The sequence below is a fragment of the Periplaneta americana genome, chromosome 1 (assembly GCF_040183065.1).
Source record: "Periplaneta americana isolate PAMFEO1 chromosome 1, P.americana_PAMFEO1_priV1, whole genome shotgun sequence".
Lineage (NCBI taxonomy): Eukaryota > Metazoa > Arthropoda > Insecta > Blattodea > Blattidae > Periplaneta > Periplaneta americana.
In genome coordinates this window covers 21,912,948-21,985,036 of record NC_091117.1, presented here as the reverse complement: position 1 = coordinate 21,985,036, position 72,089 = coordinate 21,912,948, and the positions used below count along the sequence as shown (strand labels likewise).

The window sequence follows — 72,089 nt, the reverse complement described above, 5'->3', positions numbered from 1 at the left end:
ACACGTATATGCTACACAGGTATTACTATAATATATATTATTTTAATGTACCGAAGTACATACGATATTTCCGTGCAGATATTCTGCGTCATCATACGATGAAAGAGTAATGGAACGGAGAAAAATTCTCTCCAGCGCCGGGATTTGAACCCGGGTTTTCAGCTCTATGTGCTGATGCTTTAGCCACTAAGCCACACCGGATACCCACCCCGGCGTCGGACAGAATCGTCTCAGATTAAGTTCCAACTCTTGGGTTTCCTCTAGTGGCCGCCCTCTGCACTACGTCATAGATGTCTATGAACGTAGGACTAAAGTCCACACATGTGCTGAGGTGCACTCGTTATGAGTGACTAGTTGGGCGGGATCCGACTGAATAAGCGCCGTCTTAAATCACGAAGTTCCATTACTCTTTCATCGTATGATGACGCAGAATATCTGCATGGAAATATCATATGTACTTTATGTAATTCGGTACATTAAAATTATATATATATATATATATATATATATGATATGCGTAAATCACTTCGTGATTTAAGACGGCGCTTATTCCGTCGGATCCCGGCCAACTAGTCACTCATAATGAGTGCACCTCAGCACATGTGTGGACTTTAGTCCTACGTTCATAGACATCTATGACGTAGTGCAGAGGGCGGCCACTAGAGGGAACCCAAGAGTTGGAACTTAATCTGAGACAATTCTGTCCGACGCCGGGGTGGGTATCCGGTGTGGCTTAGTGGATAAAGCATCAGCACGTAGAGCTGAAAATCCGGGTTCAAATCCCTGCGCCGGAGAGAATTTTTCTCCGTTCCATTACTCTTTCATCGTATTACTATAATGTTTTACACAACTAGCCTATTATGAAAAACCGCTTCACAGAGATAACCTTCGAAACTAGTTACAGTATTATATTTTAATCGCTTATAATTTATAACAGATGTCAAATTACTACCCAACTTACCGTCGTTAGACTTTATAGGTTATGTAACACGAAACTGAGAAACACGGAGCAATACACAAACTCGTCCGCTCACAACTGCAACCACAGACAGACCATCAGTTAGTACCCATTATGAAATGAAAATATAATTTAGTGCGTACATGCTGTTATGAATCAAAGTTACACGAGTATAACTATGCTGAAAGTTTCTGGTCGAAAATGGCGAAATCCACTCCGGCCATGCAAGAGTGTTTGATTCGCGTGCCTGCATAGGAGTATATAAAAAATTGCACACAAACCAGAACTATTGTTCGCATATCAAGTACAGGATTGGCTACTTATTTGACACAATACTCTCTGCTTAGTGGTCAACCTTCACCGGGGTGTCGTCTGCGATGTATTTGGTGACAGAAAAGGGAATGGTCTGGATAAGAGTATAAAAAATTGCATAAAAACCAGGACTACTGTTCGCTTATCAAGTTCAGGATTGGCTACTTTTCTGACACAGTACTTTCTTCTGACTGGCCATCCTTCATCGGGGTGTTGTCTGCGATGTATTTGGTGACAGAAAAGGGAATGGTCTGCGTAAGAGTATAAAAAATTGCATTCAAACCAGGACTACTGTTCGCTTATCAAGTACAGGATTGGCTACTTGTCTGACACAGTACTCTCTTCTGACTGGTCATCCTTCACCGGGGTGTTGTCTGCGATGTATTTGGTGACAGAAAAGGGAATGGTCTGCGTAAGAGTATATAAAAAATTGGATTCAAACCAGGACTACTGTTCGCGAATCAAGTTCAGGATTGGCTACTTGTCTGACACAGTACTCTCTTCCGACTGGTCATCCTTCACCGGGGTGTCGTCTGCGATGTATTTGGTGACAGAAAAGGGAATGGTCTGCGTAAGAGTATATAAAAAATTGGATTCAAACCAGGACTACTGTTCTCGAATCAAGTTCAGGATTTGCTACTTTTCTGACACAGTACTTTCTTCTGACTGGCCATCCTTCATCGGGGTGTTGTCTGCGATGTATTTGGTGACAGAAAAGGGAATGGTCTGGATAAGAGTATAAAAAATTGAATAAAAACCAGGACTACTGTTCGCTTATCAAGTTCAGGATTGGCTACTTTTCTGACACAGTACTTTCTTCTGACTGGCCATCCTTCATCGGGGTGTTGTCTGCGATGTATTTGGTGACAGAAAAGGGAATGGTCTGGATAAGAGTATAAAAAATTGAATAAAAACCAGGACTACTGTTCGCTTATCAAGTTCAGGATTGGCTACTTTTCTGACACAGTACTCTCTTCTGACTGGCCATCCTTCATCGGGGTGTTGTCTGCGATGTATTTGGTGACAGAAAAGGGAATGGTCTGGATAAGAGTATAAAAAATTGAATAAAAACCAGGACTACTGTTCGCTTATCAAGTTCAGGATTGGCTACTTTTCTGACACAGTACTTTCTTCTGACTGGCCATCCTTCATCGGGGTGTTGTCTGCGATGTATTTGGTGACAGAAAAGGGAATGGTCTGCGTAAGAGTATAAAAAATTGGATTCAAACCAGGACTACTGTTCGCATAACAAGTTCAGGATTGGCTACTTGTCTGACACAGTACTCTCTTCTGACTGGTCATCCTTCACCGGGGTGTTGTCTGCGATGTATTTGGTGACAGAAAAGGGAATGGTCTGGATAAGAGTATAAAAAATTGAATAAAAACCAGGACTACTGTTCGCTTATCAAGTTCAGGATTGGCTTCTTGTCTGACACAGTACCCTCTGTCTCACAGCAAATCGGATTGCAAAAGTTGCAATTGAACGTTTCTCACTCCATAATAATCTAACTCAGTTTTTTAATTAATGTATCGTATTTTATGTAATGAAATGAGAATTTTATTGTTTTTCAACTTCACAAAAAATTATTCTCTGTAGTAATATTATATTAGTACAAAGTTTTGCACAACTATTATGAAAAACCGCTTTACAAAGATAACTTTCGAAATTAGTTACAGTATTACACTTTTATCGCTTATAATTTATAACAGATGTCAAACTACTGCCCAACTTATCGCCCTTAGACATTATAGGTTATGTTACACGAAACACAGAAACACGGAGCAACACACAAACTCGTCCGCTCACAACTGCGACAACAGACTCATTACTCATTATGAAATAAAATAGTAATATACGTTACAAGAGCGATATGATGACGTTTTCGTGTTCGAGGAAGAGATTGAAAAAGCGAAACGTAGTTGAGCTTTTTCAATTTCCGAGAACATGAAAACAAACATACCGCTCGTGTATCGTACATTATTTTATGCGGAGATCGTTTATTACATACCTGAAAGACGAATTTCTAATTAGTTGCAATGAAATCTCCATCGTGGTTTCTGTTTAATGACGGCAACTTTGGAAAACCAAAATGTCTTTCTTCAACATTGTTGCCATAAAATGTTTTCTGCATTTACTATACTCCAGCAGGCCGTGATATACTGTACGTCTGTCTTTTTTTTTCCCCTCAGTCTATAAATGCGAACTTAAAACAAACGGTAAGGTTATGTAATGATTTATTTTTCATTTTAATATTTTAACAATATTATTTATATAACATATTGCAGTAATAACATCGGCATCTGGAATCTTGTTGATTTTTTCACGGCTTCCTTAATGTTACTTGTATCAGGAATGCAATAAGTTTCGTGGAGTAGTAGACTTTACTTAATTTTTGCAAATATTTAAAAACAACAATTAACAATGCAATTTAGGTGAAATTGCAGTGGTAAGTTTCCAATTTATAATTATTACTATGTTAAACGTCTCTAAAAATAATATGTTAAAAGCCTAAAGCAGTAAAATGAATGTCGCGCTTAAGCGGTAAGAAGAGGGAAATTGTTATGTGTGTTACGTTGGGAATACTAAATGTGGTATTTCACACTTACCGGATATTGGTTCTGTGCGGAAAACAAGCAAATACGCACAAATATAATTTGTACTGTACATGCCATTATGAATCAAAGTTACATGAATGTAACTACACTGAAAGTTTCGAGTTGAAAATGGCGAAATCTACGCCGGCCATGCAAGCATGTTTGATTCGCGTGTTCCCATCTGCAGCCGAATTGAACTCTGTTATGTGTGATGGGAGAATGCCAGAGTCATTCCGTAAACATAATCGTCTCCACTTTCTAAGAATATCAACTATATTTTATTTAATGAACTTGTACAAAGTCATTCTCAGCACCAGGCTTCAGGCCCAACAATGAGGCAGTGAGAGACAATGTACAGTATGTTAATGGGAACAAAAAGATCCAGGCCACTCCCCGCTGACTGTAGCTTCATATATGACAGAGGAAGCCATTGTAACAGTCGAGTGGGGAAAAAGATTCTTTAACTGGTTTTTATACAAGTCTAAATGACACATTATCTATTCAGAGAACACATTTTTACTTTCCCTACATCGTGGTTATTAGAAGCTGTGAACATTCACAACGGCTCGACTTCTCACAATGAGAGAATTCTTATGCGGGAAAAACTGAATTCTTAAGAGAAACAAAGCATTTAGGTTGGTAGTGAGGTCACTAAAGATTTGCTCCTTCAATATGTATTAAGCTTATGTCTCATACATCTTTGTTTTCAATAATAGCCTATGTTTTTTAATTAATGTAATGGGTACGTAAACACGTCGAACTGTTTGTTCATTTTCACCACATTTGGTGGCGACATTGTGGCAAATGGACCGAGGCCATTAAAATGACCACCAATGTCATCGCGGTTAGATCTCTCCCCGGTAGAAGCCTTAGAAATACCCATCGCAGGAGATGCAATGAGAATGAAACGTTACCCCACGTGCTAGGTTTCTGCCCCCAGGGCGAATTACTGCGAATTGACAGACATAACACAGTCCGCTCAATAATTGCTAACAGATTAAGGGAACATGGTGAATACGAAGTATATGAGGAAGTTCAATGGCTTTTTTTTTTACGGAAGGACCTACACGGCGTGCTGACATCATAATAATTGACCGAAATAAAAAAAACTGGTTTCATTCTTGACCCCACTGTAAGGTTCGAAATTAATGAAGATCAATCAAAGCAGGTACATGAAGAGAAACGCGCTATTTACCTTCCATGCTGTGATGATCTCGGTCATAAATATAATATTCAAGATTGGAATGCCATTGGACTTATGTTTGGTGCGCGAGGAACAATTCCCAAATTTACATTGGAGATCCTAAGAAAATTAAAGGTTCCTGATAAGACTCTTCAGACAATTGTATCAACCATTTTAAATCTTCATTGAACATCATCAATCACCATCTCTATTCATCTTTATAATATTCCATGTATATTATTCATTTTCAATAAATTTTTATCGTTTTGGTAGCTACCACATCTTGTCGCAAAATATTATTTTTTTTTTTAAATTTCATTATGTATTTTTTTAACATTAATTTACATTTTCTTTCATGTTCATTTGAATTGATTAGGATGCCGATATTTAAAATCCAAGATTTGGACGGCTATCATTTCAGTATTAATAAAAATGGAAATTGTGAAAATATTGCTGAAGTTTACCACACCCAGTTAAAAATTGTGTCAGGACAAAGTATGGCACTAATGTTCTGCATCTTGTATAGTGGAGAAATATTTATAGTTAATGATCCTTTTGCGCTGTTATGCCATTGATTCTGCCAATCCTCAAGTAATATTGAATAATGTCGAGCCTCTTCGTCAAACATTTAACAGTGACCATGGTTACAAACACTTTTTGTTGTTTATAAATAGTGTAGTTTCAAAACTGTGATATTTTTTCTATCTTTTCTAGATGTTCTTTCTTCGTATGTTTTATATTGTATAATATTAATTGTAGGCTCTATGTATGTCGTATAACATTCATTTACAAAACAGCATTCATTTTGTTCTAAAATAATTATACTGACTGTGACATAATAAATTATTCACAATGATATGTCCGTAAATTTGATGCATCGGGTGAATCACTGTAAGATGGGTCAGTAAGTTTGGTTGCCAAATGTGCTGGGCGTTTGAACATCGAACTTCTACCAATAACGGTTTGCAGCAGGATAAATTATATATCTAATCTAAGATTGTGCACATCAGTTATATTCCACAAGAGGACTAGTTTGTGTGATTGCAACCTGTGTATATTTTTGTGTGGCTTTACTTTGTTACAGAGTGTTTTTTGTCTCTCTCTTAATTTCTTATGTAGCTTTACTTTGTACATAGTGTATTTTTTTCTGTTTATTTATATTATTGTATTTGTATTCCTGGTGTTGTGGAAGAGAAGGCCTGATGGCCTTAACTACACCAGAATAAATAAATAGACAGACAGACAGACAGATAGACAGATAGATAGATAGATAGATAGATAGATAGATAGATAGATAGATAGATAGATAGATAGATAGATAGATAGATAGATAGATAGATAGATAGATAGATAGATAGATAGATAGATAGATAGATAGATAGATAGATAGATAGATAGATAGATAGATAGATAGATAGATAGATAGATAGATAGATAGATAGATAGATAGATAGATAGATAGATAGATAGATAGATAGATAGATAGATAGATAGATAGATAGATAGATAGATAGACAGATAGATAGAGACAGACAGACATACAGACAGACAGACAGATAGATAGATAGACATTACTCTTTTCTAATTATGAATACGCAGAAAGGTATGAATTTCAAGGAGATCGGAAAGTAAAATGGAACTTAATGATTAATGAGATGAATTTGACTTCATTTAGCTACGTAAGTTATATTTTCTATGCACGGTACCTTTTCTCGCGTTGTTTCTTTATATAAAATATTCAAAATATGCACCTTGTTCCTCAGCACAGAAGGCTCATGAAGGATTCACAAGTCGAAAAAGGATTCTTGGATTTATTGACTGAGTCAAATGCAACTCTGAGTCTATACATCAGATAATTCCTGTCCACTGAACGGTCCTGATAAACACAATCCCGAGGGTTTTTTTCCTGGCATTCGCATCAGTCCATGATATAAAAACTAATACTGGAAATGCGTCGGCTAAGTGTCTTTAGCGCCTGACCTCTACGATTTTTAATTGATTATTTTACGACGCTTTAACAACTACCGTTGTTATCTAGCGTCTGAATGAGATGAAGGTGATAATGGCAGCGAGATGAGTTCGGAGTCCAGCGCCGAAAGTTACCCAGCATTCCTCTTAACTTGTTGAGGGGGGAAAAACCTCAACCGGGTAACTTGTCTCAACCAGGGTTTGAACCCGGGCCCTCTCGTTCCACGGTCAGACGTGCTAACCGCTATTCCACAGCGGTAGACTCCACGGTATTAATTTGATGTGTAGATTTTATGAAAACAGATTAATAACATAATTGTGACGATTTTAGCAAGAGCTACGGAAAAACTAACGTATCGGTCAGTTTGTGTGCCACTGATCCTGCCCGGCATCGAATCTCGGTCCGTTATGCTGAGAGCTCCTTTGCTGTCACGCTTGTGTGTACTATAACTTGGTGCATGATCACAACGTAAAGTAATTACAATTTAGCGTACATTGTAGAACGATCTCTTGTAGATAAGCGATGTTTGTTGCACTTTCCATTCAGAAGTATCATGTAATAAAATTATTAATTAACGGTTGGAGATGAAGAAAACCAATCCATGTCAGCAATGCACAAACGATTAATTCACATGCAGGGATAAGAAAGGCTGACTATTTTTACGTTGTGAACCAACGACTTCAATAATACGTGAATAATAAACGAACAAGAGATAAAAAGGAAGATAAATAGTAAGAAGGAATTCAGGGAATCGCGACATTGCGTCAATACGTTTACGTCATACGAAGAAAAGAGATCCATTTTCGGAATCAGCGCACACTAAACTATAAGGGTGCTATTCATAGACATTTCGCAGCACGCGCTACGAGCGTACTAAGCTAGCCCCGACTATCCACTGGTTACTTGTACAGAATTTAAATCATATCCTGTCGCTAACACTGGTTTATGAATACGAAAAAGGCTGATCATCCACCGGAAACCCGCGCTAAAAATGTCTATGAATACGGCCCTAAGGGACCAGAGGTCTGCATAGGACGTTTTCGCTCGAGCGCCAAGTAGTTCATAGCATAATCCGATACGTAGCGCACATGCATGATGGGTAAAATTGTCGCGAGAGATAAATCCTCGAACGGTATAAGTCGAGCGTTAGACATTCGTTCTTGTTATAGTGATGAACTGTGTAGTAACATCATAGATGTTTATCATTTTAAAACTTTGCAGTGTTTAACTAACCTCTCCATAGTACAACTACAAAACTTGCTTTAAAATGTAATATAAATGTTGTAGGTAAATTTCCCCCCCCCCTCACACACACAGGAGTGATTTTGTTTTTGCCATATCTGATAGGTGTTATTGGATGTAAATGTAATTATTATAAACGGAGAACACAATCACGATAATGCAAGAAATGTATCAAGTTTTCTAGTAATAACAATAATAATTATTAGTGTATAAATCTTTGCGTCTGTAACAGTTGTGCAGCATGATTATTCGTTTTATTATATTTTCTGTGACGTTATCTCTGTACTAATATTGTTATTAATCTACTGCTATATCAATAATATTTTGTAAAACGTTTCTACATTGTCGCAGTATATAGGCGGAATACTATGTATCGACTTATCATATTATATATGTGTTAAATAAAATATTAAATAATTATTAATTAGTAATGATAACTGTATATCGAAGTTTTTCATACTATTTTATTTATAACTTCATGTTCCTGTTTTGGTACGTTCCATTGACTGTTCCATTAAACGTTTGTCATAAACGCAGAAAATAAAGCCTTATTTTTACCGTGTGAGCAAAACATATGTGTATCTTATCTGTCGCCTTCCATACAAGATAAGACATGTCGGTGAGATGACCTTGTACTGTGCTTCTATTTATTACGAGCGTATCACGACCGATCATATCTCACTCGAGGGTGCGACACTCGACCGAGTTCAAGCGAGCGATTTAACTCCAATGCAGCATTCTGATTGATATACACTGGGTTTCAAAAAAGATGATAACAATTTAATATTACTATTATTAAGTAAGTATTAATGACATATTAACGTAATACACGTCATTTCACAGACAAACACTCAAAGTTTCAAGTTATAAGTTTCGGAATTCCCTTCCCTTCCCTACTTTGAACTGTTGTGAAATTTACTGAATAGAAAGAACCAATATCTATTTATTAGAAGTACAAAAGAACATGCCAACAACCATAAGAAACCAGAAATGGATTATAAACTCATAAAAAGCATTAGCTTTTGTTTTGGTTTACAATCCCCAACCCGCGGCAGAGTTTCCTGGGGGAGCGTTTATCGAAAAATGAAATCATAGTAATCTTAAAACCCTTAGTCACACGAAGAAAAGAGATCCATTTTCGGAATCAGCGCACACTAATTGAAATCATAGTAATCTTAAAACCCTTACGTCATACGAAGAAAAGAGATCCATTTTCGGAATCAGCGCACACTAATTGAAATCATAGTAATCTTAAAACCCTTACGTCATACGAAGAAAAGAGATCCATTTTCGGAATCAGCGCACACTAATTGAAATCATAGTAATCTTAAAACCCTTACGTCATACGAAGAAAAGAGATCCATTTTCGGAATCAGCGCACACTAATTGAAATCATAGTAATCTTAAAACCCTTACGTCATACGAAGAAAAGAGATCCATTTTCGGAATCAGCGCACACTAATTGAAATCATAGTAATCTTAAAACCCTTACGTCATACGAAGAAAAGAGATCCATTTTCGGAATCAGCGCACACTAATTGAAATCATAGTAATCTTAAAACCCTTACGTCATACGAAGAAAAGAGATCCATTTTCGGAATCAGCGCACACTAATTGAAATCATAGTAATCTTAAAACCCTTACGTCATACGAAGAAAAGAGATCCATTTTCGGAATCAGCGCACACTAAACTATAAGGGACACATTGTTTTCAGTCGGAGCACAATTCTTGTTGTTCAGTGTAATCTATCTCCTGTGAAGGCTTGATCGAGAAGTGCAGCGTGCCTACACGAGGATTGCGTGTGCAGGCTGTGGAGCATGGCATTGAAGTTAGTCTCATTAGCGCGATGCATTCGGCAGCCGACAATGAGTTATAACCTACCTGTTGATTTCACTGGCATTTCACACTCACGCTTTTACATGCCAGTATCGCAAAGGGGAAGACAAAGAACGGTGAAACAATTTAACTGAATCAATTTTATGCACTTCTCACAACACATACAGCTTGTGTCAATTGTTTGTACATATTCAGAGTTCTACCTGTTCATTATAATGTAATGTACCATAGGATTGCCGGCCCCTGGGATCGAACCCCAATCTCTCGAATGCAAGGCCAGCCCTCTACCACGCCGCTAGCTCGCTCGGTATGGTATGGTATAATATAATAACCTATAATATAATATAATATAATATAATATAATGTAATATAATATAATATAATATAATATAATGCAATACAATACAATAAAATATAATATGATACAATATGATATAATATAAAATAATATGATACAATATAATATAATATAATATAATGCAATACAATAAAATAAAATATAATATGATATAATATGATATAATATAAAATAATATGATACAATATAATATAATATAATATAATATAATATAATATAATATAATATAATATAATATAATATAATATAATATAATGCAATACAATACAATAAAATATAATATGATATAATATGATATAATATAAAATAATACAATACAATATAATATAATATAATATAATATAATATAATATAATATAATATAATATAATGCAATACAATACAATAAAATATAATATGATATAATATGATATAATATAAAATAATATGATACAATATAATATAATATAATATAATATAATATAATATAATATAATATAATATAATATAATGCAATACAATACAATAAAATATAATATGATATAATATGATATAATATAAAATAATATAATACAATATAATATAATATAATATAATATAATATAATATAATATAATATAATATAATATAATATAATATAATATAATATAATATAATGCAATACAATACAATAAAATATAATATGATATAATATGATATAATATAAAATAATATGATACAATATAATATAATATAATATAATATAATGCAATACAATACAATAAAATATAATATGATATAATATAAAATAATATAATATAATATAATATAATATAATATAATATAATATAATATAATATAATATAATATAATATAATATAATATAATATAATATAATTCAATACAATACAATAAAATATAATATGATATAATATGATATAATATAAAATAATATGATACAATATAATATAATATAATATAATATAATATAGTATGATATAATATAATATGATATAATATAATAACCTATAATATAATATAATATAATAGAATACAATACAATACAATATAATATAATATAATATAATACAATATATAATATAATATAATATAATATAATACAATATAATATAATATAATACAATATAATATAATATAATATAATGCAATACAATACAATAAAATATAATATGATATAATATAAAATAATATGATACAATATAATATAATATAATATAATATAATGCAATACAATACAATAAAATATAATATGATATAATATGATATAATATAATATAATATAGTATGATATAATATAATATGATATAATATAATAACCTATAATATGATATAATATGATATAATATAATATAATATAATATAATATAGTATGATATAATATAATATGATATAATATAATAACCTATAATATGATATAATATAATAGAATACAATACAATACAATACAATACAATACAATATAATATAATATAATATAATATAATATAATATAATATAATATAATATAATATAATATAATATATTACAATACAATATAATATAATATAATATAATATAATATAATATAATATAATATAATATAATATAATATAATATAATATGATATAATATAATATGATATAATATAATATAATATAATATAATATAATATAATATAATATAATATAATATAATATAATATATTACAATACAATATAATATAATATAATATAATACAATACAATATAATATAATATAATATAATGTATAATATAATATATAATATAATATAATATATTACAATACAATAGAATGCAATATAATATAATATAATGTAATATAATATAATATAATATAATGTATACACACGCCATATGACCACAGATGTTTAAGCGTTTATAAATTCACTTAACAAAAAAAATCTAATACTATATTAGTCCCAAATGAAATATATCTTTCTCCGAAAAAAGTTATTCTTATTCTCATCATTCTAGAAATTGATAAGGAATGATTTATCCCTTTGGAGTTTTCAATAAAATGGATTTTCAATAAAATGGACAGTTTCCTTGCTTATTCAATACCGCGTTAACATGTACCCTTCTTTCCTGCCGTTGGGAAGTTTGGCAACCTTGCTAAAGCGACTAAGGGCCGAAATGCTGATGTTTAGACAGAGTTCGTGTATGTATTCGGAGATGAGTCGGTGATGCGCTGTTGCCAAACTATGCAGATTTTCCGCCTAAATTTCTAATTAGCCATGAACTTAATTACAAAACACATAATAGCTTTTTCATTTATGTTACTGTATTCTACTACCACTTCAATTTTTTTAGTTGCTTATTTAACGACACTGTATCAATTACGATGTTCTTTAGCGTCGATGAGATTGGTGATAGCGATATGGTATTTGGCGAGATGAGGCCAAGGATTCGCCATGGATTACCTGGCATCCACCTTACGGTTGGGGAAAACCTCGGAAAAAACCCAACCAGGTAATCAGCCCAAACGGGGATCGAACCCGCGCCCGTGCCCCTTCAATATGCACAGTTATACCACTTCCACCCTATATAAAAATCAGTGTTGCAATAGTCCGTGATATTTAAGAGGCCAACCAGCCGACTGCTGACATGCCTCAGCAGAGGTGAACGATCATTCAACCAGGTGTGGTCAAAATGATGATCCCCCAGCCGTTATAACTGACATTCAAAATAATATGATTTCGCTAACTGCTGTAATTCTCCAAATTGTTTACGATATGGATGGGCACCGATCCCATATACTTCATGGAAGAATTTCTTTCCAACTAGCGCTCATTCCATATCGAAAGACCAAGGCATGATGCCTCAGACCACGAGACTGCGATGCATGACGGAGAATCATGACACTGTCTTACATTGCACATCGATACCTTAAAAGCACAACGGTCTACTGAACAAGATAAATTGTCTCAAACCTTATGTCCTTCTGAATAGGCACCTCATCTAAGGAGGAAATGGGTTACAGCCTATTTTATTTAAAAATAATTGATACATTTAGTAACATTTATCTACGTCTCACATAAGGATAATCAATTTTTTTTAAGTTTAAAATGAAGCTAATACTCGCTATAATGAAATGGTGTATTGGATATTGCCTGGTAAATATATTTAATTATTAAAAAATAACTTTGAACATTTTATTTTATTTTTTTTGTGTTTCTTCAACTTCACTGCCCGACACAAAAATCAGTTTTTAAAATAATCGTACGTGTATATGAATGCAACATTTCATACACATATTTGCGTGCACAGATTCATTACTTTAGGTGTAGCAATTTAGAAGATATCTTTATTAGAATAAGTTAAAAAACCTCTGATTTGCGGTAAAATCACTTTAAAGTTTATAATACGCATTCTGAATAACACAGTAACAGCTCATACAGACGTGGACAAATTATTAACAAAATTGACGATTTTTATGATAATTCTGTTTACAAAATTTGATTTTTCAATTTAGACTACAGTTGACAATTTTGCATATTTCTATCATTACAATAGACAGAAATATGCAAAAAAAATTCAACTGTAGTTTAAATTGAAAAGTTAAATTTTCTAAAAATATATAATAAAAATCTTCAATTTTGTTAATAATTTGTAAATTAGCAAAAATGTCGACTACAGCCTAAATTGAAGAGTCAAATTTTGTAAAACTATAAAATAAAAATCTTCAGTTTTGCTAATAATTTGGAAATATCCAAAATTTCAACTGTATTCCAAATTGGAGAATCGAATTTTGTAAAAAATATATAATAATAACCTTCCGTTTTGGTAATAATTCGGAAATATCCAAAATATCAACTGTATTCCAAATTGAAGAATCGAATTTTGTAAAAATATATAATAAAAACCTTCAGTTTTGCTAACAATTCTGAAATATCCAAAATGTCAACTGTATTCCAAATTGAAGAATCGAATTTTGTAAAAATATATAATAAAAACCTTCAGTTTTGCTAACAATTCTGAAATATCCAAAATGTCAACTGTATTCCAAATTGAAGAATCTAATTTTGTAAAAATATATATAATAAAAACCTTCAGTTTTGCTAACAATTCTGAAATATCCAAAATGTCAACTGTATTCCAAATTGAAGAATCGAATTTTGTAAAAATATATAATAAAAACCTTCAGTTTTGCTAACAATTCTGAAATATCCAAAATGTCAACTGTATTCCAAATTGAAGAATCGAATTTTGTAAAAATATATAATAAAAACCTTCAGTTTTGCTAACAATTCTGAAATATCCAAAATGTCAACTGTATTCCAAATTGAAGAATCGAATTTTGTAAAAATATATAATAAAAATCTTCAGTTTTGCTAATAATTTGGAAATATCCGAAATCTCAACTCTATTCCAAATTGAAGAATCGAATTTTGTAAAAATATATAATAAAAACTTTCAGTTTTACTAATAATTTGGAAATATCCAAAATGCCAATTGTATTCGAAATTGAAGAATCGAATTTTGTAGAAATATATAATAAAAACCTTCAATTTTGCTAATAATTTGTAAATATGCAAAAATATCAAATGTAGTCCAAATTGAAGAGTTAAATTTTCTAAAAATATACAATACAAATCTTCAATTTTGCTAATAATTTGGAAATACGCAAAAATGTCAACTGTAGTCTAAATTGAAGAATCATATTTTGTAAAAATATATAATAAAAATCTTCAATTTTGCTAATAATTTGTCCACGTCTGTATTTACGGTATGAAATGAATTTCTAACTTAGAATAACTGCAATATTCCTCGAGAAACCTTAGTTTTTTGGCTCCATATTTAAAAAATGAAGAAAATTACCAAAACTGGCCAAAATTCAGCAGTAGCGCGTAGTCCCCAAATCTCGTTTTCCATTGCTATCCTCCTTTTGACTTCCTAGCAACAGCTACGTTACTAATTACAGGCCTAGTTCACCCCAAATATTTGAGGTTATCCACTTTTTCTACAGCCTCATCTCGAATTCGCACGTTTATCTTCGGAGTAATTATCAAAACTAGAAACATGAATTTAATCTCATTGAAATTATAAAAAAAAAAAAAAACTATCTGCACTTGTGGTATGGTGAGGCATGGGAAAACTTTGCACTCGTGCCAAAAAGATGACTTTACAAATGTGTGTCATACAATCTTTTTTCTACGATAGCAAACATTTATATTAAATGCATATTTCAAGTTGGAGAAGTTATAAGATCATAACGTCATGGCCATCTAAACTCAGAACCACTAAGAAGTAAGTATCCATGAAATGAATCTGTTTTTCATTTTATTTAGCTAGTAAGCAAAGTGAGTACAAATTCAAAAGTACACAACAAACACGTTTTATTCATGTTAAAGATTTCATGGCTGTCTAAACTAGCTATATAATCAACAAAGCTGTTAGAGACAGTTGAATGATAATCTTGTTACAAGCAGTATTACATGTAAATTCAAAATAATACGGACTAAAATGTATAGATATTAATGCTAAACTTGTTAACTATTTATTTGTGTTACGTGTAATATTTAAGTAACGAAAGATCGAGGTATGTCTAAAGCATTTAATTTCTTGCTGAATGAACTTTGTAAATTAAATTTATCAATCTTCCTCAACTTGGTGAGGTTACCAAAGACAAAGAATGTTAAACAGTAACATTTAAAATGGCATTAAAATGTCTTACAAGAAATTAGTTTAGCTTAAAAGAAACTAAAATTTGCAGTAGATAATATTTCACATAATGAACATTTATTTATAAACAATACAGATAAAAAATAGACTGAGAAAATTCAACTGTAATTTGAATTGAAATACAAATGTAGTCGTAAAATCTGCAGAGAACCCTTCAAAGCTATAATAGAAATTTCCTTAATTGTTGTTGTTGGGACTCCAAATTTATGACAGAATGACACAAATTGTTTTGTTATGGTCCCTCAAGCGCTCACTATTAATCCGATGACTTCTATATCCCTGAGTTTACATGATGTTTTGCAATAAGGGATAATGGGTTCATAAATTCTCCTTTTCTCTAGATTAACCTCCTCAGGTTGATCCTGATGCGTCTCAAATTTGATGGTCGGATCCAGAATATAACCTTTGTCTCTCCAGGTTTAAATGTTATAATATCAATACGCCGATGACTTCCAGTATCCGCATTTCCATGGACTTCTTCATGGGTAATGTAGTGAATATTACATTTTCTTTGGCAGCTCGTAAATTGAATAGCAGTGCATAAAGTGATTAAGCTATTTACTTTTTTACGCACTAGTGTTTTAAAGACTCACTTTAGGCACTGTTAACAGTGGGTAAAATGCAGTTTTACGTACTATCGCAGAAATAGTAATATGCGTTACAAGAGCGATATGTTGAAGTTTTCATGTTCGAGAAAAAGTTTGAAAAAGCGAAACGTAGTTGAGCTTTTTTAATTTCCGAGAATTGAAAGAAAACATACCGCTCGTGTATCGTACATTATTTTGTGCGAAGATCGTTTATTACATACCTGAAAGAGGAATTTCTAATTAGTTGCAATGAAATCTCCATCTTGGTTTCTGTTAGATGACGGCAAATTTGCAAAACAAAAATATCTATCTTCAACATTGTTGCTTTAAAATGTTTTCTGTGTTTACTATACTCCAGGAGGCCGTGATATACGTCTGTCTTTTTTTTTCCCCTAGTCTATGATGAGTCTTGCTGATTTTTTCACGGCTTCCTTAATGTTACTTGCATCACGAATGCAGTAACTTTAGTGGAGTTGTAGAGATTACTTAATTTTTGCAAATATTTAAAAACAATAATTAACAGTGCAATTTAGGTGAAATTGCAGTGGTCAGTTTCCAATTTATAATTATTACTATATTGAACGTCTCTAAAAATAATATGTTAAAAGCCTAAAGCAGTAAAATCAATATGTCACTTAAGCGGTAAGAAGAGGGAAATTGTTATGTGTGTTAGGTTGGGAATACTGAATGTGGAATTTTAGACTTTCCGCGGATTGGTTTTGTGCGGAAACCAAGCAAATACGTACGATCTCGCACAAAAAAGTTTTTCGTTATTCTGTCTTTCGCTGAAGACTGATAAGCTTTCCGTTCTATTAACTACTTTGTAAAACAACATTAAAAATCAAAAACTGATTTTATTATAAACTCGTAGGAACAATAAGATAACACAAAAGAGGATACGAAAAAGAGAGAAACGTTAGAACAAGAGAATTTAACACGATGAACGTGCGAAGGACCCGACCGTGGGCTAAGTACGTTGTCGAGTCTTGTTTAACATACGGTTGTAGCCGTTCTAAATCGACGGTTCCATACGGAGCCACTTGGGCTGAACGAATCATGTTAATTGAGACGCTTATCTGCGACGTCATCAGAGTGTGAGAACAAACACGTCCATTACGCACAAGCAATTAGAAACCCGCCTCTCACGACACACGAAGCTGCAGACTTTGTTTTCCCACCCTACCCCCACCCGGCCAAGCGTTGTTTCGCTCCGAATGCCGTTAATTCGGTTAAATGCAGTATATAAAGCAGACTACACGGACTGGTGCGTGATATACGGCCTGGAGACAGCACGAGGACTCGAGATGAGGACCATCACGACTTACATAGCGGTGCGTATCTCTCACTGTGTGGTCTGGAATGTGCGCGCACCGGTAGTAGAAGAAATCAATCTGGACTGTAAGGAGACACTTTATTTCTGCAGGAGTCCAGTACAATAATGAGTTCTTTCAAAAGTACATAAAATATTTAATTATTAATTGAACTATTAATTCATTTAACTTATTCACTTATTTATTCATTTACTTACTTATTCAGTTACTCATATGACCACTTAATAATTTATTTATTTATTTATTTATTCATTTTATTTACTAGCCGTACCCGTGCGCTCCGCTGCACCCGTTAGAAATAAATATAAAGTAATTACATAATTAAAATAGGACATTTGATCCAGGGAACATTCGTGTTTGATATAAGGATAAACCGTTTATTATGTTACTTAATATAAATTATATTAAAAAATTAAAATGCGCTCATTTTGATCCAGAGATCACTCATTTGGTCATAAAAATTATTTTAGGAAATACAGAAAACGAATGTACAGAATAGCCTATCAAGTTTTCTATGCATAAGAAATTATTTTAATCTTACCTGTCCTCGATTCACTCAGAAGTTACTGTAATAACATTATAGCATTATGTACATCTAGAGAAACTACACTTTCCAATGTGAATTAATAATTAATTACACAAATCAGTTAATTTAGCTTCCGATATTACTTCATACAAACACAGAAACATTATCTGTAGGCTATCTTTCATAGCTTTCGATTGCTGCTGTCCAAGGCCCCTTATAGACGAAGTCATTTGTTTTTTAATTCATTACACGGCCTTAGATGGCAGTTATTTTAATTTTAAAACTCATTTATCTCATTAAATATCAGTCCTATCAAAATTTTTCAAGGAATAAAACTAATCGCAAATTATTTTTAAAGAAACTTTTGTTATGTAACATTTATCACAAAAATCAATAATAAGCGAGATATTTCAATTTATTTAATTCAGGCCCCCTTATAACCCCCCTTTTAAATAATGTATTTTGAATGTAATATAGCCTAAAATCTAAGTTACAACGAACTTAATTTATATTCCAATTTTCATCGAAATCTGTTCGGCCATTATCGCGTGAAAAGGTAACAAACATACAGACAGACAGACATACAAAAAAAAAAAAAATCAAAAAAGCGATTTGCGGTTTCAAGGTGGTTAATTATATATGTTAGGACCAATTATTTTTGGAAAATCGTAAATTATCAGAAAAATTTCGGCTACAGATTTATTATTAGTGTAGATATAGATTTATTTATTTATTTATTTGGGGTGAGTTGAGGTATTTTATGAATAAGAAACAGCCTTGTTTAATTTCAGAGACCCATAGCCTGTTATATGACTATTATACTTTTACTACGTCATACTACTTTTGCCCAATAATGGCTGCATATCCCACAATTTTTATCATCTCTCTAACACATTAGAAACTGAAAACAACAAATCCATAAATTTTCTAGACATCACTATAACAAAAGTAGACAACAAACACACATTCAAAGTATACAGAAAACCCACAACAACAACAACACGCAGTCCTTATTTGCTTTATTTTTGCCGACATTTATGTTTTTTTATTTGTTAATTCCACACTTTAATTATATCTGAAGTATCTAGGTGCGTTTACTTATTGTAAAATCAGGGGTAGACAAATTTCGGGCACCATGTAGCATGACGGCTGAAGTTTTTATGTGGTGCCTGAATTGTTTATTGAGTTATTTATTTTTTAAGACTAGTAATAATAATAATAATAATAATAATAATAATAATAATAGTAATAACAATCATCCGTGGCGCTACAGCCCGTGGAGGGCCTGGACCAGGCCTGCAGAACTCGCAAAGTAGGGGAACTATGACGTCAGCCTCACTCCACTTCTATTGGGGATGATCGATTTCCGCCCCGAGAATGAATGTTGATGCAGCCGAGCGTAACTATAATCTTTTCGCTGTAAGAAAAATCCTAATGTAAACAATAGCACGTGACTGAAGTGAAGCTTCACTGGCCGCTGTTTGGCGCCATAGATTCTCAGTACATGTTCCCGCCTACTGTTGTACATTCTGTTTCATGTTAAATATTTCCAGTTACTCGTGAAGTAGGCCTAACCTCACTACTATGCATTCGTTTGCTTAGGAAACATTTACTTTATAATTACTGTAATTAAATTATTTTTAAGTCTTATGTCTTCACAATGGACAGTTGAGGATGCAGAAGCCATACTTCAGTACCACGTTCTTATGTCAACAACTACGAGCTTAAGTGACGCCAGCTTGTTACAAGAACAGACTACCTCGGTATTACTGTTGGTATTCATCCGCGTTCATAGTACATAACAAAATATATAAAAATAGCTTTTCTTTTACATAGCGTTTTACATATGAGTAAAGTTAAATGTTTCATCGTATTTAAGAACTAGAATTCAAATTTTTATTTTCAAATAATACAAGATTATAGTTTCCAAATACGAACTATATTTTCCTGCGTCATGTGAGTGTTTAGACTGGAAGCCAATCACGGGTCTGACAGCAACGTGCTTATGTTTACATTAGGATTTTTCTTACAGCGAAAACAGTATAGAACGCCGTGACCGCACACGTAGATTTTCTATTTTTTTATTTTATTGGGTTATATTACGACGCTGTATCAACATCTAGGTTATTTAGCGTCTGAATGAAATGAAGGTGATAATGCCGGTGAAATGAATCCGGGGTCCGGCACCGAAAGTTACCCAGCATTTGCTCGTATTGGGTTGAGGGAAAACCCCGGAAAATACCTCAACCAGGTAACTTGCCCCGACCGGGATTCGAACCCGGGCCACCTGCTTTCGCAGCCAGACGCGCTGACCGTTACTCCACAGGTGTGGACGCACAGGTAGAAAAGGTGGGAGGGGTAAAAGAGAGGAGGAAAGCAGTCGCTCTCAAGAGCTACAGTTCTGCAGGCCTGGCCTAGACCGAACAGCCTGCTGCTGGCCTCACGCCCACATGCCGAAGCAGAGATGGACGATCATCCAACCAGAATGGAGGTATCGTGTGGTTAGCACGATGATCCTCCCAGCCGTTATAGCTGGCATTCGCAACCGGATTTCGCTACCTATCGTAGCTCTCCAAGTGCATCACGATGCTGGTTAGGCACCGGTCCCATACACTGGACGGAATTTCATGAGAAAATTTCTTCCCCCACGAGGACTCGAACCAACGACTAATACATACTGTTAACAAAAGTGGTTGTAGGAGGAAATTCGAATGTGCTTCTTAGATTTATATCGTTATCTTTATTGCGCATCGCTACATAGCTTCAGTGGAGAGCTAGGGACGAAGAAATAAAGACACCAGTCATGTAAAAAGACATGAAAGTGCTTGACAGACATCAGTAATAAAATCTGGTAAGAGTGACACTGGAAATGCGTCGCAACTACCAAAGCAACGAAGAGTCAATACAAATCGAGCTCAGATTTAAATGTTTGTCTTTTCAGATAGCCTTCTTGTGGGCTGCAATGTTGATCGTCATAGGGGACGCTCAGGGAGCAGAACATGAGTAAGTATCCGTGTGTTATATTTTTATATAAGTAATACCTTGAAAATTTTCATACACAATAATAATAATAATAATAATAATAATAATAATAATAATAATAATAATAATAATAATAATAATTTTGTGCGAGATCGTGCGTATTTGCTTGGTTTCCGCACAGAACCAATACGCGGTAAGTGTGAAATACCACATTCAGTATTCCCAACGTAACATACATAACAATTTCCCTCTTCTTACCGCTTAAGCGCGACATTCATTTTACTCCTTTAGGCTTTTAACATATTATTTTTTAGAGACGTTTAACATAGTAATAATTATAAATTGGAAACTTACCACTGAAATTTAACCTAAATTGCAATGTTAATAGTTGTTTTTAAATATTTGCAAACATTAAGTAAAGTCTACTACTCCACGAAACTTATTGCATTCCTGATACAAGCAACATTAAGGAAGCCGTGAAAAAATCAACAAGATTCCAGATGCCGATGTTATTACTGCAATATGTTATATAAATAATATTGTTGAAATATTAAAATGAAAAATAAATCATTACATAACCTCACCGTTTGTTTTAAGTTGGCATTTATAAACTGGGGGGGAGGGGGAAGACAGACGTATATCACGGCCTGCTGGAGTATAGAAAACACAGAAAACATTTTATAGCAACAATGTTGAAGAAAGATATTTTGGTTTTCCGAAGTTGCCGTCATTAAACAGAAACCAACATGGAGATTTCATTGCAACTAATTAGAAATTCGTCTTTCAGGTATGTGATAAACGATCTTCGCACAAAATAATGTACGATATACGAGCGGTATGTTTGTTTTCATGTTCTCGGAAATTCCTCGAACATGAAAACGTTAACATACCGCTTTTGTAACGTATATTACTATTGCAAGGATACTCAGCATACATCAATACACAAACCTGTGCATAGAATCAGCTCGTCACTGTAAACTTTTCATGATATGAATTTTTAACTTCAAAAAATGAAATAAAATTATCAAGCGAAAATGAGGATTTCTATAAAAAAAATTCTCTCATTAACCAATATTCGAATTATTTAAAAATTCATGTGTAGTTTTCGTAACCATGAAATTTAAGTCCTTCACAGAATGTTTTAATATGCAATAACAATTCTGAAGCTGTCAGGGGTGTTTTGAATTTAGGTATTATTTAATGTCATTAAAATAAGTGAAAATTAATATCTAAGGAATTAATGCATGAAACTTGATTAAATTTGGTACTATTACTTAAATGTATAGGTACAACAAATTTGAGCGGGCTAGCGGCGTGGTAGAGGGCTGGCCTTGCATTCGGGAGATCCGGGGTTCGACCCCAGGGGCCGGCAATCCTAACTGAGGTTTTTCATGGTTTCCTCAGATATTCCCAGGCAAATTCCGAGATTGTACCTCTTGAAAGTCCGGCCATGGACGGCGATCCTTCCCTTAATCCTTTCATATGTGTGAGTGAATGCTGTGTAATGTCTTAAATGTTTGTGTTGTATCGGAGGTGGCCCTGGCGTTGAGTTGATCCCTCATCCGGGGAGGCCCTCCATGTCCTTGTGTAGTCAAAAAAGTATGTATGTGATCCATAGATTAATTCCTCTCCCGACAGGTCGTGGCCCTGTAAGGCCCAGGTGGCGTGGGTCGTGTAATTAGAACCTAAAAGGGAGAGGTTAAACTTAGGGAAAGAAGAAGAAGGTACAACAAATTTACGAAATTTGAAAGCAATTTAGAAGTTTCAAAACTCAGTTTCAGTGTCCCTTAAAAGCAAAGAAATCAATAGACTCTGTGAATGTTAAATAAGTTTCATGGTGTTAAATTTAGAGTTAAAGAGGTTATAGCGTAATAAATAGAATACGCCATTAGGAAAGTTCAGGATAACAGGCAGGCTTTGGAATTGAACGGGTTACATCAGCTTCTTGTCTATGCGGATGACGTGAATATGTTAGGAGAAAATACACAAACGATTAGGGAAAACATAGAAATTTTACTTGAAGCAAATAAAGCGATCGGTTTGGAAGTAAATCCCGAAAAGACAAAGTATATGATTATGTCTCGTGACGAGAATATTGTACGAAATGGAAATATAAAAATTGGAGATTTATCCTTCGAAGAGGTGGAAAAATTCAAATATCTTGGAGCAACAGTAACAAATATAAATGACACTCGGGAGGAAATTAAACGCAGAATAAATATGGAAAATGCGTGTTATTATTCGGTTGAGAAGCTCTTATCATCCAGTCTGCTGTCCAAAAATCTGAAAGTTAGAATTTATAAAACAGTTATATTACCGGTTGTTCTTTAGGGTTGTGAAACTTGGACTCTTACTCTGAGAGAGGAACATAGGTTAAGGGTGTTTGAGAATAAGGTGCTTAGGAAAATATTTGGGGCTAAGCGGGATGAAGTTACAGGAGAATGGAGAAAGTTACACAACGCAGAACTGCACGCATTGTATTCTTCACCTGACATAATTAGGAACATTAAATCCACACGTTTGAGATGGGCAGGGCATGTAGCACGTATGGGCGAATCCAGAAATGCATATAGAGTGTTAGTTGGGAGACCGGAGGGAAAAAGACCTTTAGGGAGGCCGAGACGTAGATGGGAGGATAATATTAAAATGGATTTGAGGGATGTGGGATATGATGATAGAGACTGGATTAATCTTGCACAGGATAGGGACCGATGGCGGGCTTATGTGAGGGCGGGTTCCTTAAAAGCCATTTGTAAGTAAGTAAGTATAGCGTAATAAATAATATTGAAAGTAAAACAATTAAGAATATTAAAAGTCACACAATTTGCATAATTAATTCACTGAATACTTTACATTTTCATCTACGTTTACTCTGACAACATTCCGCCATTTCTTCACCATTAAACACAGTCATCATGATCTAGATACACTGTAGGTCCACTTTTCATTAGCAACAAGGTCGGTGGAATGATCTGCAAGATCTGACACGTTGCTTGTAGAGAAGAACACTTGAAATCACTTAATGAAAGCCGATGTACCCGCAGTTCTTACACGAAGTTCCCATATGTACTCTGTCCAATTTCTTCTATATGATCACTCATGCGATCACTTGTAATCGCCTGCTTTCCATTCTCGAGTACTTCCTTGCGACTTCAAACTCATTTCATTTCCTTGATCTTGTGCTTATTCTTTTTAATGTTTTCTTACTACTTGTTTTCACTGTGTTTGTTCAAACCTTCCATTATTTTAATACATCATAATGTATAAAATAAAAAATTTTGAAAAATGAAATAGAACCGAAATGCAAAAGCAACAAATATATGTAATTTGACCAGACATTGCTGTAAAGAGTCGATGCCAGTATACCTCCACACAGCACATTGCGACTCAACCAACTGATCAATATAATGCAAGTACGTTTTTTCTAAAAAAAATAGGCTTACCTTTAAAGTTAGTACAGGGATATCATTTTATTTTTAATTCAATTTTTATTGTATCTGAGTTTTTTAATGTACTTCGCTCCCACCCCTTCTACTAGTAAACTTCCCACCTTTCTTCACACAGAACCAAGGCCGTCGAAGTCGTCTTACAGTCATAGTAAACAGTACTGAGTAAGTGAGTATAGTACGTTCCAGAAATATGTTCGCGTTTTTCAGTGACGAAAGAGCTTTCAATATTGAATCATATTTTCGCATAGGTACTGCCGTCCGTTTGCCTACGTCGCATTCCGGTTTCCCCCGCCCTCTTCTGCTCGCCCCTCTGTAAAGTGTAGTGGCTGGGCTGTCTTAGTTCTTTTCTGAAAACAATTTCTGTTATGAATTGGACGTCTACGTAATATTATACAATTGTTTAAAATAACTTAAATAAAAGGGCCTCGTTAAGTAATTAAATATCACGTGATTTCCCCCCTTTCTACGAACCTGCGACAAACTCACTTGGACGGATAGTAGATAGCATGCCTGAGTAATTTTATATTTTCGGATCGGGCAGAAGTGAAGATTGAATTTACAGTACGTAAGATACTCTTTTATAGAGTTATTAGTACGAAGAACGTAACTGGTAATTGGAATTAGGTACAATAGTTTATAATGCGATAATATGCATAAAAGAACTGAAGCCTGTATCGAAATAAACGGCTACCATTTTAAAAAATGTGTTTAAATATCCATATTATGATTATTTTTCAATTTAATTTCATTCTTTATATTGTACGCTAATGTGCTGTTTGTAGACACTACAATATACATTGCATAATGAATACGTCCGAATGGATAGCTCAATTCGTGAGTAAAACACTTATTGTTAATGGCTACTGTACTGTAATTTGATTAAACAAAAACCTAATGAAAATTATCAAATTGAAAATCGTGATTATTTCCTAGTTTACGTAAATGGATGAACAACTTTTCTTCCCTTCTATACCTAGTAAAGTGATTTGTTTGTATTTTACGCCAGTATCATCGAACTCCAGTCGCGGAAGATGATAGCAAACTGTGTTTCCGCTTCTCAACCGTTAATCCAAAGGTATAGAAAGGTTAATATTAGAAATGTTAGTTAAAATAAAAACATATCCCTGTACATGCTAGAGCAATAATATTTATTATCGGTTTACAATAAAAGTTAATAATAGAAATTTAATATTTTCACGTACGTAGAAAAGAAATAAACACAAAACTGTAAAATGAAAATGAAAATTATAACTAACAGGATAACAAAATACGTACCGGTAAATATTAAAATGGTATATTGTACCGGGTGGGCAAAAAGTCCCGTTACCTCCTATAAATACCGGTACCTCAAATATACACACTATTTACGTAATTCCGGTGGTAATACAGACAAACATCCACTTCACACTAACTGTGTGTCCTAAGTGTTCAAAGGGTCAGTATGTCCCCCATCATTCTCCTCACAAAATAATGCGTCGCCAGGTTCAGTGTGACATTCGCCGCAGCATTGCTGGTGTAATCTGCGCGACGCACGGCGTCTTTCAATTCATCTGTGGTGTCATACCGTTCCTGTGCAACAGTGCTCTTGATGAACGTCATAGCGCACTTTCACAGATTGTGAGGTCAAGGTTGCAAGGTGGCCAGTCGAGAGGAGATGGTAAGAAAGGTGATCCATTATGCCAGTTCCGTTCGTGAGTACCTCAATGAGACGTTTCCACAACGGTGCATTGACAGTGGGAATCTTTTTTATACAAGTGTATCTTTTTAATAGCATCCAAAAGGGTATTGTATGTAATTTCCCTTATACTGGCTGTACAACCTGTAAAACACGGATGACTCTATGAACAACGTACCCACTCATTTCAACAGCACAGCTAGTTCTGTTTTGCTTACAAACGCGAGCTGAAGTTAAAACCGAACGATAATACCCGTCAAGTTTGTCACGGCCTTAGTAACAATGCTAGCGGGGATGGGTCCAGGGTCAAAAACCGAATGTTACCCAGCATTTCCTCTTAATGAATTGAGGGAAAACCCCGGAAAAAACCTCAACCAGATAACGTGCACAAACCAGGGTTTGAACCAGAGCCCGCTACTTTCACGGTCAGACGTGCTAACAGTTACTTCACAGCCGTGGACTTGCATATTGTTATGCTGTTATTTATCTACACTTGTATTATGCGCCTGTTTCTCATTCATGTCAAAGCACAACTGAATAACATTTTTGAAAGATAGGCTTTGTAACCCGCCCAATGATTATAATTAGACTTCGTTGAATTGCCACACGCAACATGCTATCAGGTTGCCGATGTACGGTAGTATAGAAGAGGCGAGCGACCGCCCGGTCTCGTAGTATAAGCAGTTCATGTTAAGAGTTGTGACCGGTCCAAATAGATAGAGCAGCTACAGCTAAAGTATACTATGTAAGCACTTGTTTTTGCATTACTGTGGTTGGAATAGTCAAAGCTTAACATTTGTTCAGTGCAAACAAGAATTCAATCAAACATACTAAAATGAGAGTGTTGCTGTTCCAAACAATTGCCCCTGGAATACCCTTACCCCCGTAGCCAGTCTTGACCCGTTGGGGAACGTGATTGGATGCTGTTAACTATTATGCAGAATATTAAGGCAAAATAATGGAGGTAATTGATGCATTGGATAGCACAGACAGTTCCGGTGTTGCAGCTGTAAAATCATTGCCTTCTGAACAGCTATTGGAAGATATTCTGTTCATTGATTCTAATTTTAAAATCGTGTTCAAAAGCATCACCCTGTTAGAATCGTCTAAACTACAACTCTCAGAAGTCCTTAATATAGTGTATAAAGTATCACAAACCGTTATCCAAAATAACAATACACCAATTTCAGAAAAAGTGAAATGTAAGTTGAGAAACATTATTGCTAAAAATTCTCCTATTCACAACTTCGTATTATAAATGGTGTACTATCAGGTCACGACAAGACGTCTGAAGTTGGTGTACTAAAAAGTAGTGACTTTCGGTTCTTCAAATATGCACCTGCTACATCGTGTGATGTTGAACGTACATTTTTCCAATATAAAAACTGTTTCAGTGACAATCGGAGGTTCACTTTGCAGTCGCTCAAAATGTACGTAACTCTTCACTGCAATGCACATATTCAAGGATGATGTGAGTATATTACATTAAATTTTAAGAGTTAATATATCTCACTACAAAATAATTGTGTATTTACATGTTTAGACATTTCCTACTTCAATGATCATTCATTATATTTCTTGAATGCAGGATACAGGTTTTATTGTAACCGCAGTATACTGCTCAGTGTTTACATCAGAGGCATACTCCATCCGTTGTACGCCCCCTTCTCATACAGTCTATATCGCGTGCATAGTAAACCTTACGATTCTCGTGGCAATTCCACGAAGTCTAATTATAATAAACTCTTCAAAGTAGGTCGACTTGTCTTGTTTATAGGAATGGATTCGTTCATATTGTGAAGTTAATCGGATGGGATGTAAGCATTTCCATGGCAACGGAAGTTAAATGACATCAGTATAATTTCAGTTCCACCTAATTTTCTATTAATGCAGGTCGAATATAATAATAATAATAATAATAATAATAATAATAATAATAATAATAATAATAATGGCTTTATTTAACCTGGCAGAGTTAAGGCCGTAAGGCCTTCTCTTACACTCAACCAGGATTAACACTTGCTTACATAGTTGAACATACAACTGGATCGGAATTAATTAATTACACACTGATACAATTTACGTACCGTTACATAATGAGATCAAAAGAGGTAGTTACATAAAATTTACCTCATGAAATAAAAATAAATATAGTACAATACATATTAATATTTTTAGAATCAAATACGAATCTCATAAAAACAGAAGCTGATAATTCAATATAAAATGTACACAGTAAAAATAAAAATAAACACAATAGTATAAATATTAGTATTAGATTACAAGACATTACTGTTCGAAAGTTTTGTTTATTCAATCCACAAAACCTTGCATAACCCTCGTAACTTAGCTGCCCTAGAATTTCATGCTACTCATCTGGGGTCTTTTTGACTCCAAGAATATTTGTTCTTAATAATTAGGATATTTTAGAGCTTAATGCATTTTTATATACAGTACAAGCAAATTAAAAGTTTTATTGCACCTAGATTTATTCACCGTGTTTAAACACCTAATTAATTTAATTAGTTTAATGACAGACTAGGCTATTTACTAAGTATCTGTGTTTTACTTTTTCAATTATTAGAGCATATTCATTCCCCTAGATATAAAACACGCAAAGGAAATTGATATTGCATAAAGTGTTAATTATTATGTTTAGGCAATTAATTAATTTAGTCTCATCACCTGCTGCAGTAGAAAGAACAAGAAGCTAATTTTACAAATACAAATAATAAAATTACTCTTGAACCTACAACATTTTATCCATATCTTAGCCTACATGAGAGTTAAGACTGTATTTGTTTCTTTTGCTCACTCTTCAAAGTACATGTTCACTTCTTTTGTTTACAACAAAATACAATCACTGTAAAATAATTTTAACTAGAAAATAAAGACGTGTTCCATAGTTGGGACTATCCACGGACCTAAGGAATAAACACGAAGCAAATAATAATTATAATCAATATATAATTGTTGTTGTTTAGTCAACAGTTCGAAGACAGGTCTGAACATCGTAAGTGATACAAAGAAGACACTACTTATGAGGCAACTAGGCCAGGAGATAATGGGGTAGGGTAGCCAGTTCCTTTCCCCCTCCATTGCATATATCGCTGACTAGCTACATATTACACTAATCAGACTTTAGATGCATACAAACAATATTGTTCTTCCTCTGACAAATATCGTCAAAGTGAGTTGTACTGCCTGATAATAGATGTACATATCAGCCAGAACCCTAATCGAAGGATCAATGTGTAATTATGCAATAATAATTTTAATTCTAAAGGAAATTAAAACAATCAACATATGTAGGTTACTGGAATTGAACGGGTTACATCAGCTTCTTGTCTATGCGGATGACGTGAATATGTTAGGAAAAAATACACAAATTATTAGGGAAAAAACGGAAATTTTACTTGGAGGAAGTAAAGCGATAGGTTCGGAAGTAAATCCCGAAAAGACAAAGTATATGATTATGTCTCGTGACCAGGATATTATACGAAATGGAAACATAAAAATTTGAGATTTATCCTTCGAAGAGATGGGAAAATTCAGATATCTTGGAGCAACAGTAACAAATATAAATGACAATCGGGAGGAAATTAAACATAGAATAAATATGAGAAATGCCTGTCATTACTCGGTTGAGAGGCTTTTGTCATCCAGTCTGCTGTCAAAAAATCTGAAAGTTAGAATTTATAAAAAGTTATATTACCGGTTGCTCTGCATGGTTGTGAAATTTGGACTCTCACTTTGAGAGAGGAACAGAGATTAAGGGTGTTTGAGAATAAGGTTCTTAGAAAAAATATTTTGGGGCTAAGAGGGATGAAGTTACAGGAGAATGGAGAAAGTTACACAACACAGAACTGCACGCATTGTATTCTTCACCTGACATAATTAGGAATATTAAATCCAGACGTTTGAGATGGACAGGGCATGTAGCACGTATGGGCGAATCCAGAAATGCATATGGAGTGTTAGTTGGGAGACCGGAGGGAAAAAGACTTTTGGGGAGACCGAGACGTAGATGGGAGGATAGTATTAAAATGGATTTGAGGGAGGTGGGATATGATGATAAAGAGTGGGTTAATCTTGCTCACGATAGGGACCGATGGCGGGTTTATGTGAGGGCGGCAATGAACCTGCGGGTTCCTTAAATGCCATTTGTAAGTAAGTAAGGTTACTGGAAGGTTTCGGAGTATATTGATGTAGATGTTAACAATAAATAAATGGTGTGGGTTCAGAAAAGACCCCAGGCAAGTGTCGAGGGTTAATAAAGCAAAGAAGTGTTAACTATTATAGTGAAACAACTTTCTTTCAGTTACCGTAAACTTGATTCTGTAATTAAGAATTACATTTCACAGTTAAAACATACTTTTCTTGGAGATCTGGTGCGTGTTTGTGATGAAAGTAGCTTCAACACATCGCATCTTGCGATTGTGTCGGCGTGTGTGTGAGATCTGAGACAAGCCGCCCGCCGCATCGTGGCAGTCATTTGTTTCGCGTATCCATTCTGGCGCGAGCGCGACAACGCTCAGTGTGACTGCGCGCCTTTCTCCCAGAGCCAGAGCCGGTACCGTTCCATTCACTTTCGCGAGAAGCAGAGCGCGGTCATGGCAGAGCTTTCTTGCAACCTGTTCCGGCGGACTTCACAGCGCTAATTACTCATCTGGTATGGAAATCACACTACCTAGGTATATAATTCGCTATTTCATGACTTCAATTCTATTTGAAATGTGGGACGAAGCTTCACGAATTGTCATGCAGATGAGACCTTCATATTGAAATAATACTGAAAGTACACTCTTAGACTTTAAAAGCCTGTTTCTGTTCTACTAATACAGATCAGTTGAATATACATTTGAAATAAATGTCTCTTTAGCGTTTCGTGCATCATCAAACATTTCTCTTGTCTATGATTGTTTTACAGAGAATTTTATGACTACTTCAGTCTTGTTCCAATTCACAAATGAAGTGAAAGAATCTATTCAATTTCACATAATCAGAGTCAACTGTCACTGGAAAATTGTCGGTTTTATATTTCCCTTATCTACATTCTCCATAAATAATCTATACTAATAATAAATAAGTAGCCGAAATTTTTCTGGTAATTTTCGATTTTCCAAAAATAATTGGTCCTAACATATATAATTAATCACCCTGAAATCGAAAATCGCTTTTTTTTAAATTCTTTTTTGTCTGTCTGTCTGTATGTTTGTTACCTTTTCACGCGATAATGGCTGAACGGATTTCGATGAAAATTGGAATATAAATTAAGTTCGTTGTAACTTAGATATTAGCCTATATGGCATTCAAAACACATTATTTAAAAGGGGGGTTATAAGGTGGCCTGAATTAAATCAATCGAAATCTCTCCCTTATTATTGATTTTTGTGAAAAATGTTACATAACAAAAGTTTCTTTAAAAATAATTTTCGATAAGTTTTATTCCTTGAACAATTTTGATAGGACTGATATTTAATGAGATAAATGACTTTTAAAATTAAAATAACTGTCATCTAAGGCCGTGTAATGAATTAAAAAACAAATGACTTCGTCTATAAGGGGCCTTGGACAGCAACAATCGAAAGCTATGAAAGATAGCCTACAGATAATGTTTCTGTGTTTGTATGAAGTAATATCGGAAGCTAAATTAACCGATTTGTATAATTAATTATTAATTCACCATTGCAAAGTGTAGTTTCTCTAGATGGACATAATGCTATAATGTTATTACAGTAACTTCTAAGTGAATCGAGGACAGGTAAGATTAAAATAGCTTCTTATGCACAGAAAACTTGATAGCCTATTCTGTACATTCGTTTCCTGTATTTCCTAAAATAATTTTTATGACCAAATGAGTGGTCTCTGGATCAAAATGGTCGCATTTTAATTTTTTAATGCAATTTAAATTAAGTAACATAATAAACAATTTATCCTTCTATCAAACACGAATGTTCCCTGGATCAAATGTCCTATTTTAATTATGTAATTACTTTATATTTATTTCTAACGGGTGCAGCGGAGCGCACGGATACGGCTAGTAGTAGTAATAATAATAATAATAATAATAATAATAATAATAATAATAATAATAATAATAATAATAATAATAATAATACTTCAGGTTTTTAAGGAACCCGGAGGTTCACTGTGGAAGAAAAATAACTTTATCTGTCCCCATAACTATGTTTGCTTGTGACTATATTTTCAAAACGGCGTAATGTTAGAATAAACAATTAATAAGGGTTGGGTGTTATATAAAGATATGAAGGGAAAATATCAAGGTTAGGTGTTATGATATGAAATGAAGGAAAAATTATCTCCATTTTGGTACAATATTTTAAAGAAATCTTACTACGAATATGTAGTTAATATAGCATTTATTATATTTTATAATATTTTTATCTGATTCCATTATTATTATTATTATTATTATTATTATTATTATTATTATTATTATTAGGAAAATTTTAAGGTAGTAATTTTCATTCTTTTTTTATTGTACAGTACCAATTACATTTTTGGAGTGTCAAACAAATAAGATTATATGACTGTAGTTAAAATTGTTATATCACATTACTATTAAATGAGGTTTGGACAAAAAAAAATATAGAGAAAGAAACGAGAAAATGTTCAAAAAGAGTACACAAGATACCCTGAATCGACTTTTATCTGGAAGCGAATTATAGTTTCATATTAACCTGTTTTAAGTTTTTCACAGTGGTGGCGACATTCCGCAATGTCATAAATTTGAATCCTTGCACCATTGAATGATATTTCACTTGTCCACCAATAAAGGCTGTAAAACACAGAAAACACAAAGGAAGATGATACAGAACACACTCGAGTAGGCTACTTAACGTCTTCACAGGTCTAATAACATTAACTGTTTTTGTCTTGTACTTTCCTTGTCGAATTTGTTAACATAAGATCTTCTACTCTGACTAAGAGAGGTCTACAGTTCTGCCAGGTTGTGTGGAACATTAAATCCAGACGTTTGAGATGGACAGGGCATGACAGCACGTATGTGTGAATCCAGAAATGCATATAGAGTGTTAGTTGGGAGGCCGGAGGGAATAAGATCTTTGGGGAGGCCGAGACGTAGATGGGAGGATAATATTAAAATGGATTTGAGGGAGGTGGGATATGATGGTAGAGACTGGATTAATCTTGCTCAGAATAGGGACCGATGAAGGACTTACGTGATGGCGGCAATGAACCTTCGAGTTCTCTAAAAAGCCATTTGTAAGTAAGTTAACTTATTGTAGGCTTAAGGCCCATTCACAATGAAAATTAAACATAACCGTAACATAAACACAGAAGTTTACGCCCAGGCTACCAAATGGGATCATATACAATGCTTCACATAAGCATTGACATAAACATTACCGTAAGACGTTAACATGAAAGTTTGCAAACTCCAAACTTTCATGCTTATGCTTACGTGATTTGCAAACAGAACACAATCGTGGAGCGCTGAAGTATACGACAGGATATGAGGAAATGGCGTCGTTGTTATGTTTCCATGGTTACCAAGTATGTTTGCGGTTATGTTTATGTTCCCTTCGTGAATGATGGTATAACTTCTTGATTTTACCGTAACGTTTATATTCCTAAGTTAACGCTTACGTTATGTTTAATTTTCATTTGTGAATGAGCCTTTACTCTTGGAACCATCAGGCCTTCTCTTCCCCTCTACCAAGGGATTACAACTACAATATTAAGAATACAATTACAATTATAATTACAATTAATATTAAATAATTTACAAATACAATAAAAATCAAAGTACTAAAAGATTAACTGATTAATAAAAGCTGGACAGTTTATTGTAAAATTTAAGAAGAGAGAAGCATTTCTTTTATTGATTAAGTAAAAATTAAACCTACTCTACGCAGTAAGAAAATGCTTAATAAGTTTACTTTTGAACGCTACTAAATTCCGACAGTCTCTGATGTCACTGGGTAGGGTATTCCACAAGCGCGAGAGCGAGATTGTGTATGATGATGAATACGATGAAGTCTTATGTGTTGGTATGGCTAGTATGCGACTATTTTGCGTGCGTGTGAAGAGATTCTATGATGACAGGTAACTGAAACGGGAGGCAAGGTAGGTAGGTGTAGAGGTGTGAAGGACTTGGAAAAGGAGAACAAGAGAATGAAAATTTCTACGTTCGTTAAGCCGTAGCCAGTTTAGAGTTTGGAAGGATGGGGTAATGTGTTCAGCGCGACGGACATCGCAGACGTAGCGAACACAAGAATTATGAACACGTTGTAATCTTTGCGACTGGTTGATATTGAGGTCAGTCAGTAAAAAATCACAATAATCGAAGTGGGGCATTACTAGTGTCCCCATGAATCTCCCTAATTACTTTTAATTAATTAATAATTCCATTTCTCCCCTCTCTTCGTAATTGAGTCACCATAAAGCGAAATGGCTGGTCTCTAAATTGAGACGATCCAACAAGGCTCATGACAACAATCACCTCCTACATAATAGCCAAATTGGCTAGTCTCTTATATATGAGACACCTCATCCTGCCTAAGGTATTCCGTGGTTTTCCTAAGGCGTAAGACAAATGTCGGGATGAGCCCTATAAGAAATGGGCCACGGACTTATATGCCCCATATATATTCCCCTTTTATTGTAAACGAAGTATGCCCTAGTTCAGAAACTATAATTGTCTATTAAATGTACGAGGTCACTCAATTAGTCGCAATTTGAAAAGACAGGTACCTCTCAAATTGCAGATTTAGATTTCACGGCGCTTCTTCCGACGGCCTTCACATGCCTTGTCATCGAACAACAGATGACAGCGTCTTGCCATCCTAACGGCAAACACCAGCCATCTCCTCCTCGCCCCGTCCCGCGATCACTTGGTCAAATCTCCGTCCCCCTCGCGTATGTGGTACCTAAGAGGTTACGTCCAATTTTGGCTTCCCCTTCAAAATTTTCTAGAGCTCCTTCAGTGGAGCAGCGTAACCCGGAATGAGACTAGTGGCCAACAGGCTTGGAGCTCACATATTTAGTTTTGTACAGCCCACAACCCCTTGCAAGGACGCGTTTTGCGTACCTTTTAAATTTGTCCTCCCAATTCTCTTTCGATTTTTCGATTTTTTCGATTTTTCGCAGCGAGATCACTTTTAACCTTCGTCGTCACTAGTGTTTCCATTAGTATTTTCTTGAGTGATAGCGGAAGGAATTTTCGAATGCTGTTTAAGGAATGTAGTATGGAAAACACTTTTTTGGTAATATGGGTTACTTGGTTATTCCAGTTCAAATGCGTATCAGAGTAAACTCCAAGGTTTTTAAGACAGGTAGGCTTACTCTTGGAACCGCAATCATACAAACTTTGTAAAACATGTAATTGCAATGGTTAAAGTTTTTCTCTTTTGTTTGGACGTAGAAAGAAAGTGGTGATCCACGTGCCCTCTGCCGTAAAACACATCCACCACCACCACACCAACAAAGTGGTGATGAAACCCAAGAGGCACCAGGGCTACAGCGGGGGCTGGCGCATGGGCAAGGGATCCCACCACGGCAAGCACACGAACCACTGGGCCGGCGAGGACCACGACTTGGGGGGCGGCGACCACGAGTGGCACGAGAGCAAGGCCGTGCGGAACACCTGGTACGAGGGCGACGACGTCCCGGGCAGCAGGAGTCTGGGGGGCGGCAAGAAGCAAGAGAACTGGCACCAGGGCTACCCCGCCAAGAACTACGGAGGCGAGGCAGGGTACGGGGGCAAGGGCGCCGAGAACTGGCACGGAGGAAGCGCAGCGGCGGGGAGAACCCGCGGGTACGGCGGCGGCAGGGGGCACTACCAGCATGGAGGCGGCAGGGGCAGTCGGTACGAGGTCAAGGAGGAGTACGAAGAACAGTACGACGCCCCCGAGTGGGACAGCTATGACGTGGAGGAGCCGGTGGACAGCTACCGGAACAAGCCTTCACCTGTCAGCAGCTACGAAGTGAAGGGCCACAAGGGAAACAGCTACAGCAGCGTCGTGATCCACAACCCCAAGAGCAGGAGACACTCGTACTGAAGGTGAGGTACTCATGTAAGGGAAATACCCTCTAATTTATTTCAATTCTCTGGAAATGCACAATAATCATTTGAACATTATAGTGAGGTCACAAAGTGGGCGTACCTCCCATTTATTACGACACTACAATGGGTATGGTTGATTGACTGATATGGACATGTACCTGATAGTTTAACGATCCAAGACATCAGTATGAAGACCTTAATTTTCATAGCACAGCTGAATTCTGCGCCATGTCCTGGCAGATGTTTTGCGGAGATAATCAAAGGTCACTTGGCTGAAGGCATCTTATATAGCTGCTCGTAATTGTGCCGTTATGTTATAGCGGCGATTTCGCACTTTGTCCTTGATGAACCCCCAGAGAGCATTATCAGGTGTTGTGAGGTCGGGACTTCATGGAGGCCAGGCAAAAGGAGCTTGATCATCTGCAGATCCTCTTCCAATCCACCGGTAGGGAAAGGTCGTATTCAGGTATCGCCGGATTTGCAATGCGAATTTTGCTGGCGCTCCGTCCTGTTGCAGGACCACAGTGTCTTCCATACTACCTTGTTGAAATTATTGTGCTACCAATCATTCACTAAGCATGTCCTAGTAGGCTGACCCATTAACGGAACCTTGGAAGAAGTTTCTCTACATTTTGATTTAGAAATCACTTTTTAAGATATTAATTTGGATTCTGCACTTAAATACCTTTTCAATAACTACATCTTTTTCAGTTGTATTTCAGAAAATATCAATTGTATTTCAGAAATTATCAAATGTATTTCAAAATAATCAATTTAATTTTAGAAATTATCAATTGTATTTCAGATTTGTCAATTCAATTTCAGATATATCAATTATATTTCAGATGGTATCAAATATATTCCAGAAAATAAGCAATGCATTTAAGATTACATAGTCACTTTTATTTCACAAAATAACAAATGTAGGCCTACTTGAGATTTTAACATATATTTGAAAAAATGGAAAATGGATTTTAAAAGTCCTGAACTTTATTGCATTTTAGCGTCCGACAGGCATATTCCCCATAGTTAAAGCTGCAGCTTGATGAATTGTACTGTGTTGTACTGCATGAGCACAATCACCACCAACAATATTATGTGTGTTGCTTCACCAATTTTACTCTCTACTGTACAGTACGTAAATTAGCCTACAACACCAGGAGGTATGACGTCAGGAATTCCAAGATGGTTTTTTTTTATGTATGTCTTTACTTTACACCAAATGATCTCGATTGGATTTAACATTGGAGAATAAGGTACCAACAGTAACTTCTGAAATACAAATGATATTTTCTGAAATACAATTGACAAACCTCAAATACAATTGGTATTTTCTGAAATACAATTGATACTATCTGAAATTGAATTGACTAATCTGAAATACAAGTGATACTATCTGAAATTAAATTGACAAATCTGAAATACAGTTGATACTACCCTATCTTGAAAAATCGAAAAATCGAAAGAGAATTGGGAGGACAAATTTAAAAGGTACGCAAAACGCGTCCTTGCAAGGGGTTGGGGGCTGTACAAAACTAAATATGTGAGCTCCAAGCCTGTTGGCCACTAGTCTCACTCCGAGTTACGCTGCTCCACTGAAGGAGCTCTAGAAAATTTTGAAGGGGAAGCCGAAATTGGACGTAATTTCTTAGGTACCACATACGCGAGGGGGACTGAGATTTGATCAAGTGATCACGGAACTGGGCGGGGAGGAGATGGCTGGTGTTTGTCGTTAGGATGGCAAGACGCTGTCATCTGTTGTTCGCTGACAAAGCATGTGAAGGCCGTCTGAAATTGAATTAACTAATCTGAAATACAAATGACAAATCTGAAATGCAATTGATATTTTCTCAAATACAACTGAAAAAGGTGTAGTTTTAATATGCTTGAGTACACGTCAGACATAGAGTTAAGAATGATGACTGTATTCTAAAGATATTTCAAGTTAAAAGTAAGTGTGTAATCCAGAAACCGAAGTTCACCTTATTTGGGTACATATTAACCTAATTCTTAAATTGTCATCATAGATAGTCTATGAGGTAGCCTATAACTACCTTCAAATATTTAAAATGTTTCAACTTCTGCAATTCGGTTAACCGTATGAAAATAACCGGTTATTTTCGCACATCCTAAGCTAAGCACTTACAATTAGTGAGATATATCGAGTTATAAAATGTAAGTAATCGATTGGTAGGCCTACACATATTATTTTTCTCCCTTCTGAGACAAGATGAAATGATGAAATGAAATGATTAGCCTAAAAATGTCCCGTTAAGGGCAAAGGCCTCCTCCTATAGAGAAAGAGCTAATACTTCATTAATGATTATAAAGGAACAATAATGCTGAATTCAAATGATATACTCGATAACATGAACATGCATTATAACTTAAACGTGTGTGAAAGAGAAATTATAAGTAATTAATTCTGAAATAATAAGATTAACCAGATTACTACATTCTAATAACACACGCCATATTAGATTACTCTTACCTACTTATTGCGTCATAGCCAGTAACTACACACATCATATTAACTACTGTTTTTTTAACATGATTTTCAGATTTTTCTTCTCTGTGCTAATGATATTAATACCCGTCGATACAGGCGTATCAAATAAGTATTACGAATTTTGTTTGCGTGTTTAGAGGTTGGTTGAAGACCACACCCAATCGCTGTTAGTAATGTGGACTACTAGTTCTTCGCCGGTTAAGAGTTCGCGTCCTGCCTCGGGCATGTTTGTGCTAGGTTTGCGTTAATGTACAAACAGATGGAAGAATAAGAATAAAGCGATAAAGTGAAAGTCATGTGAGAGCTACAATAACATATGGGATGGAAGGTAGTTGGTTCGAATCAAGCAGGGACAACAGACTTTCAAATAGCTCTCACACAATTTTCTTTTTAACTAGAGCATTTAGGCCTATATTACTAATTCTGTAAGATATATTTGAGTCAATTGCCGCTCGAGAGAATTTTGTAACATTGTTCATTATGGAGATAACAATCATTACTCCTATCTGTCATGTTACATACATATATATATATATATATATATATATATATATATATATATATTTTTAGTAATTTATGAGAAAATCTACAAACGATTAGGGAAAACACGAGAATTTTACTGGAAGCAAGTAAAGAGATAGGATTGGAAGTAAATCCCGAAAAGACAAAGTATATGATTATGTCTCGTGACCAGAATATTGTACGAAATAGAAATATAAAAATTGGAAATTTATCCTTCGAAGAGGTGGAGAAGTTCAAATATCTTGGAGCAACAGAAACAAATATAAATGATACTCGGGAGGAAATTAAACACAGAATAAATATGGGAAATGCCTGTTATTATTCGGTTGAGAAGCTTTTATCATCCAGTCTGCTGTCTAAAAATCTGAAAGTTAGAATTTATAAAACAGTTATATTACCGGTTGTTCTGTATGGTTGTGAAACTTGGACTCTCACTTTGAGAGAGGAACATAGTAGGTTAAGGGTGTTTGAGAATAAGGTGCTAAGGAAAATATTTGGGGCTAAGCGGGATGAAGTTACAGGAGAATGGAGAAAGTTACACAACACAGAACTGCACGCATTGTATTCTTCACCTGACATAATTAGGAACATAAAATCCAGACGTTTGAGATGCGCAGGACATGTAGCACGTATGGACGAATCCAGAAATGCATATAAAGTGTTAGTTGGGAGACCGGAGGGAAAAAGACCTTTAGGGAGGCCGAGACGTAGATGGGAAGATAATATTAAAATGGATTTGAGGGAGGTACATGAAATATAGAGTAATAATTTTAGTACTAGTCTGTGTACTGCGATTTCCAATAAGCTTTAGGAACTTGATTATTTGACTGCCACATCATTTGAATTTTATTATGAAAATTTCCATCCAAAATAATTAAAAATACATGTATTAACTTTTTCTACGATTCCATACACTTGGTTTCGTTCTTTAGTGTTTTGTACCTAAAAATTAAAAACTCCTCTTAGGCTTATGTTAGCCTATAGGAGTCTCTAATCTATATTCTTCCGAAATGTTGAATAATTTTTGGACTGTTCTTTGGAAATATACAGTAAATAAAATTACGCACACAGAATACTTAACAGATTTTAAAGAAGGAAAAGTTCGTCCAAAGGGCTGGATTCGGGAAGAATACCTAAAACGCTCATTGCATTTCCGCCTTGAATATCAATACTTAAGCGTTCACGCAAATAAGTAGTGCAACGGCGATCACCAGTAATGGAGATCAAAATTTTGGCCGATTCGAGATACTAAAACTTTAGCGTCATGACTCCAAGGACCGAAGGTCTCCACAGCAGAAGGGGATAAAGATATAATTGTTTAAAAGATGTGCATATTTATTGGCTTCACGGTTAATTCAGCAGCTGGAGTTATATTTGGCATGTGAGGTGGAGCTAGAGTGTCAACGCAAGTGGAGTCCCAAATTAAAGATTTTCCTATTGACCATAGGATTAAGGTGAGACCAGCGAATAGGGATTATAAAGAATGGACACTGAGCGAATTTTCCTGTGTTTTGTTTTTCTGTGCGCCAGCGGATAGTTCCACTTTCAAGCGCTAGAGGTAGTGTAATCGAGCATACGCCAACATAATAATTGAGAATAGAGTTGAGACACAGGATCCAAACATCGCCTACCTCATTGCATAATCCAGTAACGCTTTGCTTCAAATAAATTCAAGTTAACAGCTTTTCCTTATTTCTCAGTGACAAACTAGTTGTAATAATAATATTTTATATTTCAGATATCATAAATTATATTATAAAATAATATAATACATTATAAAATTAAGCATCAAATTCGTTTAATATCTTTATAATATAATATAATATAATATAGGTATATGGTTTTACTTCTCGTGAGAGTTTTGTTTTTCCATTTTCAGTGCTATCAAATCATTACATATTTTAATTGTTGTTGGGGTCAACGTCTGAACTCTCATTATAAAGGAACTCTAGAGTCTAGACATTACAGTTAATGAAGAATTTATTATTTTATGGATCCAATTTATTTTATTTGAGTACATAATGTACCTAGATGTATTAATTATATGTGTTATATTTCCGCTGTGTCGACTGCTAGCTGGTGTGATGTCAGCGCCAACTCTAGGGAGAAAGCAGAATCTGACGCTCTAGCTGGCTTGAAGGCCATTGAAATCGGTCCGGCTACATCAAAGGTACCGACGCGAAGTGTCCATTCTTTATAATCCCTATTCGCTGGTGAGACCATCGGGTCGTTTACCATCCGCGCGAGTACATAATGTACCTAGATGTATTAATTATATGTGTTATATTTCCGCTGTGTCGACTGCTAGCTGGTGTGATATCAGCGCCAACTCTAGGGAGAAAGCAGAATCTGACGCTCTAGCTGGCTTGAAGGCCATTGAAATCGGTCCGGCTACATCAAAGGTACCGACGCGAAGTGTCCATTCTTTATAATCCCTATTCGCTGGTGAGACCATCGGGTCGTTTACCATCCGCGCGAAATGATTGTGTTTTTATAATAATAATAATAATAATAATAATAATAATAATAATAATAATAATAATGCTTTATTTTTTTCTGGCAGAGTTAAGACCGTGAGGCCTTCTCTTCCGCTCAACCAGGCGATAAAAAGGAAGTACATGATAATGTAATGTTAGTACAACAGAAAGTTAAAGGTATGCCTACGATAAGATCTAAACAGAAAAAATAAGCGAATAAGAATAAGTGTAAAGATAATTATTTAAAATATTTATCTGCCTTCAGTTTATTTAGCAATCTACTGATAATTTCTACTTATCCATACGAAGTATGTCTAAGTCTTGACTGCAGGAGGCTACAAGACACTAATGGGCGTGTAAGGTAGAAGGGGAGAGCGATGTCATTGGCAATGTTTACCATTCTGCCATAGGTTTTCCATCTCTCCGAATCACATTCTTACGTGTTGGTAAACTACTAAATAAAGTAGTAGTAGTAGTAGTAGTAGTAGTAGTAGTAGTAGTAGTAGTAGTGGTAGTAGTAATAGCAACAATAATATGGTGGTGATAGAATATTAGTTGTAGCGACAATTGTAGTTGTAGTAGTGGCGGTAGTAGTAGGTCTAGCAGTAGCAACAGCAGCGAAAGTATCAGTAGTAGTAGTGGTGGTGATAATAATAGCAATAGCAGTACAGGCAGTAGCAGCAGTAGTAGCGGTAGCAGTAGTTAGTAGTAGTAGTAGCAGTAGTAGTAGCAGTAGTAGTAGTAGCAGCAGTAGTAGTAGCAGTAGTAGCAGTAGCAGTAGTTAGTACCAGTAGTAATAGTTAGTAATAGTAGCAGTAGCAGTAATATTAGCAGTAGCTAGTAGTAGTAGCAGCAGTAGCAGTAGTAGCAGTAGTTAGTAGCAGTAGTAATAGTTAGTAATAGTAGCAGTAGCAGTAATATTAGCAGTAGCTAGTAGTAGTAGCAATAGCAGTAGTAGTAGCAGTAGCAGTAGTACCAGTAGTAATAGTTAGTACCAGTAGTAATAGTTAGTAATAGTAGCAGTAGCAGTAATATTAGCAGTAGCTAGTAGTAGCAGTAGCAGTAGTAGCAGTAGTTAGTACCAGTAGTAATAGTTAGTAATAGTAGCAGTAATATTAGCAGTAGCTAGTAGTAGTAGCAGTAGTAGTAGACGTAGTAGTAGCAGTAGTAGTAGACGTAGTAGTAGTAGTAGCAGTAGTAGTAGACGTAGTAGTAGTAGTAGCAGTAGTAGTAGACGTAGTAGTAGTAGCAGTAGTAGTAGACGTAGTAGTAGTAGTAGCAGTAGTAGTAGACGTAGTAGTAGTAGTAGCAGTAGTAGTAGACGTAGTAGTAGTAGCAGTAGTAGTAGACGTAGTAGTAGTAGTAGTAGCAGTAGTAGTAGACGTAGTAGTAGTAGTAGCAGTAGTAGTAGACGTAGTAGTAGTAGTAGTAGCAGTAGTAGTAGACGTAGTAGTAGTAGTAGCAGTAGTAATAGACGTAGTAGTAGTAGTAGCAGTAGTAGTAGCTGTAGTAATGGTTAGTAATAGTAGCAGTAGCAGTAATAGTAGCAGTAGCTAGTAGTAGTAGCAGTAGCATTTGTAGTAGACGTAGTAGTAGTAGCAGTAGTAGTAGTAGCAGCAGCAATAACATTGGTAGTAATATTTTATTCAAAATATCAACCTTCCAATTGGAAAGTATATTCAGTATCGAAATTTAACACTGGTGAAATGAAACGGAGCGACAATTTTGCCTGGACCTCTCCACCGACAGGGTTCTTATACGTGCCGCAAATTTAATACAAGTAAGCCCTAGCTTTGCTCCCGTCCCGGAGGAAGCCACACTAAGAACAAGAATGTTTCGAAGATTTGGGATTTAAAAAATAGCAGTCTAAGGCCGTCTTTCACAGCTCAAATCCGAACTACACACTAGTGACTAGCAACTAGTTGACTTGTAAACTACACACTAGAGAGCTTTGTACATGTATGTTTAAATTAGATCAATGACTTTCCCAAAACACTCTGTGAAATGTTTCATATAGAACAATTTTTATATCGAAAGGGAAGCAAAAACGAGGGCAATTGTATTAAACTTTTTTGTTTAAAAAATCTTAAAATATAACTCCCTGAAATTAATGACATTACTTAAGGCCCATTCACAATGAATATTAAACATATCGTAAGCGTTAACTTAGGAATATAAACGTTACGGTAAAATCACATCATTCATGATGGGAACATAAACATAACCGCAGAGATACTTGATAACCATGGAAACGTAACAACGACGCCATTTCCTCATATTCTGTCGTATACTTCAGCGCTCCACGATTGTGTACTGTTTGCAAATCACGTAAGCATAAGCATGAAAGTTTGGAGTTCGCAAACTTCCATGTTAACGTCTAACGGCAATGTTAATGTCAGTGTTTATGTGAATCATTGTGAATGATCCCATTTGATAGCCTGGCCGCAAACTTCTGTGTTTATGTTACGGTTATGTTTAATTTTCATTGTGAATGGGCCTTTACGATTTTATCCTGTATATCGAAGTACAGGGACATCACTTTATTTTTACCAACATTTTTAACATTAACCTGGCTATACTCGGAAACACTGTTACCCCCTTCCATTACAGGAGTTTGGTGTTACTAGTGCAATATGTAAACAAATCATTTTACTAGCTATAGGAGGAGACAAAAATAGTAGTGTATCGATTTATGTTACAGTGAAATGCAGTAACCTATTATGATTTTCAGTTTGATCATCACTTTTACGGTATTTTATCAAAAAACAGTAGAGTAGTAACAATTTTTTTTCACAAACTCAACTCTTCAGGCGGTTATATTCATTATGTAACATTTACTTTATTCAGCATATTACTAACCTAATTTATTCCTGACAATTTTGTGAGCACTTCCGTAAAAAAAAAAAATCTACAGCTAACTTCTTGACCGACTTATTAGGACTTCGTTGCATCCTTTCTTCAGCATCGTCAACAGCATCTTCTGTCACCTTTGTTGGCCATCTTACACTTTTCTTCCTTTCTGTACATACTGTTGCTGTAAATTTATCTACCAGATTAATGACATTTCTTCGAAAGTATTCCGTAATGATATAATCAGGAAAAAAAACTGTTGTTCACTTTCGGTTATATTGTAATTCCAATTTCCATCATCGTCCTTCATACCTACAAACAGTAAAACAAAACTCTTGTTTAAATAATGCTGTTAAGTGCCGTACCATATTATAGGGTACCGTACTTTCGGTAACTCTAATCTTCACTTCTGCTCATTCCACACAGATCAATTCAGTTATGCTACACACTGTACCGGTGTGAAAATAAATTTCAATAATGTAAGCTCTTTCTTCTATAGAAAACGCAACATATTTCTGAAACACACTGTACTCTGTACTGTTTACTTCACTGCTAGCAACAGCGGCCGTAAGTTTGTGTGGCTGACGTTAGCAAGGACATTAGTGAAAGGGGTGGGAGTCAAGTACAGTCAGAAAAGCAGGTACAATAAAAATGCAAGTAAAAATAAAGTGATGTCCCTGTATAAGTTTTTATTTCGTAACCACACAACAATTCCTTTTCCTTAAGAATCTCATCTTTACGTTCTGGATTGATCGATTGTATTGCTTTGCTTATCGCCCCATTTTCAGTTGCAAACTGTTGAACTGCGATGAGTTTATGATACGTCCAAAATGGAGTAATTTTAGAATGTAAGTTGGTAGAGAACTCGAAACATCTGGACAAAATCTGCTAGATAGCCACTTCTCCTGTGAAATTTAAAGGTTCTCATATCTAAACACGAACCTTTACCTCGAGATAAATCACTAAATGAAGCACGACTACTTTGTGCCTTGAGCAACGACCGCGGTGAAGTTTACGACCTTCTTCTATTAATTCTACCCGTTGAAAATTAAAATGAAATTTATTGCGGTAAACAACTTGGCCGAGTCAATCTTAAGGCCCCGCCCAACCAGAATGGAGATTAATGAACCTTGTAGAAATTAGTTGTAGACGAATGGAGGTTAGGTTTCACTAGGAAATAAAAAACTAGGGATATAAATTTTGATACAACGTAAGCCGCTTTCGGTATATTGTGTTAGATCCTTTCAAAGGAATATACATAAATAGGTGTATCCTATAAACTATAAAGTGTTGACGTATAGCGTTATAATCATGCTTGTAATGGAATTACTTTAAGTACAACATATATTATTTTAATATTTTTCTAGTCATTGATATAAACCATTTTTTATCTACTACATAAAATACTGTAGACAGCACTTAATTTCTGCAGTGCTCGGGAAAAGTGGCATAAGTCAGTTTCCACAAACATTTTTTATTAATTTATTGACAACTTACGGAACATCTACTCGCTTGGGAAAAGAGACATAAGTATTTCTCCCATTACAATAATTCATACAGAAGAAAATCAAATGGAAATAAACCAGTGTGAAGACAGTTTTTTTCCTTCTCCTTTTGACTTGTGCTACTTTTTCCGAGCGCTACAAATTTATAAGTAATAAATTAGTCTTCGGCTAAGTAAATACAGTATTTGTAATAACAATATAGGAAAGAACTTGCGTATTTTATTACACAGGGCTCCTACAAAAGAGCTTTCCGGTTTCGAACACATGTAATTTACGTCCTATGAATCTGAGGTGCATGAAAATAGTACCAATGGAAAGAGAAATTCAAAAAGTTTAGTTTCTTATTACCTTAAAGATGTTCAATGTGTCCCCACTTGGTAACACGACACACATCAAGTCTATAGTCAAGTCCCACGTAGGTACACGGATTTTCCGACCCCCAGATTCTGAGGTTATGTCTGTTCACTTTACCACAAAGATGAAAAGTGGCTTCGTCAGAAAACACCACGGAACGAATAAATTCATCATCGTTTTCAAATTATAGTCTGCATACTTTTGCAGAAATTTCTTCGTAGCACTTTGTCCTCTGGTTTTAGGGCTTGCAGCAACTGTAGTCGGTACGGATGAAATCGCAACCGCTTGCGAAGAATCTTGCCTTAAAATTCGTGTACCATTTACGGATTGTAGGCCCACTGGATGGATCTACATCAAACTTTTTTCGGTAATGTCGTTGCACATTAATAACCGACTGGTTCAGATAATGCTGCGATTCATATAAACTTAAAAAAAAAAAACGGATCCAGTAAAATAATAATAGATTAATCATTCTATTTGATCAGTGCTGTAGTTTAAGGAACATAACATCTTAAAATACAAAACCAAATAACATTAGGCCTAACACAATAAGTACAGGTTGCGCATTCCATTTGATCAATGTTATAGTAGAAGCATTACCTGGACCATGAATGAACAAGTGAAATTATTTCAGAATAAGTATGATAATACTTTCTTGTGTTAAAACTAGAACAATATGAAATATACAGACACACAAAAACACACTCCAATGAAATTCTCAACACACAACTCAATTTCAGAACACACACACTCTTTGACTCCACTTTACACCACACGAACACACCCTCACAGGAGAAAAACAAGAGGCGCCAAGACCAGCAACGACCATTTTTGAAGATGATCCATAGAAGGTCGAAACATATAAACAAGGTACGTTAGAATTTAGCACAAGAAAGTATTATATATATATATTCCGAAGTGGTACAGTGTTAAAAGTTGTGTAATCAAGATATATGAAATTATTTGCCTAACGAATGCATTGCGGGTTGCAACGATGCTACTTCCATAAGGGGCAATTTTTTTTTTTACAATTTTTCTCGAGTGATAGGCAGAGAAGTTCCACGTTAAACCCTGTAAAAGACCTACTGTCACTTACAAATATTTTAAGTAAGTTTGACGACTGCGTTGTTCTCTTTCATTACAGGTACCTGACACAAACAGCTTCCGGACTGGACAGGTGGGCTCGCAGTATTGTCATCACCTCTCGTTTCGATTAATTTAAGACTGAAGATAATGTTTTTCTTTGTTGTTTTCATGTTGTTATTTTATTATTGTTATTGTTATGTTTATTGTTATTCTGCGTTTTGTTAATTGTTTAATTATATAAAAATAATAAAAATGTTATTATTTTCATAATTCATAGTTGAAACGTATAATTTTTCTTCCCCTATTCCCTTTCAGCTCACATGCTACTCATTATCCAACCATTATATCGACTGCTAAGAAGTGATACCTAGTACTTACTTACTTACTTACAAATGGCTTTTAAGGAACCCGAAGGTTCATTGCCGCCCTCACATAAGCCCGCCAGCGGTCCCTATCCTGTGCAAGATTAATCCAGCCTCTATCATCATACCCCACATCCCTCAAATACATTTTAATATTATCCTCCCATCTACGTCTCGGCCTCCCTAAAGGTCTTTTTCCCTCCGGCCTCCCAACTAATATTCTATATGCATTTCTGGATTCGCCCATACGTGCTACATGCCCTGCCCATCTCAAACGTCTGGAATTAATGTTCCTAATTATGTCAGGTGAAGAATACAATGCGTGCAGTTCTGTGTTGTGTAACTTTCTTCATTCTCCTGTAACTTCATCCCGCTTAGCCCCAAATATTTTCCTTAGCACCTTATTCTCAAACACCCTGAACCTATGTTCCTCTCTCAGAGTGAGAGTCCAAGTTTCACAACCATTCAGAAGAACCGGTAATATAACTGTTTTATAAATTCTAACTTTCAGATTTTTGGACAGCAGACTGGATGATAAAAGCTTCTCAACCGAATAATAACACGCATTTCCCATATTTATTCTGCGTTTAATTTCCTCCCGAATGTCATTTATATTTGTTACTGTTGCTCCAAGATATTTGAATTTTTCCATCTCTTCGAAGGATAAATCTCCAATTTTTATATTTCCATTTCGTACAATATTCTGGTCACGAGACATAATCATATACTTTGTCTTTTCGGGATTTACTTCCAAACCGATCGCTCTACTTGCTTCAAGTAAAATTTCCGTGTTTTCCCTAATCGTTTGTGTATTTTCTCCTAACATATTCACGTCATCCGCATAGACAAGAAGCTGATGTAACCCCTTCAATTCCAAACCCTGCCTGTTATCCTGACCTTTCCTAATGGCATATTCTAGAGCGAAGTTAAAAAGTAAAGGTGATAGTGCATCTCCCTGCTTTAGCCCGCAGTGAATTGGAAAAGCATCAGATAGAAACTGACCTATACGGACTCTGCTGTATGTTTCACTGAGACACATTTTAATTAATCGAACTAGTTTCTTGGGAATACCAAATTCAATAAGAATATCATATAATACTTCCCTCTTAACCGAGTCATAAGCCTTTTTGAAATCTATGAATAACTGACGTACTGTACCCTTATACTCCCATTTTTTCTCCATTATCTGTCGAATACAAAAAATCTGATCAATAGTCGATCTATTACGCCGAAAACCGCACTGATGATCCCAAATAATTTCATCTACGTACGGAGTTAATCTTCTCAAAAGAATATTCGACAAAATTTTGTACGACGTCAACAAAAGTGATATTCCTCGAAAGTTACCACAGTTGGTTTTGTCCCCCTTTTTAAAAATAGGTACAATTATGGACTCCTTCCATTGTTCTGGTACAATTTCCTTTTCCCAAATAGCAAGTACAAGTTTATAAATTTCGCTATATAATGCACTCCCACCCTCTTGTATTAATTCTGCTGGAATTTGATCGATACCTGGAATCTACAAAAATTGTGGTTTAACTACTCGTACATTAATATGTAGATTAACTATATTATTATTATTATTATTATTATTATTATTAGGCCTATTATTATTATTATTATTATTATTATTATTATTATTATTATTATTACTATGTTCACTAAATTGAACGGTTAACTAAGATTTTGTCCTCGAGTAGAATACTGTACACTGCAAAGCAGAAATTTACATAAAAAGTATGTCATTTTGAGAAAAATTAATTTATGAAACTTTTTTATTCACATGCAAACTTACAGAAATGAAGCAAGCCTATCTCTTCTTTGCTATCGATTATTCGACGACATTGATTGTAATGAATGCCTTTGTTCCGTATCAAGAATTCATTCCGAAATCTGGCCTTCCCATCAAAATATGCAATAATTTTGAAGACCAGAGGAACAGCTAATGGATAAAGAACTGACTTTTGCACCGAGACTGTGTCTAGGACTGGGTTAGAATGTCTATAATGAAGATATAGCAATATCACGGTTTAAAATTTACAAATTCGAAGGAAATGAATGTAATCGTAGTAGTTATAATAATAATAATAATAATAATAATAATAATAATAATAATAATAATAATACTTACTGGCTTTTAAGGAACCCGGAGGTTCATTGCCGCCCTCACATAAACCCGCCATCGGTCCCTATTCTGAGCAAGATTAATCCAGTCCCTACCATCATATACCACCTCCCTCAAATCCATTTTAATATTATCTTCCCAACTACGTCTCTGCCTCCCTAAAGATATTTTTCCCTCCGGCCTCCCAACTAACACTCTATATGCATTTCTGGATTCGCCCATACGTGCTACATGTCCTGCCCATCTCAAACGTCTGGATTTAATGTTCCTAATTATGTCAGGTGAAGAACACAATGCGTGCAGTTCTGCGTTGTGTAACTTTCTCCATTCTCCTGTAACTTCATCCCTCTTAGCCCCAAATATTTTCATAAGAACCTTATCCTCATAAAGCCTTAATCTCTGTCCCTCAAAGTGAGAGTCCAAGTTTCACAACCATGCAGAATATAAATTCTAACTTTCATATTTTTTGACAGCAGACAAGATGACAAGAGCTTCTCAACCGAATAATAACACGCATTTCCCATATTGATTCTGCGTTTAATTTCCTCCCGATTGTCACTTATATTTGTTATAGTTGCTCCAAGATATTTGAATTTTTGCACCTCTTCGAAGAATAACTCTCAAATTTTTATATTTACAATTCGTACAATGTTCTGGTCACAAGACATAATCATATACTTTGACTTTTCGGAATTTAATTTCAAACCAATCGCTTTACTTGCTTCAAGCAGAATTTCCGTGTTTTCCCTAATCGTTTTTGGATTTTCTCCTAACATATTCATGTAGTTATAATAATAATAATAATAATAATAATAATAATAATTTATAAATGCTAGACAATAGCGGTTGACCAATAATAAATTGTTTATCACAATAGATACAATAATAACAACATAAATATAAAAGCAATGTTTACAATTATTATAATGTTGATTAATTAATACATAAATGAAAAATTTGTAAATGAGAATTCAATACTAGTCACTAATATGATGATGTTGGTGATAATAATTTATTTATTTATTTATTTCTGGTTTCTTTTACTTAATCTGTTTTTCTTTCTGTCTTGGTTTTTATTATTTGTCTCTGTTTCTTTATTTATTGGTTTCATTTACTTCTTTCTTTTCTTTTTTCTTAGTTTCTCTTACTTTACTCTTTTTCCTTCTTTCTAGTTTTTTTTTATCTCTCTTTCTTTCGCCATCAAGAAACACCTGTACAAAATGAGACATAACATTAATCGAGTTTGTACTCACTGTCCATTGAGAAACGAGTCTGTAGCTCCTCTGTTACGTAATTCAATGCACTCGCTCATCAAAGAGCTCTTGTCTTTGGGAAACACTTTCCGAAGCTTGATAAGCTATTGAATGTCTCGACCAGTAATTTGATTCAATTAATGAAGAACATCAAACTACTGAACCAGTAGGGTATTATGACGATGAAGAGCAAATAGATCTTGTTTAATTCATTCTTTTATCTCTTTTTTTCTCTTGGTTTTGTTATTATTTTCTTTCCGTATTCCTTCCATTATTTCTTACGTAATATACTGTTGTAGGCGTTTAAGGTGTTAGGTACAGCTTATAGCAGTAAAATTTTGGAAATATTCAAATTTTTTTCCTCCATTACTGTATCTTGTACAATAATGAAAATTTTGTAAGTGTAAAACCCTGCCCTTCTGCTATACGAAAAAAATATTTTTACGATTTAAAAAATTATTTACATTTTTTTTTTAAATTCAGTTCACTGTGCAGTGATGAAGCGTTTCCCACATAACTAAAAAAACTATCCAACATTCTGTGATGAAATTTCTTGTGTGTGTTAATGCATGTCATATCTACAATATGATGCAAGATCATTTCTCTATATTTGATAGATTGTCTGATAAACAATAAATTCATTCTACAAAATGGTCAATATCAGTATTTTCATCTAACACAAAATAAAAAAAAAAATATTTATTAAGGAATGTATTGGAAAGAGCATGATATCGTAACCATGAGTTTCAGCAATAAAATAAAAGAGAGAGGACACGAAAAAGTTAACAAGTTTAGAGAATTTTTTTTTAAATCGTAAAAATACTGTTTTCATATAGCAGAAGTTCAGTGTTTTACACATACCAATTTTCATTATTAATATAATAATAATAATAATAATAATAATAATTTATTTTAACTGGCAGAGATAAGGCCATTCGGCCTTCTCTTCCACTCAACCAGTATGATAGAAAATTACTACAATGCTATGAATATAACATAATTATGTAATACGATACAATTCAAAGCAATACAATACTACAAGACAATATAATACATAATTAATATAATACAATGAGAATTCTTTTTATCTTCACAACACCAATAAAATAATTATGTAATAATAATAATAATAATAATAATAACAATAATAATAATAATAACAGTAATAGTAATGATAGTCATACCTAAATTAAATTAAATTATTAAACTCGATCACAATTATAACTTCAATTCGACCGCGCCCGTAAGAAATCGTTTAGCGTTTTGTTGAAAGTGGTTATTGTCTGGCAGCCCCTAATCTTCTGAGGTAGAGAATTCCATTCACGGGAGACTGAGACAGTAAAAGAGGATGAATAGTGGGATGTTATTGTACAAGATATAATAATGGAGGAAAAATATGTTGAATATTTCCAAAAATTTTAGTGATGTAAGCTTTACCTAACCCCTTAACCTTTAAAATTTTCAAGTAATTCCGACCTTACACACTTGGCAGAGACCTTGCGTGAGGGGTCAGGTTCACGCAGAGCCTCTTCGTAATACAATACGTAACTTCACAACGAAAAGGTATGAACATTATCAGATGACATCCAATCTCACGATATTTGCTTCCATTTGTGCCTGATCATGTGGCAGGTTACATTGCTTACGTGCCGAACAACATCAACTGGAAGTCTTCGGAATCACACTCCGAGTCTGACCCAGAATCTAGTTCAGTGCTTGACCTTGCGTAGAGCACTTTCACTCGGTCGTTGCACTGAACGAAAGTGCGCCTGCCGAGTATGCAAGCCGCGCCTCATACGCAATGGGCGGGGCTGTAAGTCGTTAAAAGGCAAGACAATCAGACAGATGCGCATCGTGCTAGACGGCGCTCTCTAGCCCTACATTTACGTACAGCGATAGGAACTTCTGACGGGAAAAGTAACTGCCGTCAAAAACTACTCTCCAGATACTTTTTATTTCGTACAATGATCACGGCTCGGATTTAAATGCACTATAAAGTAGTATTGCTACTTACAAGGGAAGGGTTTCGGCTCGAACAGGAATGTCGTATCCAAAACTTGTATACAGGCCCATCTTTACATCTCTGTAAAGCTCCCAAAAGCATTCATTTGTGTAATGTGTGGTTTGTCTGTTAGAGCACTGTACAAGTTGAGGGGTGGGGAGAGCACTGCACAAGTTAAGGGGATGGGACACCTTACCCGTAAGCCTAGCCTAGTCTAGAAGCTAGTGCGAGTGGTAAAATGTCTAGAGCCCAATTAAGAACACTTTTCTCCAACGTTCTGTCTGAAAATATTGCAGCTAATCAAAAATACACACTGTTGTGTGAGTCATTGAATGTGCACAAGGACACAACCTTGATAAATGAAATATTCCAAGGCTAGAACATAGAATGTATAATCATTCCACCTAAAAAAACTAAATATTTCCAGCGTCTGGATATCTATTTCCTTAGGCAACACAAAATATATGCTCGGAGGATAACAGATTGCATAAGGACTCTTGCTGAGAATCCAGAACTTAACTTGGGAAATCGAGTGTTTATAATGAAAATGCACTCTATTATTCATAACCAGTTGTCTGCTCCAGTATACCGCCCTATGCTTCAGTATTCCTGGCAGTCAGCTGGTTACGTGAATCCTGAACAAGTCTCGGACTTCAAAAATGTAATTCGGGTAGCATTTGATTTTTCAGCACTGGAGTGTGGTTCAGAAGATTGTTCAGGTGTTGCTTCTGCGTGTTGTGCTTATTGCTCTGCTCCATGCTGTTTCATGCATTTTATAGAGAATCCTCATGTAGGCTACATTTTTAAAGAAGTGTATTGACCAATACCAACCAAACGGAGAGTTACACAAATGAATGCTTTTACGGACTTCATCACCATTGTGAGGTAAGCCTCTGTACACATCTTTAACCAAAAATTCCTGTTCGAGCCGAAACCCTTCCCTTGTTAGTATATAATTAACCCCTTCCACATAGTACGCGGCTGGGATCAGATATTTCTGGATACTTGTCTGTGAAGTGAGAAGCAGTACATATTATGACCAATCACAGACGACTTTAAAGAAGACAAAAGAAATTTAAGTGGAGCTTGTCTTCATAACTGCTGTGAAGGTAATTTCGTCGTTGTTCCTTCAGATTTTTGCTCTATTAAATAACTTAAATAGTGATACAGCAAATAATAAAATCTCCTATATGTAATTATATTTCTTTCTTTCGAAAATGTAAGAATTCACAATCTACAGTACTATGTACCACTGCCATAGAATGAATAAATTTGTTTTTTCTTCCTACTGAAAAATTTTATATTTTTAGTATAGGAACTATTACAAGAACAACGACGACTTGCATGTGTATTTTAATTGTATTTTGTCTGTAACAGACCAAAACCCCAATTACAACGTAACTGAGCGAGGTGGTTCATGCTTTCCGCATGGGACTCGCATTCGGGAAGTCCGTGGTTCGATTCCCGGAGCGACCAACCTGACTGTGGTTTTTCCGTGGTTTCCCATAGTTACTTAGGCAAATGCCGGGTTGGAATTTTCAATGTCACGGTCCATTTGCCTTCCCCTCCCGTGTAGAAAAAGAATTTAGATTTCATATCATTTATCTTCATCATCTCATTCCATAGACATATTCACATCATGACGCATGTCTTCGTCCGCTTACGGAAGGTGGCGTCCTATCTGCAACAGTCCCTGGTTTCAAGCCATCCGCGATATCTGCCAGGATTCATTCCTTAAGAACACTTCCAAGGGCGCTTCGAAACCTTGGAAGGGTCGTTGGAATGGACCCTGTGCTACTTAGTTTTTTTGTAACTTAGGGCGGGGGTAAGGGGGACCCCATTGGGTGAGGTTCACATGCGGCCGGTGGGCTGGTATACCTCATCCATCCCATAAAATTTGGAGTGCACAATACGCCTCAGTATGGTCGACGTCGCCTCTAGCCACTGTTACCTAACCTATTTTTCATTTGTGACAATACGCCTATTTCGCTGTTATCCAGTAGACCGTTGAATAACTTACATAATGAAAGTAGCTCAGCAAGTGATCTGCGATTGGCAAGACACATTGCATTAAAGTCTAAGTAAACTTATGAAAATTCGTTTGCAAAATCCAAATAATGACTGTAAGTAAGGCAGTCTTATGGACTTATTCAATTTGATTACTACACGATTTACTTGTGAGAGACTGAACTACAGAGGCTTATTTCAATTTAGCTCGGTCAAAGTCGAAATGTTTTGTCAATTTTCTGAGTTCCTAATAATAAATCCCGAATTTTAAAAGTATGATTTATATTATGTAACACTCTCAGTGCGCGGTTCAATACGTGACTACCGAGTGACGGGGAAGTCACGTGACAGTTACTTAACGAGGTTCTTTCCTTTAAATTGTTTTGAAAAGCTGTATAATTTTACATAGACTTCTAAAGGCCTCCCCAAACAGATGCGATACGGAATGCGTTACGATAGCGTTACGATTTTGCGATAAATGTTTTCATTGCGTTCAATGATTGTGTTCACACACACACACGATTATCGCAATATGCGTTATTATCGCAGCAAGTAGAACGCGACGATTTTGCGTTCTATTCTCCCGGAGATGTAGATCGCGAGAACGCCACGCGTTTATTTTGATGCTGGGTTGAAGTGTGTCATTTATGGATTCATCTTCAAAGGAAGAGGAACTTCTCTTTCTTGGATGAGAATCGTCGCAGGCAAAGCAGGTGCAGGTAAGTCCATGGTAGTCATGTATGGTTAAGATAAACAATATAAAAAGGTATAAAGTGATGATTTAGTTTTTCTTTGCCAAGAACGTGAAATAAATAACAAGTACCCGATTATAAACTTTATTTTTTTTAATTTGCTCTTTTTGTTGCAGGAGGTTGTGGATTCACGAGTTAAATGCCACAAGGGAAGAAAAAGATTAATTTTATACCTTAGTTCAACAACTAACCTTAGCACTCTGGTAACCTTGAAGAGCCTACTAGTAAAGAATTTCAATGTTTAGAGTACCCATAAAATAACGAATTTTAATGTGAAGTAAATTCAGTAGTAATTTATTCTAAACATACCTACGTCTAATGATTTACTTACATAAGTATATCTAGAGTGTGGTAAGACATTGAAAGTAATAAAATCCGACAAACAAATTACATAACTTTTTGTTTCCACATACTTTATTAATTTTATATTTCTGCACAATTATTTATAATATTGTACAAGCATTTTGCAATTTGCACAAATATTTTTTTTTTCATTTGTGCGACAGTTATTTATTTTCTAGCTTAAACCCCGCGTCAGTCTACAAGGCAGTACGACATCAAATTATAAATAAATAATTGCACTTATTGTTTACATCTAACTTTGTAGCTATCTCCTTCCATTTCTTCTCCTTTTCCATGCCACGGATTTTCCTTTACGAACTCAATAAAAAATTCCACGTTCGTTTACAAGTAATCCGAAATCGCAATCTGTGAGCACAAGCGATATACACTTGCTGAAGGTAACTGGTCTTTGCGCTGTGGCTGGAAAACTAAGTCCGCATATGTGGTCACCCATTACGATAATCAGATTGGCTGGGGAGTTAGAATATCGTATATCGCGGACGCGCCAGTTTGGGCACCTCTTCGCGATAGTGCGATATTGCGTTATCGCGAAATCGTAACGCTATCGTAACGCATTCCGTATCGCGTCTGTTTGGGAAGGCCTTAATTCCATATAGAAAATACAGAGTGATTTATATAGAACTGACACATTTCTTTCTTTAATTATTGCATTGGAAATTCATTCAATGGCCCCATTTTAGCGCCAAATTAAGCAGAATGTTCTAGAGTTTCGATTCCTTGTCACTAGATGCGCAGATGTTTATGTTTTATTCCTATTGTTGGCAGCTGTTTTCGACATTTTGTGTCAACGTGAAAATGCAGTACACATTAAATCAACGACTCTTCCTTGTGAAGCAGTACTGGATTACGAATTCATGTAGTACCGACCGAATCAGTACCGACTGATTTTCATGGAGTTTGTTGAGCAACTGGACGATGTAGAGCTGAGTCAAGGATATTTTCAGCAAGATGGCGCTACATGCCATACATCAAATGAATCCATGGAACTAATTGCAAGTTTCTTTGACCACCGAATAATTTCCAGGAACCTGTGGCCACCGAGATCTCCGGATTTGACAACGCCGGACTTCTTTCTATGGGGTATACTTAAAAGACAGGGTTTACGCCACACGTCCTCAGACATTGGACGATCTGAAGCACAACATCACACAGGAGATTCAAGCTATTGACAACAGAGTCCTCCAACGAGTGGCCAGTAACATGGAACGACGTGTTGAGTTGTGCCTTATACAGGATGGAGGACATTTTCAACATTTGCTATAGAAGTAAATAATCTCCCAAAATTCCTCTACATTTTAGGTACAATAAGTTGTCGCTAGCATAATTCGTTTTGAAACAATTAATGAAAGAAATGTGTCAGTTCTATATAAATCACTCTATATTTTCAGAAAAGACTGTAAGGGCCGTATTCATAGACATTCTTAGCGCGGGCTTCCGGCGGATGATCAGCGAACTAACGTTTGTCGTATTTATAAACCAGTGTTAACGATATGATATGATATGAATCCTATACAAGTAACCAGTTGATAGCCGCGGCTAGTTTAGCACGCTCGTAGCGCGGACTAGCGAAATGTCTATGCATAGTACCGTTACCTTAACAGTTCAGCCACTAGTCTTTACAGAGGGGTTAGTAGAAACAGGTGGGGGAAACATAACCAATTGGTCGGACAGTACTTGCCTCCTTTAGATATTATTTCTAAAAGATTTGAAGATTTAAACTTCGTAAAGTAAACCACGATTTTAAACATTAGCCATAACACTCCTTACATACAGCAGTGAAGCATGGACCATTTGCAAAGAAGTTGAGAAAAAGAAATATGTAGGCCTACTTAAAAATCGTCTGTCTGTGATCCCAGGTGATCATAAAAGATCCAGAAAAAATACACAACAGAAAGATACCTCTAATTACAAATAAGGAAAACATAATATCTAGGTAACAAAATCTGAACTAAAAAAAATTACTAATAAAAAACTACAAGATGAAAAATGCAATTAAAAAATCGTAAGTAGAATATAAATTATTATGTAACATAAAAAAATCTTGCAATATATTTTTACAAATTTCAACAATAATTTCGCTTCAAATACCGGAAGAACGTAAAAAAATCATTTGTGAATTTGAAGCTCGTACTTCAGTTGCCAAAAAGGAGACCCTTTACCTCCCGTACAATTACAGGTAAGTTATAACTCTGACAAAGGATAATTACAGCAGCAGAAATGAGATTTATGGGCTGTATCGCAGGATACGAGTATAATCGTTTGTGCGAGATCGTGCGTATTTGCTTGGTTTCCGCACAAAACCAATCCGCGGAAAGTCTAAAATTCCACATTCAGTATTCCCAACCTAACACACATAACAATTTCCCTCTTCTTACCGCTTAAGTGACATATTGATTTTACTGCTTTAGGCTTTTAACATATTATTTTTAGAGACGTTCAATATAGTAATAATTATAAATTGGAAACTTACCACTGCAATTTCACCTAAATTGCACTGTTAATTATTGTTTTTAAATATTTGCAAAAATTAAGTAAACTCTACAACTCCACTAAAGTTACTTCATTCCTGATGCAAGTAACATTAAGGAAGCCGTGAAAAAATTAACACGATTCCAGATGCCGATATTATTACTGTAATATGGTATATAAATAATATTGTTAAAATATTAAAATGAAAAATAAATAATTACATAACCTTACCGTTTGTTGTAAGTTCGCATTTATAGACTGGGGGAAAAAAAGACAGACGTATATCACGGCCTGCTGGAGTATAGTAAACACAGAAAACATATTAAAGCAACAATGTTGAAGATAGATATTTTTGTTTTGCAAATTTGCCGTCATTGAACAGAAACCAATATGGAGATTTCATTGCAACTAATTATAAATTCGTCTTTCAGGTATGTAATAAACGATCTTCGCACAAAATAATGTACGATACACGAGCGGTATGTTTTCTTTCAATTCTCGGAAATTAAAAAAGCTCAGCTACTTTTCGCTTTTTCAAACTTTTCCTCGAACATAAAAACTTCAACATACCGCTCCTGTAACGCATATTACTATTGTGAATTTGAAGCTCGTACTTCTGTTGCTAAAAAGGAGACCCTTTACCTCCCGTACAATTACAAGTAAGTTATAACTCTGATGAAGGATGATTACAGGAGTAGAAATTGGATTTATGTGCTATATCGCAGGCTACAATCGTTTATATCACAAACGTAAGAGAAATAGTAAGTAAATAAGTAAATAAATATGTAAATGAATAAATATTATTTTAAACTCTCCAGCAATATCCTTAGTATTTGCTCCGTTTTCGAGGTATTGAATAGCATTTACTTTGTCAGAAATACTCAGACGTGAACGTGTTTGTGACATGATGCCTTACCGGTATGCGGGGGCTTGGATTCTCGTCACAACAGACCACGTTGTATTGTTTTGCTGCTTTCTTTAGACTCAAATGCATTCTACTAAGTTGACGGAGTAGTGTACCCCAAGGAAATGTTTTTGTATTCATTTCTGTTAGAGACTGAGTAAACTCCACGGCCATACTGTGGCCGGAAATATTAGATCAATGGAAAAATCCATGACCCCATCGGGGGTCGAACCCGCAATGTCCGGCATGTAGCGTTATTAGCCTTGCGCTACCGCTTGCCTCTTTATTTCCGAATACAATCATGAAACAAGTTATTCAACAGCTGTTTGAAATTATGAAGACTCACTTTCACTTTCTAAGTCGCTCAAATTAGTGAATGCTGGTGGAGAGTGTTAAGGCAATCTGAAAATGACTGCCAAATTACATTCCTTCACAATGGCACAAAGGACGCTCGGAATAAAGAATGTTTACACGGTTCATTTCTGCAAGTCATGCACTAACTTGTTCCAGCGCAATGCACATATCTATGAAGCGAAACTTCGGGTCCACTCCCTTTCAATTCTCCAAATAATAATGTTGAAACGATGTCCGTTAATATACATGGAATGTAAAGACTGGGTCTCAGTTTTTAATATAAAGTGAATGAGTATAAGAATGTAAGACATAATTTCTAATATTTTATGAGTTTAGCAGCAATTCTCATTACACTTTATGAAGTTACGAATGATATAGCTGTTTCTGGTTTATTTTTGAGAGATATTATTCAAAAGATACACGTGGCTTATTGAGAATGCATACAACATGAACTTTTGTTAGAATTATACAAGAAATCGTTTTTATATTCCCGAGAGTAAAGCTGTCCACAGACGGAACGGCGTCGTACTGTAAGTTGGACATAAATTGGTTTAAACATGTGGTTTACTATTTTTCTCCACAAACGTATGTATATATATATATATATATATATATATATATATATATATATATATATATATTTGAACTGGTAATTGAAATTACGGGAAAACGACTGAACGAATTTTAATGAGTGACACCTCATTTTGAAGCGTGAAACCCAAAGATACGCAGAAAAATAGTAGTTTTCAGGGAAATGTCAATTTTCCTACATAATTTTCCTATTTTCCAAAATCCATCTGTCGTCAGTTCTGAGAAATAATGACTTTTCAGAATAAAACAAAACACACACACACTACAATAAACAGTATCGCACGAAGCCATGACCTGCAGGATTGCTGACATATTTAGAGCTCAGATTCTCTGACATCACAATGCCAATATGTCGATCTTCATTTGTGTAATTTTTTCTCCAATATTGGTTATTAAAAACTTCAAGACTTACCGAAAGTATTTACAATTACGATTCGTGCGTAATTGGCGTACAGCTGTGTATTGGATATTAAAAACTACAAAACTTGTTTGTAATCGTGAGTTCCGCAATATTAAAATGATAATAGACGCTTACGTTACTCTTTGAGTCAAACATAGTAAAAAAATTGTTGTGAGCTGGAACTAATTTTTTACTTGGTAATTTAATGAAATTTAATTATTACCATTAAATTACTAATACAACATAATCACAGATACCTACATTATTCTATGGTATTGTACGAAATTCCAATGTTCGAAGAAATTCAATTGAGTCCGTAAACAAAATTTTAACCCAAAATACATTATCATTGTTTGTAAGCATCTGAAGCCTAACTAGTGTAATATGTAGCTTGTCGGCGATGTATGCAATGAATGAGGAAATGCACTGGGCACCCTACCCCATTATCTCCTGGCCTAGGTGCCTCATAAGTGGTGTATTGTTGGTATCGCTTTTCTTCGGACAGTTGACTAAACAACAACAACAATACATTTTATAAACAGCTGTTACTAAAAGTAGATCTTTTAATGCTAGGGAAGCGTGTTAAAATGATTATTATTATACGGTAGCGTGCGAAAAGTGCTTGTAACACTGACGTTCAACTGTTTCTTCCCCTTGTCAATAATTCCCACCAGATGTCACACGGCAACAATCACAACCGATCAATAAAGTGGTTCAAGTAATGGCAGTCCTACTTTTAAAAATAACTGTTTTTGTTTAAGAAACATGCACTAAGTAAATGTCTTCAACAATTATGTTATTGTTGATTACATTAAACAATGAAGAATTAAAATTATAAGCAATTTACAGGATAAACCTGTTTGAAACTGGGACCTCTCGATCTCTAGACGAATGCTCTACCACTGCTTGCTTTTAACATAAGGTTTCACTATTACAGTGAGGGGGAATACAGCAGTGGAAAAGTTCGGGAAATTATCTCTGTAAGAGAACGGACGCATGACTAGCTAAAAAATAGTGCAAGAAACGCACATAAAAGCATTTTGCTTGATTTCAGAGTTACTTCATTCGGTCCGCGGCCCCAATCACAAAGTAAATTTTCACTTCTAACAATTTTCTATGAATCATATGTGAAAAGAAAACTAATACATTTCACTGCATCTCGTACAGACTATATTCTACAAAGGTAAGAAAAAATAATAATAGTGAGAATAATATAATAGTGCATTATGCAACGAGCCTATAATGATAGTAATTAAGAATCGAGTATTGACATTTATGAAACGGGCGCAAGCGAGTTTCATAACTTTCATACGAGCTTCTTAATTACCATTATAGGCGAGTTTCATACGACTTTTTATGCTCGACCATATTTCTAACTTGAAATTACAGTATTCAGATGTATACATTTTATTTGTATCTGACAAGATCGGAAGTGAATTGTGAGATGTGCGCAGACGCGAAAGTATTGATTTTTTGCGAGGAACAATAATGTCATTGACCTTGTGTAATCCGTTAAACTTGGCATAACTTTGATTATTGAATTCGACATTGAAAAACGAGATGACAAATTGAATTTATTTGAATATTATTTACAATTAACGCTAATTATTATAGTAGCAGAACATAACCTTCTGCGACATTATTGGATTTCCAGCCTCCGTGACTTTTCGCTAATTCTCTTTCGATTGCATATCCGAGAATAATCGATACTTGCGGTTTTGTAACGGTATAAAGCTGACTCGTTATTGGCTGAACACCTGTAAGCTGAGTTGTCATTGGCTGAAAACACCTGAACTTTAATGAGTAGGTGTTCTTTAATGACATGCATTAAAGGACTGCTACCAGGTGTATAATTACTACATTTCGGCATGGTCGAGCATAAAATAAATTATAATTATAGACAGATATAAAGAAGAAGGAAATAAGGATTCCTATACATAAAAATAAAAGTAATTATAAAACTGACCCCTTTAGAAATTTAATAACCATTAAAGAAATGATCTGAAAGAATATATATAATCTCTCAGGTTGAAACGCCGTATGAGTCTACAACCCAACGTACACTTATGTTTGAAGAGTTGCCGCGGTGGCAGGACTAAAAGTGACACGTAAAGTTTCTCAATGAGGAAAGAGACAGGAATACAACTCTTAAAATGCTATTTGAAAATATGTTATCATTTATACATAACAAATTAATAAAAAACTATCATAATTTAGAATAATACAGCCGTGTTTTCTTTAGGAAGAAGGACGCACAGTCATTGTTTGAGGAGTGTATAGCTCGTGAGGGCAAGCATTTGGACGATATTATCTTTAAAACAAAGTGATGTCAAAATGACAAACATTCTTCGACGGTAAAATGAAATTTTGAGTAGTACGAGGGGGATCCAGGAAATAACGACAGTTTTGTTGTAATAATTAAAAATACATATATATTTATTTGAAAAAACAAAGTCTGTTACATAACTGAAGCTTCCTTTACTTCTGTACATAATCACCACCTACATTTAAACATTTGTCGTATCTGTTCACTAGCTTTAGAATTCCCGTGTTATACTCCTCACTTCCAAAACGCGTACCACCCAGAAAGACTTTCAGCTTAGTGAAAAGGTGAAAATCGCTAGGAGCAAGGTCTGGACTATAGGGCGGATGATCGAAGATTTCCCAACCGAATTGATCCAGCAATTCTCGAGTTGAACATTTCGCACCATTTTCTCACATTTCTTTCATTCATTACAGCATCACCATACACTTCTTTCAATTGCCGGTAAATTTCTGCAGGTTTCAAATGTCGGGCATTCAAAAATCGAATCACACTCCTCACCTCACAGTCGGCGGGATTATCAATCACGTGTTCATTTTTAAGTAACACAAAATGCACAATGGCGACTTGTTGCAACCAGTAGTCACAACATTATGAGAACACATGTTAAGGAAGCCAGTTGACCTTCAAACAAGGAAGGGGAGTCAGCTGCGCGGCGGGTATGCGCGAACGGTCGTTATTTCCTGGACCCCCTCGTATATGTTGTTCTTATTATTTATTGTTTCTAATCGGAGAGATCATTCTGCTGGACACTGCACAAGGTTTTACGTGTCTGAGCTTTTCATCGAAAATCACCTCTTTCAATTTAATCGCAATTATACATAGATTTCGAAAAATATTCTATACCGATTTGTACTGACACAAGTAATTCTGCGAAACTACCGAAATATTTTTCTTTTTAGCATCAAAATACTTTAAATTTATACTTTTTATAATAAAAAAATAAATCAACGTAAATAAATAAATAAATAAATAGATAAATAAATAAACAGACAGACAGACAGACAGAGACAGAGACAGAGACAGAGACAGATAGATAGATAGATAGATAGATAGATAGATAGATAGATAGATAGATAGATAGATAGATAGATAGATAGATAGATAGATAGATAGATAGATAGATAGATAGATAGATAGATAGATAGATAGATAGATAGATAGATAGATAGATAGATAGATAGATAGATAGATAGATAGATAGATAGATAGATAGATAGATAGATAGATAGATAGATAGATAGATAGATAGATAGATAGATAGATAGATAGATAGATAGATAGATAGATAGATAGATAGATAGATAGATAGATAGATAGATAGATAGATAGATAGATAGATAGATAGATAGATAGATAGATAGATAGATAGATAGATAGATAGATAGATAGATAGATAGATAGATAGATAGATAGATAGATAGATAGATAGATAGATAGATAGATAGATAGATAGATAGATAGATAGATAGATAGATAGATAGATAGATAAATAGATAAATAAATAAATAAATAAATAAATAAATACCGAGCGGGCTAGCGGAGAGGTAGAGGGCTGGCCTTGCATTCGGGAGGTCCGGATTTCGATCCTAGGGACAGACAATCCTGAGGTTTTTCATGGTTTCCTCAGTTATTTCCAGGCAAATGCCGGGATTGTACCTCTTGAAAGTCCGGCCATGGACGGCGATCCTTCCCTTAATCCTTTCATATGTGTGAGTGAATGATGTGTAATGTCTTAAATGTTTGTGTTGTATCGGAGGTGGCCCTGGCATTGTGCTGATCCCTCATCCGGGGAGGCCCTCCATGTCCTTGTGTGGTCAAAAAAGTATGTATGTGATCCATAGATTAATTCCTCTCCCGATAGGTCGCCGCCCTGTAAGGCCCGGGTGGCGTGGGTCGTGTAAATGAACCTAAAAGGGAGAGGTTAAACTAAGGGAAATAAATAAGTAAAATTAATCAATTAAATTTAGTAATTAAGATATACCGTAAACATACTTTTTCGTTGAATAAAGCAAGACAGCGGCGCCGGTTTTCAAAACCATGCACGTTTCCTTCTTGTGGAGAACAGCTGAACTACATGCAGCTGAAAATTCTGCTCTCTGCCGCCATCTGTTTGATAACGCATGAGCTAATTCGTAAACCTACTTGCTGGTTTATAGCGCGAATGCCTCGCCTCACCCAGTGAGCAACTCGACCGAAGAGATCACCGTCCAGTAAAATATTTACAGTGACAAACTGGGCGCATTGTCCTTACGTATCGCAGTGAAATCAGAGCCCCATCCCAATTTATGGAAACGTCAACTTTGTTCCTTCCAGTGAACCACTTCTGAGAACATTTCAGGAGCAGTTTCTAAGTAGTTACTGTCTGTGAATTCATTCACCCACATTCAACAATTCCATCACATTTTTAATCTAATTTGTTGGTATATTACGTATTTTTCGCTTTATACCATCCTTGTTTCTTTCGCTTGTACTCCCTTGCGCTCATTCTCCCTTTGTCCAATTTTCCTTTCTCCTATCTATCGTGCCTCCTTTTTGCTTTCCTTTGTCCCTTCTTCCAACCCACCTCTATGGCTCCTTTATACTTTTCGTTCAACTCCATACAATATTACCATGTCCCTTAATTTTCTTCTTCAAAACCTCCATTATTATTCTGCCCCTCTTTCACTTTCTCGTTAAATGTCAATTGAGTATTTCCCCATCCCTTCATTTTGTAGTTAAATCCTCTTTCCTTATGTCCCTGTACCTTTCTTCAATTTTTTCTTACCTCCCTTCATTATTTCCCTTCTCCATCCACTTTTCATTTAACACTCCCTTCAACATTTTCCTGTCGCTTGTTTAATTTCTTCGTTAAATTTCCCTTCGTCCTTTCCCGGACAATTCCTTAAATATTTCTATCAACCTCCCTCCATAATTTCTCTGTCTCTGTTTCGTTAATTTTCTTGGTTATTTTCCTGTCTCTTCCTATAAGTTTTAGTTAAATTTCACTTCATTATATCCCTCTCCCTTCCTCCATTCTTTCTATTTCCTTCATTATTTCTATTTCACTATCCTTCATTCTTTCCCTGTCCTTCATTTTTTGTTATACCTCGCTTCACTACTTTGTGTATTGGAATTTGTTGAGCGTTCTTGCAAAGTTTCATATAAATCATTGCAAGTGGAAGCCGCTAGGGACCTTTTTATTGGCCAAAAGCGTAGTTTTGAGGAAAAACAAATCTAAATGGAAGTGTAAGCTTTGAAAATGCTGAAGAATTTTCAAAATGGCAGCCAGGTCTTTAAAAATGTAGGACGGCGGTTAAATACAGGACAGAGTGCTAAAAATGTGTTTAGGGTAAATTTTTATGTAAAAAAATAAATTGATGTTTTTGCCATTTTTGTCAAAAGATCGAGCCCAAGTGTTTTCGGCAAGAGTAATAACCTGACTACTGGAATGCTAGTCTGAGTGATGTTTATTATAATCAGTACTCTCTTTCAAGAAGGTCACATTCCTCCCGTTCCCTGATTTGAGTAACACTTAAATGAAGAACATGTGTGATTAAATCCTCCTTTCTACTTAAACAACTGGCTACGGCTTAACGAACATAGAAATTTTCATTCCCTTGTTCTCCTTTTCCAAGTCCTTCACACTTCTACACCTACCTACCTTGCCTCCCGTTTCAGTTACCTGTCATCATATCATAATCTCTTCACACGCACTCAAAATAGCCGCTTACTAGCCATACCAACACATAAGACATCATCGTATTCATCATCATACACAATCTCGCTCTAGCGCTTGTGGAATACCCTACCCAGTGACATCAGAGACTGTCGGAATTTAGTAGCGTTTAAAAGCAAGCTTATTAAGCATTTTCTTATTGAGTAGAGTAGGCTTAATTTTTACTTAATCAATAAAAGAAATGTTTCTCTCTTCTTAACTTTTACAATAAACTGTCTAGCTTTTATTAATCAGTTAATCTTTTAGTACTTTGATTTTTATTGTATTTGTAAATTATTTAATATTAATTGTAATTGTATTCTTAATATTGTAGTTGTAATCCCCTGGTAGAGGGGAAGAGAAGGCCTGATGGCCTTATCTCTACTAGGTTAAATAAATAAATAAATAAATAAATAAATAAATAAATAAACAACCAACCAAACAAACAAACAAACAAACAAACAAACAAACAAACAAACAAACAAACAAATAAATAAATAAATAAATAAATAAATAAACGTAATTATTTATTTTTAAATTCGTAAAAACCTATGGACTCTTTCCGGCTGAATATATGACGGCAATCACTTACATACCTTTCACAATATCTCGAAATCAAGGATCGTATCTATAACACTTGGCAGGCATATATATAACGTAGCTATTGGAAATAAATTTGTTTTCGGACATGAAAAATATATGGGGTTGTTCTCTTTCGATTTCTTTAAAGATATCGGATATCAAGTTTCTTATAGAAGGTCATTAAATGCTTCGTGTATTATTAATGTATAACATATTTTTTTTTATTTCTATTGCAGAAAAGTATACTCAATCTTAGAGAGAAATACATATCAACGAAATGTAATAACAGACGCAAAAGAAAGTTGACACTTCATAATATTTTATTAGTCAACAAAACCACTCTGATATCTGTAGCAGCATCCCACGTACTATTATACATAATTCGCAGAGGTTGAAATCGAGTCTCAGAATTGATTAAAAATTTATTACCACGGCATCTTCCGTACTCTAATGTCAGTTAGTCAAGGCATTGCAGTAGCGTTGATATTCATATTCGTTTTCACACAACAAACGAGTTTATACTCACTTTCAATAGAATTCAAGCTTCATTTTGAGGAAATAAATTGGTATCGTGTTGAATGAAGTGAAATTAGGCGAGTCTGAAAATGTGAACTGATCGAGAGCCAACATTTCTCAAATACAGAGTAATTCATAAGGAAATGAGCATATTTTTTGGGGTGACATTATGGATGATTCTAAAGGAAACACTTTATAAATATACTGTATGTCTTAATCTGAGCGGTTTCGGATAAAACCAATGGAAACTATGTGGAACGGGAACAGTCAGGTGATATAAATCACCAGATCGTTACCTCTACCTTATGTTTAATACAGGGACATCATTTTATTTTTACTAACATTTCTAATCGTAACCTGGCTATACCTTTGGATTAAACGGAAACACCGTTTGCTATCCCCTTCCACGACTGGACTTCGATGATACTGGCGTAAAATGCAAACAAATCACTTTACTGGGTACAGGAGGGAAGAAAAGTAGTTCATGCATTTACGTAAACTAGGAAATATCGCGATTTTGAGTTTGATAATTTTCATTAGATTTTTTTTTAATCAAAATACAGTGCAGTATTAACAATAAGTGTTTTTATTCACGAAATGAACTATCCAATCGGACATATTCATTATGCAGTGTATATTATACTGTCTATAGCACATTAGCGTACAATATAGAGAATGAAGTTGAATTGCAAAATAATCATAATATGGATATTTAAACACAATTTTGAAAATGGTGGCCGTTCATTTCGATACATTCTTCAGTTCTTTTTTGCATATTATCGCGCTATAGACTACTGTACCTAATTCCAATTACCAGTTTCGTCCTTCGTACTAGTAACTCATGTTGAAATAATTCTGTACCTACTCTATGAATGAGTAACTTACGTACTGTAAATTCAATCTTCACTTCTGCCCGATCCGAAAAGATAAAATTACTCAGACATACTATCTACTGTCCGTCCAAGAGTTTTTTCGCAGGGTTGTAGAAAGGAGGGAAATCATGTGATAATAATTAATTAATGAGGCCCTTTTATTTAACCTAATTTAAGCAGTTGTGTAATATTACGTAGACGTCCAATTCCTAACAGAAATTAATGTTTTCAGGAAAGAGCTAAGACAGCCCAGACACTAGCCTTTACAGAGGGCCACCAGAAGCGGGTGCGGGAAACCAGGATCCGATGTAGGCAAACGGACGACAGTATCTGTGCAAAAATATGATTCAATATTGAAAGCTCTCTCGTCATTGAAAAATGTGAATATATTTCTGGAGCATACTATACTCACTCAGTACTGTTTGTGTTTACTATGACCTTAAGGCGACTTGTATACGCTTGGTTCTGTGTGGAGAACGGTTGGAAGTTCACTAGTAGAGGGGGATGGGAGTGAAGTACATTCAAAAACTCAGGTACAATAAAAGTTGAAGTAAAAATAAAACGATGTCCCTGTATTTTCCATTATTTTCTCTTTACAAAATATGCTCAAGAATAAAGTCTATCAGCGTAAGGCGTACATACACTTGTAATTGTAAGTATATTATAGAATACTATATATGTTGTTGTTGTTATCTAATGCCGGGCTTTGGCAACGAAGCCATTGGCGTTCTTGCTCTCCAATATTTCTCTGTGGTGGATCCATCAGGTAGAACTTCACAGGTTATGAGATGATCTTCAGTCATTTCTTCTTCTTTGTTGCATAGAGGGCAATTTGAATTTGTGTAAATTCCTATTTTATTCAAGTGTTTGGCCAAATAATCGTGTTCTGTAAGCAGTCTGAATTTTGCTACTGCAGATTTACGTGGGATTTCTGGAATAATTTCTGTTTTTTTTTATTAAAATGCTCCATTTTTTATCTTTGGCTTTGGTACATAGTGCTTGGCTTTGCTTGATTTTATATTTATTTTTAATTAGCCTTTTGATGGATGTAAAAGGTAGGCTTGTATTTGTATTCTGAATTAAATTGGATCCTTTTTTGGCAAGAAAGTCAGCAGTTTCATTTCCAGCAATTCCGCAATGTGCAGGTATCCATTGCAATTGAATTATTTTCTGTAGTTTTTGAAGTTGTTGGATCATTTTGTGACATTCTTTAATTTGGATTGACATCATTTTATATGAATTTATTGCATATAATGCTGCTTTAGAATCAGAGAGAATGACAGCATTTTGAAATTTATTGAATACTATATATTGAAATGTATATTTCGAAACAAACTAAATACGCAAAAACGTAAATTTCAAGGCGTCTAGGAACACGGCCGACTTGATATCCCTTCGCTTTTTTGTATACGGTCTAGACATTAGTAATGTTTTCTTGAAATTGGATAATTTCTCAATTCCACCACGAGGCACTGTCTGCCAAGCTCTGGTGTCCACAGAAGAAATACTCAATATGAATTAAAATAAATGATTAAAGAGCAATAATAATAATAATAATAATAATAATAATAATAATAATAATGATTTATTTTAGCTGGCAGAGTTAAGGCCGTAAAACACTTATAAATAATAAATAAGAAAATAATAAGTGTTATTATGTTTAGTTCTGTTAATTATGGTAAAAGCGTGAGTTTAAAAGCAGGGAAGATAACACATAGTAACCTTTTCAGTTTAAGTAACATGATGACAGAGGTGTAATTTTGTAGTTCATTCGCTGAGTAGCACCCCTAGCCTAAACTGCGATGTTTCTAAATAATCATTTAGGGTAAATATTTACCATAACTTGTACTAAGTTTTATAATTTCACTCACTGCACTGGTACATTCCACTTGATATTGCAGATTCAAGAATCATAGTTTCAAGATTTTGCGACTCAGTGGATTATAAGCCACATTCTTCGAAGGAACAAGCCTTTCAGTTAAAGCTGCTGCAATGTTATCTAGAAGTGGCCTAACAAATTTCACAGTAATGATATTAGCAAGTCGTTTTTGGAGGTCTTCGTCACAAATTGGGCATTGCAAGAGAGGGCATCTACACAGTAACGGCTCAATTTCCGAACACAAATTTTCTAATATATTATTGTTTGGCATGAATGGTACTGCCCGTTCACCAAAACGATGAATGACTGATAACACTGAAACAAAGGTAGGTTTCGGATATCGCAGAGCTCCTGAATCTTGATTTGCAATAAGACTCATCAATGGAGAGCTATTAGTGTTTTCAGCTATACAATCTAAGCACCCTATGCAGGAGACCCTTTCTTCCACTATTCGTACTATATAGCCACCAATGTATGTCAAACTTGCTGTTTTCATTTTTGGTAATGGTATGTCTGTAAAAAAAAACCCATTACTGGTTTACAAAAAATTGCAATAATAAATAACAAAAACCACAGAAAATTTTAATGAAACACTGTAACAGTTACTAGTAAATCAAATG

General features: G+C 35.0%; 1 protein-coding gene across 1 annotated transcript; it reads left to right on the top strand.

The window, feature by feature from the left end:
* The first annotated feature begins 17,900 nt into the window (after positions 1 to 17,900).
* LOC138708946 (uncharacterized) lies at positions 17,901 to 48,253 on the top strand. The gene is made up of 4 exons (XM_069839335.1): positions 17,901 to 18,032; positions 21,500 to 21,561; positions 36,074 to 36,712; positions 48,077 to 48,253. The coding sequence occupies exons 1-3, from the start codon at positions 17,916 to 17,918 to the stop codon at positions 36,708 to 36,710; spliced, it is 816 nt and encodes a 271-aa protein (XP_069695436.1). The 5' UTR covers positions 17,901 to 17,915; the 3' UTR covers positions 36,711 to 36,712; positions 48,077 to 48,253.
* Positions 48,254 to 72,089: the final 23,836 nt, after the last annotated feature.

Bases quoted from the DNA above. Each gene is read 5' to 3' on its own strand.
- LOC138708946 (XM_069839335.1), top strand. From the start codon at position 17,916: ATGCCGTTAATTCGGTTAAATGCAGTATATAAAGCAGACTACACGGAC. The intron at 18,033-21,499 runs GTGCGTATCTCT...TTGTCTTTTCAG, and splicing joins CCATCACGACTTACATAGCG to ATAGCCTTCTTGTGGGCTGC. The intron at 21,562-36,073 runs GTAAGTATCCGT...GTTTGGACGTAG, and splicing joins GCTCAGGGAGCAGAACATGA to AAAGAAAGTGGTGATCCACG.